Source organism: Lissotriton vulgaris, chromosome 6 (assembly GCF_964263255.1).
Source record: "Lissotriton vulgaris chromosome 6, aLisVul1.2, whole genome shotgun sequence".
Taxonomy (NCBI): domain Eukaryota; kingdom Metazoa; phylum Chordata; class Amphibia; order Caudata; family Salamandridae; genus Lissotriton; species Lissotriton vulgaris.
The window spans coordinates 159712782-159784870 of record NC_141694.1 but is presented as its reverse complement, the minus strand read 5'-3'; the positions used below and the strand labels follow the sequence as shown (position 1 = coordinate 159784870).

Genomic DNA, 72089 nt, shown 5'->3' with positions numbered 1-72089 from the left:
GGGATGTTGAACCTTAACATTCGTGAACTTAGCACACGAGTAGGGTGGGGGTTCAACTGGAGCGAGAAGCCTCACAGTCGGTGGAGCTGAATAAAATCAAGATCAGATATGACTTCTGTGCTTGCTTAACAGAAAATGGCAGTACTCTGGCCTATCTAACCAATGCCTATAATTTTCAACAGAAGGGCCTACATAGGGGTTCATGCTAGTTAAGTGATAACAATGACCCAGGGTATGTATATGGTAAAATCGTTCCCTCTCTCAACAATTACCTCAGTCTGTTGGATGCTTAGGCTCACCGCTGTAACTGCTTTCAGACAAACAGGCAATGCTGCTGCCACCAGTTCAAGAGTAGCTGAATGTACCCAATTGGTCACTTAGTCTCCCTTGTGTTGGTACATACTGAGTACACCAGTCTTTTCATGACAAAACTGCATGAATTCTTTAATATATTATGGAATTCACTGACATCAGTGTGCATCAGCCTCAGGAAAGGCTTTGCCACAAAGGAGAAGTTCATGATCCATTGTCGGCAGTAGCCAACCAAAAAATATTTGCACTTCTCCCTGGATAGCTGGGAACTTAATCTTAAGGACTATCTCCATACGCTCGTCGGACACTTGCCTCATTCCCATCTCTATCTGATGTCCCAGGTACATGACCTGGTAGTTCTGCAAATTCTTGGGAGAGAATTAATGCCCATTCTCATGCCATATGGATGAGCAGAGCGATCATGTTTTGCTTGCAAGGTTCCCTGGTCATCGAGAAAATCAAGAGATCATTGATGTATTGTGTTAAGGTTGAACTGCAGGGTAACTGCAGAGATACTATGTTCTGTTTGAGATTCTGATCGAAATAAGATGGACTTTCACCATAGCCTTGATGGGGCACGACACCATATGAGCGTCTTCTCTTGAAACCGGAACGCAAAGAGATATTATTTGGTTCTCTTCGTGTAATGGAACCGAGTTGAAGGCCTGACAAAAGTCAATGATCGTAAACCACTCTGGCTCTGGGGTAATTTGGAACAAGATCACGTCAGGGTTTTGTACCGCTAGATAACATAGAATGACTATGGTTAATATTTTGGAGGTCTTGGATGATCTTCCACTTTTTGTTTGCTTTCTGTAAGGCCATGATTTGGTAGTTATACAGACTCTCTATATCTCCCTTCAGGATACCTCATTCTATCATGCTCTCAATGACAGAGATGATCCCTGCAATAGCTTCTGGGATCATTTTATAAGAGTGAATCAGTGGGAAAGTGGCATTGGGTCAGAGGGGTTTCTTTAGGAACTTAGCATCTTTAAGCAACCTAATCTCTCTTCCTGGGAAATCCCAGACATCCTCCTTAACTGTCTCTCTCAAAACCACTGGCAAGTCCTCCTCTGTGATGACCGGGTATAACCTGACAACATGTTCCGGGACGATGAATCTATATTTGGCATCAGCTGCATGGTTTCAATTCCGACTCCATCATGCGTGCATAGATTAATCAATCAATCAGGGAACTGTAAGTGTGCTGCTCACCCGTTAGGGTCTTAGGGCATTGAGGGGGGGTCCGCAGATCTGTTTAGCTGAAGACCCAGGTCTTGAGGGTCTTGCTGAAGGTGTTCAGGGAGGGGGTGCGTCTGATGTCTGCCGGTAGCTCGTTCCAGGCTGCAAAGTGAGAGAAGGCTCTTTGGCCTGCTCTGATGAATGCGCAGGGTTTCGGCCAGTGCAAGTTTGGAAGATCGGAGGTTTCTTTTGGGTACGTGGAAGTTGATTCTGTCGTGTAGGTATTTGGGTCCGTTGTTGTGTAGGCATTTGTAGGCGGGAGTGAGGATTTTTAAAGTGACTCTTTTCTCCATGGGGAGCCAGTGGAGACTTCGTAGGTGTTGGCTGATGTGTTTGTGTTGGGGGATGCCGAGGACGAGTCTGGCGGCGGTGTTCTGTACTGTCTAAGGTTTGTGGAGTAGGGACTTGTTGATGCCGGCATAGAGTGCATTTCCCTAGTCCAGTCTGCTGGTGATGAGTGCATGGGTGATTGTATTCCTTGACTCAAGGGGGATCCACTTGAAGGTCTTGCGGAGGATGTGAAGGGTGTTGAAGCAGCTGGAGGTGACGGCGTTGACCTGTCGGTTCATGATGAGTGATGAGTCGAGTACGATGCCGAGATTCTTGGCGTGGTCTGAGGGGGTAGGTGGGCTTCCGAGTCCAATAAGCCACCAGGTGCGGTCCCATGCAGAAGGGGTGGTACCGAGGACGAGGACTTCTGTCTTCTCTGCGTTGAGCTTCAGGCACCTGTTGGTCATCCAGACTGCGACATCTTGCATTCCTTTCTGGAAGTTAACTTTGGCAGTGGTGGGGTCTTTGGTGAGGGGGAGGATGAGCTGGGTGTCGTCGGCGTAGGATACAATGTTGAGGCCGTGTTGTAGGACAATGGCTGGGAGGGGGGCAATGTAGATGTTGACGAGGGTGGGCTCAGTGATGAACCCTGTGGGACTCCGCAGCTTATTTCTGTGGGGTCTGAGAGGAAGGGTGGGAGTCTGATCCTTTGGCTTCTTCCGGTGAGGAATGACCGGATCCAGTCCAGGGCTGTTCTTTGTATGTGTGAGTCGCGTAGTCTGGCGACTAGTGTGCGGTAGGAGATGGTGCTGAAGGATGCTGATAGGTCAAGTAGGATGAGGGCTGCGGAGTGGCCTTGGTCCAGGAGGGTGCGGATGTCGTCTGCCGCGGCGAGTATGGTGGTCTCTGTGCTGTGGTTGCTTCAGAATCTGGATTGGGACGGGTCAATGATGGCGTTCTCTTCAATGAATCGTGTCAGTTTCCTGTTGACTGTTTTCTCTGCAACTTTGGCTATGAAGGGGAGGAGCAATATGGGCAGATAGTTCTTGAGGTCAGTGGGGTCAGCTATGGGCTTCTTGAGCAGGGGTCTGACTTCTGCACGCTTCCAGTCATCTGGAAAGGTGCCTGTTTAGAAGGTGGTGTTGATGGTGCGTTGTAGTTCGGGTGTGATGGCGGCCGCGGCTCTGTGGTAGATGTGAGGGGGGCAGGGGTCAGTGGGGGCCCCAGAGTGGATGCTTTTCATGGTCGAGGTGGTGTCTTCAGCCGTGATCGGTGTCCAGTTAGAGATGGTTGGCTGGCTGGTGTTTCTGGGGGGCGGGGTGCCATCCGTGGCGCCTGGTGGATGGCCGATGAAGTTGTCAAAAAGGTTTTTGATCATGAGGTGGAAATAGGTTCCAAGCTTGTTGCAGAGGTCTTGGGATTGGGTGATGTCTGTGGCTTCGCTGCGTGGGTTGGTGAATTCTTGAACGACACTGAAATGTTTCTTGGAGTTGGTCACGATTTTGTTGTGAATGAAGTTCCTCTTGGTGGCTCTGATCTGGTTGTGGTAGTCCATCATGGCATCCTTGTAGGTGGTGTGGTTTCCGGTTGTCTTGGTGTTTCTTCAGTTCTTCTCCAGGCATCTGCAGGTGTTGTCTGGCTTCTTGCAGAGCGTTGTTGAACCAGCCAGCTTTCCTGGGGTTGCATAGCGGGGCGAGCTCGTCTGTGCAGTTGGAGATCCAGGTGTGGAGTTCACTAGCTGCGTCATTTGCATCGTTTGCGTTGGGTGCCCAGGTATGGTTGTCTCGGGTGAGGGTGGAGTTAATTTCTCATTGGTAAACTTGCTCCAGTTCCTTCGTGATGGGCGTGGGTTTGGTTTGGTTGCCTTGGGTTTGTTGATGGCGAAGTGTACGCAGTGGTGGTCGGTCCATGGCGTCTGCGTTGTGTGGCTGAATTGGACGCTGATGACGCAGTGGAGCTTGCAAAGAAGGTCCCGATACAACATGTACATTGGGCTAGAGTCACAAATCACAAACTGATGTTGCTCTCTGATGTCTCCTATTTTTACTGGAACAGGGGCAATAATTTGGTTGGTACGTTGTTGGTTTGGAATACCTACAAGTTCGACTTCTTTTTCGAAGAGGGGTATGTAAGAGACCTCAACAGTTCTAACCATTGAACGTGGGCTCCTGGGTCTATTAGGAAAGCTACAGGATGCCCGTTCACTTCTCCATCCACATACGTCCACTCTGATCCACTTCCATGACTGCACCAGGTGAGCACTCCTCCTCTCCCCTCAGGCACAGTCTTTGGTCCTGATTGAAATCTATGGGAATCTCGAACAACATGGAGATTGGGCCAACTTGTGACATCATTGTATTTTGAGGACCTCTATGGTTCAGTTGTGGATGTATAGTGCCTCTTTGCATTTGCATTGAATTGAAGGAATTTGGCAATACACCATATTTAGGAACCTTTAAGGTGGCCATAGAGGGTCTAGGTATTGAGGGAATTGCCTGCTGCCCTGCTGGACTTAGGTTGGGGGCCTGTTATGATTCGGTCTGGGTTGTAGCGACACTCTTGTTTCCAATGCCCCACCTTGTTGCAAATGTTACACAGGTTAAACTTCTTTAGGGAACTTATACTGGTCCCTGACATACTACCTTGACCTCTCTCCATTCCTGCAACATTGCCACTGTAGTCAGGGAGACATCTTGCATTACAACAACGAGGGGTTGCTGGACTGTTCCAATATATAACTAGGGAAGATTTAACTGGCGTGACCAAAGGTGTAGGAGTAACACCCTGGGGCATCCATTTTGTTGGATGGATTTGCCTCACACACCCAGAAGGGTGTCATGCTTCATCATCGGCGGTTGCTCCTCGTCGGGGAGGCGGTGCAATCCCCGACGGGCTCACCTCAAAGAGGGGCTCTTTGGCGGAGATCTTTTTATCCAACAGCCTTATGGTGAGGTGTGGGTGTGTGGGCAAGGCGGTGTGTGATAGTGAAAAGGGATATTAAAATGTAGCTAGGGGTACCGGAATTCACTTTATTCTGGGGGTCCCCTGGCTGCAATTAAAAACAAGGGACTAGCTCACTAGGTGTCAACAAGTAAGGTCAGGTGGCCCTAGATGAGGCTAGGGGTGAAGATGGTCGACATGTTTCTCGCAATGGGTAATAATTGCCCGCGATTCATCAGGACCTTAAAAAGGTGAAAAACAACATGCTAGTGTCATGTGTGTAGTGGTGTGTGTTTACCTCTGTGGGTTGTCCTATGCCTATACATAGGGAAGAGATAAACAACAAGGGTTAAAAACAAATTTGCAATATGAAAAGTAGGTCACGTCATGAAAAGGATCTGTGAACAGTGTGGCATGCTATTGGTATAATTGAGCATTAAACAAAAACCACTGCATGCCTTGTCAGTTGTATGTGCATAGTGTAAATGGTGGGGCACACACAACAACCACTGAGCTGGTGGGGGAGTTTGTGGGGTGGGGGAGGTTAAAAGGTTAAAAAAGTATGTACAGCAGCTATCCAGGCTAAAATCACTGTCCACCTGGGTTCTTACCATGTGCAGGCATTGTATATAGATAGAGAGAGAGAGACACCGTTTGTAACTTAAGGTGGCTAGGTGAAAACACACACACAAACTCTGTGACTAGAGGAGCTAAAGATATGCATGGCTCGTAACCCCTACTCACCTATTAGTCAAGTACTAACTGCCACATGAGGGGTCGGCGGGACTGAACATCAAGGATGAGCCCTTGGGTATTAGCTGAAGTTAGGACAAAATTTACCGCCAAAGAGTTATTAGCAGGAGAACAAATCCTAAAAAACCAAGGGGCTCCTATCCTCCCATCCCTCGTTTACCGCTCTAGCACTCACCTCTAATCTCTTGTGTCCAGGCTACATGACCTACCCATCTCCGCCGAGCTCGAGTAGATATGTGAGCTCGGCGGTCAGGGTTATTTAACCTAAACACAGCGAATCGGTGTGTATCGCGCGTCTCCGCCTTATGTCGCGTGTCACGTGATTTAGGCCGATCGCGGCGCGGCCATCTTGGACTAATGTATCGGCATATCAAGGGTTGGTTGTTTGTAGACGTTAGCTCTGTTTAGCAGGAACCAATGTCTCGAATACGGGTGAGCCTAACGGGCAGTCCAGCCAACTGTATATGGCATTTAAAAGACTTTATCTTATTTTATTCGGACTTAGTGTATTATGTCTCGCCGGAGTGCCTTTTGTGATGGGTAATATCCCATAGCGTTGCATTAGCGTCATATAGACATCTTGCATTGCCATTCAATAGCTGGGATCTAACTCAGAGCCTTGGCATGGACATTTGTCCCCTTAGACCCACCATTCTGCACCAACTAAGTTTGGAATATCATTTACTTATCTTTGAGCCCTTTCTGCTTTGCCTAAAGCATGTCACTGCAGCATTTTACATGCTGTAGGATCTTGTCAACTGGTTTGTTCTGCCAGCAAAGGACCCCTTGCATGATTTGGTTGCTAATCTCAGGTTTAAGTCCCTGTACGAAGGATGCAAGATCTGCTCTCATGTTGTCTCCTAGCGGGTTGTTCATCCCATTGTGCTGCTTATACACCTGCATCAATCTTTCAAAGTAAGCATGTACTGACTCTTTTGGCTCATGAGACCTTCGTGAAAATTTGGGCCTATTCATCTCCCTTTTTGAGGAACTTTCATCTTTAGGTGTTTTATAACTTAACCGTATTTGAATTTGACAATGGGTGAAGGGGCATTTGTCCCTGCCACCCGAGGAGGTTCTTATGTTGGGCAATCAACTGCCTTTTTACATTCTGCATACAGATCCTTTGGGCTCGCCACCTTAAAAAATACATATAAGTCTTCTCACAATACTTTGGAGATGATGACATTGTGTTCCTTCTCAGTATACCACTTGTCAGGATTTGCTCGACGTTTTGGGAAGGTGTCCGTGTAATGAAAGCGGTCTGACCGTGACCAATGGACTTGTACATATACTCCACCCTGTAAGGGATACTCCTTTGTCACTCCTCCTGCAGCTCTTTCCTCATCTTCCCTTGATCCCTCTCTCTTCTGTATCACTTTGACCTTCTCTTTCTTGGACCACATCTCTCTACATCTTTTGGTGTCACTCCATTCCCATTTTTCTGCAACTTCTTTCGGGGGTTATATAAATTCCACATTCATCTGCCACTCTCTCCTTCCTTGCATGTGCCTCCCTCGCCTTTATCGCTGCGTCCTTGCTCATGTAAAGCAATTCATTCTCCCTGTAGTGTCCAAGGAAATCTATTCCCACATTTTTTAAAATGATTTCCTTTATTTTCAGCTGAGCGATGTTAATTCACTGTGGGGTTTTCCCTGCACTCTGCTAATTAATTGCTGAGTCTGTACAGGTTGCTTGACCTTCTGTCTCCCCACTTACTAAGTTCCCTCCTTGTAGAGTACTAATGCCATTCCTCTAGGTCTTGCTGCTGAGTCCTGAGGTATACTTGGGGTAGGTTGTCTCTGCCTGGAAAACGATTGCAGCACTTGACAAAAGCAGGGTGCCTACTACTACAGGCACAGGGGTCAGGGTAAAGGATGGGACAGCAGTTTCTTTATGACTGGGGTCTTGTGGACCTTCATAGAGGAGTCTGCAGCCATTCCCATCTCCGTCATTACCGGGGCGGTAGCACTTGGTGCAGCAGCAGCTGCATTATATGGAAGTGGTCTTGTGCTAAGGAGTTCACCTATGGAGTTCACCTCTTTGGTTTCTCCTTTTCCTTTTCTTCACTTTCTATTATGGGATATGGCCTAATGGTCTCAATAACTTACTTCCTTCATTTCCTCTGCTTTTCATCGCCCTGCATGCTTCTCCCCGAATGTACCCTACTGCAGATTCTTTATTCAAATTTAATTTTTTTTTCACTTGCCATTTGCTCCCAAAGATTTAAGGCTTAAAATTGTGTGGGACTGTGCTGTGCAGAGGGGGAGACCAGAAGGTAAATTCATTCCCATTTGGATTGTGTAGTCTCTAGATGTCATTGAATTTGCTGGCGGAGCAGAGGTTGCACACCTGTTTGTGAGCCTTTGATGGCTTGAATTTAGACATCTTGGCCCTGATATCCTAGGGGCATGTGTTGCCCTTGCATCACACCAGGTGACACAAGGCAACCAAGCCCTTAAGTCACATTTAATAAGCCACACAATCACCTTGTGTTGCTCTGCGTGACTTAGTAAATCTAGAAAAAATCAAGGCAGTGCCAGTTGCTGCCTTGCATTACTCTGCATTAGGAAGGAGTTCTGTGGGTGGAGTGTGGGTGCTTGCACACATCCACCCATGGATATTGGTGCAATCCGAAATTTGTCAAGCTTAGTAAACCTGAATCTGTGTCAAAATATTACACTTTGCAAACAGGCATAACAAGAAGAATTATGTTTAAGCTATTTCCTCTTTCTGCATGTCCTGCGTTCTGCAGCACATGAAGAATGAGGAAAATACCTCTGAGAACTGTTTAAATGCAGGAAGGTAACCCTTGCTGCACACGAAAAATCCTGCCAGTAATGCAGGCATCTTTGCAGCATATGGCACATTCCTGCTCAGTCCATTTTACGCAACTCAGCAAGTTGTCTTGCTGTGTTGCGTTGCACCAAATAATGGTAAATCTGGGCTCTATTCTCCGTCTAAGGTCCCATACAGGATAGATTGAAGTCTCCACTGAGAATGATAGAGGCATTGTGATAGAGAAGCAATATTCTACCCTTTGGGATTGCCAAAATTGTGGGTAATCACTTTATGGCATACAGATCTCTGTTGACACTCTTAAGTCTAGTAATGAGCCATCTACCCTGGTTATTGTGCTCAGATATATTAGGTGATGGGCCATAGCGCCTGGATACTGGTGTGATTACTCCATTGTGTTTATTCTTAGGAGGTTATTTCCTCAACCCATCCTGACCTCATATTTAGAGGATCACAATAACCAGTTTGTGTTTCTTGTGGAAATTCTCTGTCATGTTTTGAACTACAGAACAGTCTTATTATTGTTTGGTGTCTTCCACACGGGGTAGATACATGCACAGTTGTATCACATGTGGTATTTGGACATACAAATTTACTGCATACACAAGCACTGAATCTGTAATTGTAGGTGGAATTACAGCACACATTACATCACGCTTTGTACATTCTCCATGGTAAATGAGGTGATCTGTATATGTTAGGAAGTAACAGTAATGCAACAATGCCGATCATTGTAGCAATGCAATTGGTGTTTTGAGCTTTTTTGAGAAGCTTTACTAATATGCTCTAAGTGGAGCCTACCTTGAGCTTCAAAGTGCTACGGTTAACATGGAAATGGGGTTACGTGTGTCAAGGGGCGTTGTTAACCCCCCGCTTCAGCAGCTACAGAGGGGTTGCGGTTCTTAATGGACCTCTTCTGTCTGCAACTCATCAGACACATGCTCATAATTAACTTAAAAGGATAGGAGGGTTAGTAGGTTAAAGGATGAATGGATAGCTTTATCAATGGATGTGTGCGTGAAACAATGGATGGAAGGGTGAGTGAAAAGGAAATGGATGAATAATGAGAGAAAGGATGGATGAGTGAATGAAAGAATGGATTGTGAGTGAAAGGGCAAATGGATAGATGAGTGGAGTGGATCGATCGATGGATGGATAGATGGATGGCGTGAAGGACTGGGTGGAATGAATGGAGTGAAAGGGTTGATGAATGATGTAGTAAAAGGATGGATGAGTTAAATGATGGTTGAGTTAAAGGGAGGGTAGATGGATACTGGATGGAAGATGGATGGATGGATGGATGTCTGAAAGGGTGAATGTATTCATGGATGGGTAATAGGGTTGATGAGTGAGTGAAACAATGGGATGGATGGATGGATGTGTGAGTTAATTGGTGAATGGATGGTTGAGTGAAAGAGTGAATGGATAGATGCTTGAATGAAAGAGTGAAAGGGTGGATGTAAGTTTGAATGAGTGAAAGGGAGGAACAATGAATGGATGGATGAGTAAAATGATGGATGTATGGATGAGAGAAAGGGTGGATGGATGAGTGAGGAAAATATGGATGGATATGTGAAAGGGAGGGTAGATGGATGTCTGCATGAAAGGGTGGATGGATGGATCAGTGAAAGTGTGGTAAATTTAAATTACCTATACTTAATTTATGCGGTAAAGTTCAATAAGAATAACTCAGAAAAAATAAGAGGCAGAGTCCGTGGCATCTGAGGTTTTAAAAGGGGTTTTATTCCTTAAAAAGGAATTGGTTCGAACCAGGCAATCATGTTCCATCACCACGAAGGTTCAGGAAGGGATAGACAATACTTTATTGACAGATTATCATATATATAGTCAATGCATTACAGTGGTGATGGATGCAGAAGGCGTAACAGCTGAGAGGAGAGATAAGAACACACATACGTAATGAATAAGGCGTAACAGAAGGCGTGCACAAGGGCGTGTACTAGAAACGTCATATAGAGGTGTCACAGGTGGGTGGATCCATAAGAGAATCCTGCAGTGTCAGCAGAAATACATGGCAGAGATGCGCGCGCAGCAGCATGACGTGTAATTGACGTGGAACTTGGAGGGTGAAGGGGATTTGACATTTAGCCTTACATGAGGAGACAGAAGTCTGGGGTGTCAGAACAACCTAATCCCAAATCATATCTAATATCTTGTGTTTGAGGAACTGTATTATCTGGAAGGAAAGGTCTCTCGGGCAGAGGCTATTCTATACTGACTGCTAGTGCGTGCATATACGGCTACGTGTCTACATGAGATGCGAGGGGGCATGGGCCTACCATGGTAACAGGAGCAGTGAATTACTTGCACGGAGACAGAAAGGCCGGGCCCTTTGCTCTGCAGCTGGAAGGATGTTTACCTAAACTACTAGACAGGAATGTATTTTCAAGGAGCGGAGCAGATAACTTGAAGGCAAAATACAGTCTTGGCAGGCAAGCAGGCCGAGCCAGGCACCGCTAGCCGCGCAGGGAGTAAGACAAAGGTCATGGATACAGATGCAGGTCCAGGCTGTAGCATTCAGAGGCAGAAGGCAGGAAAAGGCTCGATGGCAGAAATCAGGGCCTAACTCGCCAGAGCCGAAAAACGTGAAAGGTGCACCATATAAAGACGGTGGCAAGGCATACTTAGGAACGGAATATTCGACCCATTCATGGTGGATCTGAAAGAGGACATGTTAACGTTGGACGCAAATGTATTTGCGTCTTCATAGCTGGAAGTGGAGGGAACATACATGTACTTGAAGCATGTACATGGAGCCGTTGGGGTCAACGATAGGGGACACAATTGACCATAAAAATTCATATTTCCTCATTCCCTCCTTGTCCCCTACGGACCCTTCATGATATATCAATCCTCATTAATCTATCAATCTGTTCACGTAACATCATTTGCTCTTCTTTCTTCTTACGGTATTTTGAATGTGGACTTGAATGAGGAATACATGATGTGGCACACAGGCCGCAAATCGCTGGCCCACATTGTAGACATAGGCAGCAACTGAATATTATGAGAAGGGCAATACCTAGGAAGGATAGGACCTTCCATCCCCAGGCTGACAACACGCTCCAGAACCAACCGGACCAAGTCCAGGTGCCTGGATTCTGGTGTATCTGACTTGCAATCTTGTGAAGACGGGTTATGGCTCTATATACTGATGGCGCGTTTTCTGGAATGAAAACACAGCAGCTCGATCCGATGACTCTACAGGCTCCGCCCCTGTCGGCCAGGATGACGTCAAGGACAAGACGATTTTGGAGAACAACAATCCGCATCGCAGACTGCTCCTCCGTTAAGTTGCCTAGGGCAGAAGTAGTTTCATTCACTACTGCTTCGAGGGTTCTGGTTAATTTACGTATCAGTTTACTATTAAAGACAGCACCTAAGTAGGAAAAGAAACCTTTATTGAAGTCTGTGTATTGCTCCCATGCCGTTTCAGTGTAGTCGACAATCGGGAGATCTCTCTGGGGTCTATTGTGTACTAGATGGGAGTTCCTGTGATAATCAGGAGGGGCTAGGAAAACAAGTGGCAGAAGGAATGCAATGTAACAGGTGCCATCCCAATCTAGAGGTAAGCGTATATATGCGGTATGACCACAAATGAAATAGGAATGACGGGAAGTTCTAAATGTAGACTTGCCTTGATCACTGAATTCGACCACAGTAGTACATTTACTATGACCCAGGTGTACTGAACTATTCTTTCTAACACATAATTCACCTTTGACTGGTAATACTGACATAGCAGGCAAGACTGGTGCAGCTTCGGATTCAACATTCAGAATCATGAGGTTAAGTGTAAAGTTACCTAATCCATATACTTCATTTTCTAGATCAGTCTCTGTCCTTTTGGGAAGACCCTCCTTGTTAGGGTAACAGGCTTTATGCAAAACTACGTTCAGGTCTCCCCATATCCAGTTGCCCTGGTAAACTACGGTATTTGAATCTAAAGAATTAATCAAACTAAACCATGCACCACAGGAACCATTGTGTGTGAACGGGTACGGAAAGAGGGGCAGAACTCCCTTGTATTTCTGATAGGGAGGGAGTCGGCCACATATCCAACAATTTGTAGCATTGCTGGTCTGATGGGAATGATGTAACATGCTAATGAATGTATTGTTGCGCAGCGCAAGTCGGTAAGATAACTCATGCGGGGGCAGTTCACTGAAAGAGTGCTCGGCAGTGACATTGAAGGCAGAATGTGCACGTTTGAAAATAGGGTAGTATATATGTAACAGTATACTTGCAGCAATAATCAAAAGACTTAGAAAAAACATAATCAATAGTGTCACAATACAGTGACTACGAAGTGATTTACAATATTCATGTTTCTTGAGCTGTTTCTGTCTATCTCTCTCTCTATTGCGGTCTAGGGGATACATGTCAGAGACTCGTCTAACCGATTCACCTAGGGGAGGACTTAAACAATTAAACTGTCTGACTTGCTAGACCTCAGTTTTAATTTATATTGATGAGAAGCAGTTTTCTCGACCAGGGGGAGTTTTGAGTCAGTCTGTGGAGGAGGGCAGGGCTGAAAGTTCAGATCTGGCGGCAGTCCATGAAACTTTTTAATATGACTCGAGTGAAGCCAGCCCTTGCGGCCCTCGACTTTAATCGCTGTCCTTGTGGTTAAAAGTACTATCTTCGGCGCTTGCCAACGGGGCTCCAGCGGACTCCTCCTGTCAAAGTTCCTTACGAATACGAGGTCTCCTGGAACAACTTCATGGGGCTTCACCTCGGTGTTGTCGGGAAAGGCTGCAGCTACCTGTGAACGACAAGATTGTAGTGCAGACATCAAGGAGGCAAGGTAATCTGTCAGCATATTACAGTCAACATCTGTGATTTTTCGAGGCAAAGGCGTCCCCCACATATTCGGTGGCCTACCAAAGACCACCTCGTACGGGGATAGCCCTGTTCTAGAATGGGCGACCATTCTCATATAAAAGAGCGCAACTGGTAAAGCTACTATCCAGTCGACGCCTTTCTCCCTACAGATTTTGGCAAGACGAATTTTCAGAGTCTGATTATGGCGTTCCACGAGACCTGCTGCCTCGGGATGTCGGACACAGTGGAATTTCCACTGGTATCCTAGCAGGAGTGTAACCTGTTTCACAAGCTCGGATGAGAATGGCTGACCGTTATCTGAGTATACGATAGGGGGCAAACCATACCGTGGGAAAAATTCACGAACCAGCTGCTTGGCAGTGGTCGGAGCAGTGTAATCTGGGACTGGATATGCTTCTGTCCAACGGGAAAGTGCACATACAATTACGAGGACATATTTGAATCCTCGACAACGTTCCATCTGGATATAATCCATCTGGAGGACTTCAAAAGGGTGATCGGGAGGATGAAATCCACCTTGCTTTACAGGAATGCTTTTACCTGGGTTGAACTGACAACAAATCATGCATGTACGCACTTTCTGTTTGGCTGCTGCTCGTAAATGTTTATTGAACCAAATGTTTTGAATACTGTCTAGCATAGCTTTTTCTCCTAGATGCGCTGGACTATGTACTGTATTAATGATGACTTGAACCATAGAGTCGGGGAGAAACCATGTAGATTTTCCCTTCGTCATCCATCCCTGATCTGTTTGGATCCCTCCTAGTTCAGTCCATTTCTTGATTTCATCTGGTGTAGCATGTGTCTGTATGTCAATTACATCAAGGGCGGGATCCCTAACTGTCATGCAGTGTGTCGGTGTCGGGACTATTGTCTTTGTCAAGTCAGTTGCGTGAGTCTGATTCTGAGCTGTCTGCTTGACTGTTCGGTCTGCCAGGTCGTTACCCCGGGAAATGATATCGGTGACTTTCGTATGTGCCTTGCACTTCATGATGGATATGGCAGTAGGCAGATGTATTGCGTCTAACAGAGCTTGAATGAGGAGACCGTGTTGAATGTTGGCACCGTGAGAAGTCAAATAACCTCTCTCTCGCCAGAGCACTCCGAAGTCGTGTACAACTCCGAATGCATAACGTGAATCTGTGTATATGTTAACTCTCTTATTTTTGGCTTGAATACAGGCTTGTGTCAGAGCGATGAGCTCTGCTGCTTGAGCTGACAGGGTGTCAATACAATTTGTTTCTATAACTTCGGTTTCTGTCGTGACTGCGTAGGCGGCCACTAACTCTCCTGTACTTGTTCTCATGCATGAACCATCCACATAAAGTGTCAGGTCTGGATCTGGTAATGGAGTGTCTGTCAAGTCTTGTCTGGGTTTCGTCGTAATAGTAATGATTTCAATACAATCATGTGCCAATGGGTCTGTTCCACTTAATGGCAAAAGTGTAGCAGGATTCAATGTATTACAGCGTCTGATTTCTATGTGTGGCTGAAACAATGTCAATTCATAACCTGTCAGTCGTGCTATAGTCAAGTGCTGGGTCTGTGTTCGGTTTAAAAGAACTTCCACGGAATGTGGAACTTGCACTGTCAATTGGTGTCCTAACACTATGGAATCGCTTTGTCTGATTGCTAGAGCTGTCGCTGCTACTGATTTCAAGCACGCAGGCAGAGCCTGGGCTACCGGATCTAATGTACTAGAAAAGTAAGCACACGGTTTGTGTGAACCTGCTTGTTCCTGAGTGAGTACTGACAATGCAGTACCTTCGCGTTCTGTGACAAAAAGTGTAAAAGGCTTGCTGTAACATGGTGTTGCTAAAACAGGTGCTTGGCATAAGGCTTTTTTTAAGTCTTCAAAAGCTTGTGTATGTTCCTGAGTCCAAGGGAGGACAGTCGATGTCGCTGCCTCCTGGGTTGTCAACTGTATGAGTGGTTTTGCTAGAAATGCGTACTGGGGAATCCATTGTCTGCAGTAAGAAGTGAGGCCTATGAAGGCCCGCACCTCCTTTTGTGTCTTGGGTGGTGACATGTTTACAATTAACTGGATGCGGTCAGGTGTGAGCTGTCTCCCCCCTTTGGACAGCAAGTGCCCAAGGTACACAGCTTGCTGAACACAGAATTGCAGCTTCGAAGGGGACACCTTATGCCCCTTTTCGGCCAGAAAATGCAAAACCGTCAGTGATGCTCGTTCACATTCAGGTTCGCTTCGGGCGGTGATCAGCAGATCATCGACATACTGAAGCAGGGCAGTGTTATCAGGCATGTGAATACTGTCAAGTTGTCTTTTCAGTGCTTGGCTATAGATGCTGGGGCTTTCTGTGAATCCTTGAGGTGCGCGTGCAAATTTGAAGCTTCGTCCATTTAAACAGAATCCGAACAAATATTGGCTTTCCGGATCGATTGGGACACTAAAGAAGGCGTTCTTGAGGTCAATTACAGTAAAGAACGTTGCTTCTGAATCAATAGCTGTCAATAATGAAGAGATGTCTGGAACCACGGGATACTGTGGTACAATGCATTTCTTCAATTCTCGGAAATCGATAACTAATCGATAAACTGGGGGTGCATTTGGATCAGTACGTTTAAGAATCGGAATGATGGGGGAATTACATACATTGGAGTCGGTTTCCACAACCACTCCTTGTGCAATGAGCTCGTCAATGATTTTCAGTAAAGCCATCACAGCATCTGGGGGTAACTTGTATTGTCGAATTCGTGGTAATACCACTCCTGGCTTGAGTGTGACTCGATATGGTGTAATGTGCATACAACCTACATCAGTGGGGCCTTGTGCCCATAAATGTGCAGGGACATTCTGTAATCTGTGGTCCATATCTCTCAACACATAGTGACCCTTAAAGTCACGTAAAAACAGTCTTACTCCTTCCGGAGAACAGCAAATTACAGCTCCTAGAGCTTTCAGTGTCTTTATACCTAACAAGTTTTCTGGACATGATTTTGTAAGCAATAAATCTGTAGTACGTGTCAATGGACCAACTGCAAGGGGAAGTGGTTGCGATACTTCATTAACAATAGCCTTTCCTGAAAATCCAAGGGAAACATTCTGTGAGCCTGAGAGGGGTGCCCCTGGAACCTCGTAGTGACTTATAGTTGTCCTGCTTGCCCCTGTATCAATTAAAAACTTTCTGTCTTTCCCTAATACTTGACTATGTACATAAGGACCCTCTTGATCTACAGGAACCTCAATAAGAGGCAAGCCAACCTCCCTCTCTAGGCTGTTTCATGTGTATCGTTGATAATCGGGATAATCATTTTGTGCATACTGGTACATTTGTTGTGTCGTGTTTTGTGTTGCGGCAATAGGCTGTGGCTGTGGTACTGCTACGGTCTGTACTTTCTGTTGTGAAGCATGCATAGGCTGTACATTCTGGGGTACTTGTTGTTGGATCTGATCTTGTCTAGGTGGACGCGGTCTCTCTTTGGTTTTACCCGTAGAGATATTGTGTTTCAGAACTGCACAATCGTTTATATAGTGACCTGGCTGTTTACAATAGTTGCATGTCCCTTTAACAGGAGCCGCTGAATTACTGGACTGTGTCATACCCTTTTTTTGACCGTCAGCTGGAACTGACTGAGCAACTAGCATTTTCATTTTTGTGTCTTTCATACGTCTTTGTTCGTGTTCTTGTTCTTCTCTAATTCTATTCTGGTGGTACTGTAACATTTGTAACATTTGTGAATGGGTATTAGCTTGCCATGTGCTCTCGACTTTCAGTACTCTATTCTTAACCTGGGGCAAGGAATTCTCGACTAATTTTGTTACAAAAAGATGTGGATATGACTCGCTACTTGCTTTCAGGCCACTATTAATACCAAAACATTTCTCAAATCGGGAATAAAAATCACTAGTGTCTTCATCGGGTTTCTGTTTGCAGGCTGAGATTGCACCCCAGTCTTCCTTTTTCGTTGCTAATAAACGTGGCAATACTTGTACTAACAATCCTGGTAATGCTTTAGTCTTGTCCCCAAGCCCTAGGCCTGGAGTTCGAGTGTTTTCTTCGTTTTCTAATGCAGCCCAATCAATCTTTTGCTCTCCCACCTCCCATTCTTTTTCTTTGAGTTTCTCGTAAATACCAGCAGGCAACAAAACTTTTAATATTTTCATAATGTCAGGATATGTATAATCACCCATGAGTAACATGTCTTTTATTTCACGGTGAAAACCTGCTGGATCTTTGTCATGGCTGGGCACTAATTTCTTCATTTCCAATAGTTCTATTTTAGTTATGGGCGTGTACACAAACACGCGTCTAAAAGTATTATCATCATTCCTGACTGGGTGCACTTCTCGTAAGGGATTCTGTCTGTCTATGTAATACGCTTTTCTTTCTATGGATGGAGCTGGAGCAAACTGTGGGCACAGGAAGGCACTATATCTGTGCCGATGTTCTAGAATTACTTTAATTAAATCGGTACCTAGGCCTCTCCATTTATTCATGAGTAGTTCTATTAATATATCAGGTAGGGGACCAGGATCAGAGTGTTGGCTTTTATACAATATAAGGAGGTGTTGTATCATGTACGTACCAGCTAGACGCTGTTCGTCTGGGGAAAGATTCAAAAACGTTTGCACTAACGCGTCATCACTATATTTATCAGAACTGTCAGCCCATTGTACTGCTGACCTGGCTAATTCTTGTTCATCCATGGAATCGAGTACATGGTACCCCATTCGTTCTTGAAGTATTTTATCGGTAGCCTGAAACAAATGTTCAGGAGTCTTTGGATTTGACATGGCTGCTTGAAAAAGTCTCTTACTTTCTGGACGTACCGGACGCATTGAATTATTAAAGGGTCTTCCCTTACCTACATATGCTATCATTTCTCTAGCTGGTAATTGCAATGTTTCTGTTGTCGTTTCTGGTTGTTCCTCTGAGGATTCAATCTTGTCTGAATCTATTTCTATTTCAGGCGGTCTTCTTTCGTGTATTTTTTCTACTGCTTTTCGGATCCTTCGGTACATGTTGTCTATACAACTCTGTTTATCATGTTTTCCGTCTGCTATATTCTGACCCCATTTGTTAAGTGCTTTCATTTCTTCCTGGTCTACACCAGGCCTATCTTGGTCTCTTATCAAGCAGTTTATGAAAAAACGTAATATCATCCTTTGAGTGTCAACTTTCTGGTGTGCCATGGCCTCGCCAATACTTTCAGGACCTTCCCCCGTTTGGACAAAGTGATATATTCTGTCTAGATGATCAATCATTCCTGGTAGTAACATTAAATAGTTTGCAACTCGTCGTAGACGTACTGATGCTAGCATCATTCTGTCGTCTTTACCGGGTACTGAATCATATCTACAGTCTGTAAGAGGCTCTTTAAGTATGCCGTAACTCGCTGTTTGAGGTGTACGTTGTTGTGCTAAATCCCTATAAGTCAGTCGATGTGTTGGTGGCGGCGTTCGAAAACCTCCTGTCGCACCTCCTGAGGTGCCAGGTAAAAAAGGGTTTAGTGGGTGCATGCTAGGAATAATAGGTGCAGGAAGGCCTGGGGGAAGAGGCGGAGGATGTGGAACGGGAGGAGGAGTTTGTTGTTGCGGAGGTGGGGGTAGATTATCTCGGGGTGGAGTGCCGTCAGCGGGTGGTATGGGTGCCGGCGGAACATTGACATATTCGGGGGCTACATCGTCTAAATAGGAAGAAAGGAACATGTCCTTTGCGGTCTTGTGACGTAATTCAGTCGGGATTAATGGAGGTGGCAGATCTTTCGGTACTTCCGGGGTGGCCTTAGGTAAACCCGCGGCCAAAAGAGGATACATACCATTCGCAAGAGTATTTCGCTGTCGGTCTACTTGTTCTGCTTTTACTCGTATACCTTCCTCAACTAATACATTTTCTCGGGCTTTTTCTGAATCCTCTCTACTTTTCTCTGCTTTTCTGAGTGCTTTCTCTGTGCGTCTATGCGATTCTTTATGCCATAATTCAATGGCATCTTTCTGTGACTGTCTGGCTTTCTTTTTCCATAATGCTTCTTCTACTCTCATGATGCAATCGGCATCCCATGTCCCCGTAGCGGGCCATTTCTGATTCTCTTCTAAATCCTTGGTGTAGTCCACCCACAAGTCAAGGTATAATACGGCATCTAGGCCGTGCTTATGGTACATAAAATATCCAGGAGTGTCCCTGGGTGGGATGGGAACAGCTTCCTTGAGTATCCCTTTTCTAGTTTTTATTTGTCTTAGTTTGGAAAATAAAGGCATCTTGAATCTTGCTACTTGATACTTACTCGAACTTGAACACAGTTAATACAATAAACACAGTAATGAAGATCGAACAATCACTCATACCACGACATTTAAAGCACATTAAAACATATTAAAACGAACAACAATAATTAGGATAAAACTAGCTAACTGCATACTGGATATACTGCTAAACAGTACAGATACACCGCTAAAACAGTGCAGACCGGATATACTGCTAAATAGTACAGATACACCGCTAAAACAGTGCAGACCGGGTCTGTGTACCCAAACCCGTCTTGACCGGCACAAATTAATGCGCTCGTCTAGATGCGTCCCCAGCAACGGTACTCACCGGGAAGCACGGAACAGAAGGCCTCGGAAACTCGACACTGGACTGGACCGGACTGGACTCGACTCGACTCGTGACGTAGGTACTTCAGAACTTCGGAACCTGGTGGGCCTCTGAATACCTCGGACCTTGCTCTCTCAGCTGGGCTCTGGTCGGGATCCTCCGCACTCCTCACCGCCTCGTCTGGGTGTCGATCGCAGCCTCAGTCACCTCCGTTGGCCTGAGGGAGGTACAGGAAATCCTGCGGGTACGCGTTGTTGTCCGTCACGGCTGTGGCAGGGGACCGGGCCTGCAACGCACCGCCGGTGCGTAAGGTGGGGGAGGGGTCCCTATTCGGGCACCAATTATGTGGTAAATTTAAATTACCTATACTTAATTTATGTGGTAAAGTTCAATAAGAATAACTCAGAAAAAATAAGAGGCAGAGTCCGTGGCATCTGAGGTTTTAAAAGGGGTTTTATTCCTTAAAAAGGAATTGGTTCGAACCAGGCAATCATGTTCCATCACCACGAAGGTTCAGGAAGGGATAGACAATACTTTATTGACAGATTATCATATATATAGTCAATGTATTACAGTGGTGATGGATGCAGAAGGCGTAACAGCTGAGAGGAGAGATAAGAACACACATACGTAATGAATAAGGCGTAACAGAAGGCGTGCACAAGGGCGTGTACTAGAAACGTCATATAGAGGTGTCACAGGTGGGTGGATCCATAAGAGAATCCTGCAGTGTCAGCAGAAATACATGGCAGAGATGCGCGCGCAGCAGCATGACGTGTAATTGACGTGGAACTTGGAGGGTGAAGGGGATTTGACATTTAGCCTTACATGAGGAGACAGAAGTCTGGGGTGTCAGAACAACCTAATCCCAAATCATATCTAATATCTTGTGTTTGAGGAACTGTATTATCTGGAAGGAAAGGTCTCTCGGGCAGAGGCTATTCTATACTGACTGCTAGTGCGTGCATAAACGGCTACGTGTCTACATGAGATGCGAGGGGGCATGGGCCTACCATGGTAACAGGAGCAGTGAATTACTTGCACGGAGACAGAAAGGCCGGGCCCTTTGCTCTGCAGCTGGAAGGATGTTTACCTAAACTACTAGACAGGAATGTATTTTCGAGGAGCGGAGCAGATAACTTGAAGGCAAAATACAGTCTTGGCAGGCAAGCAGGCCGAGCCAGGCACCGCTAGCCGCGCAGGGAGTAAGACAAAGGTCATGGATACAGATGCAGGTCCAGGCTGTAGCATTCAGAGGCAGAAGGCAGGAAAAGGCTCGATGGCAGAAATCAGGGCCTAACTCGCCAGAGCCGAAAAACGTGAAAGGTGCACCATATAAAGACGGTGGCAAGGCATACTTAGGAACGGAATATTCGACCCATTCATGGTGGATCTGAAAGAGGACATGTTAACGTTGGACGCAAATGTATTTGCGTCTTCATAGCTGGAAGTGGAGGGAACATACATGTACTTGAAGCACGTACATGGAGCCGTTGGGGTCTACGATAGGGGACACAATTGACCATAAAAATTCATATTTCCTCAAAAGGATGAATGGATGGATCAATGGATGTCTGGCTGATTAGTTGATTGAAAGGCTGGCTGGATGGATGGATGAAGTGAAAGGTTGGATGGATGGATGAGTGAAAGAATGGATGGATAGGTGATCGGGAGTATAGATGGATGGCTGAATGAAAGGATGAATGAATGAGGGAAAGGTGAGGATGGATGGGTGAAGTGAAAGAGCGGATTGTTGAGCAGAAAGATGGATGGATTGATGACTGAAAGGATGGATAAAACTGGGATGGATAAGTGCAAGGATGGATGTTTGTGTGAAGGGATGAATGGATGGATTTGTTTGATGGATATGTTTGAAAATGGATGGATAGGTTTGGATATGGATTGATGTATGAAACTCTGTTCCAACAACTTTAACCGCCATGAAAACTAGCGATCAATACTGTCACCCCAACTTCTTCTCTTTCCTTATTGTGTATCTAAAAGAAAACAACATCTGGCAAATATATACTGTTCTCCAAAAGCAATTCACAACATTTTTCACATCCTTTTGTCAGATATAACATAATATACCTTCCCCCTCTTCCACATTTATTCTTCCTGGGAAGATGAGAGAGATAATGCTAACCTTGGTGTCTTTAATGAAATCCAGATTCTCTATTCACAAACTTGGAGAATCTACTTTTCATGTCAAGACTGGAGGCTAGATTTATGCATGTTTAAAGCTGTGACAACACCACTGATGGCACATGGTCCACTGGCTTCAAATAAAACATTGCAAACACATCCACATTAGACCAAACTGCTCCCTTAAAAATCTTTTCTAAACGACCACCTGTTATTTATTTATTTTATTTATTTATTTTGTTTCTTATATAGCGCCGGAATCGACCCCAAGAGGTATCTCCGCGCTTTTAAGGTCTTCCAAGATGCCAGATCATACCATAGTCATAAAAAAGCCCTAGATCTTTCACAGCCGGAAACAGATGAGTCTTCAGGGATTTCTTAAAGGCATGATTTGCTCACTCTTCGCAGGCGGCTGCCGGAAGAGCTACTCTTACACCCTCACTCCTCTACACATCGTAGATAGCCTGATTAGATTGCTTTAAAAAAGTGAAAAGATCGTTTTTTAAAAATTGCATTTTATCATTTTGCTTAGTGGCACTTTTAAAATTACTAGCGCAATTCCATTGGGACAGATCTGGGCTCTCGAGCCAGCTTCGAACTGGGAGGCGAGGGGAATTGGGCGTCGGCCATCTTGGGGAGGTATTCCCCTGGTCAGTTGGAGCTCTAGCTCATCAGTACACAGGCACTCGGTGCTGTTAGTTAAACACGCCCTTCTACCTCCGCACAGCGGACGCGCTATGCGGACGCGCCGTAATTGCGCCGGAGGTGCACCTGAGGTAAGCCCGTCTGGGCCCGTCCGGGCCAGGACGGACCCAGGGCCCAGTCACTCTGCGTCGCCCAAGCCCAAACTCCCTCATTTAACGTATAGTCGCAACGCTCTATTAGCGTTAAGGAAAAATGTAACTGGGCAATGCAGCAAATTACGAATACACACCAGAATTTCACCTCCCTGCACAGGATGTAGGTATCGTTTCACTTCTGAGACGTCTGGCCATAATAAGACCACCTCCTGCCCAATCTCCTTAGGGCTACTTAATTGCAGATCCCTTCCTGCACATGCTACCCAGCTCCACCTTCTTGTGGAGGAGCAGGAACTTGACGTACTATTTCTCACGGAGACATGGACCTCCGAAAGCTCTGACCCTGACATTGTTCGGGCACTCCCCTCTGACTACACCTTCCTGAGGCAGAATCGGGTAGATACACGAGGTGGAGGTATTGGTATTATCCTTAGTAGGGCAATGGCAGCTAGAATCGAGAAAGTAAATATTTCTGGAGCTGAAGGTCTCTTGTTTACCATTACCTTCTCCTCCACTTCCACACTATCGGGGCTGTTAGTTTACAGACTCCCTGGCACATATGGGCAATTCTGTGAGGAATTATTTACGAACGATATTACCCTAGCGAGTGCTTCCCCCAATTTCACCATTTTAGGTGACTTTAACATACATTTAGACGAACCGGATTCATCTGCATGTCTTAAATTAACTTCTAGCTTGGAAGCACTTCAGCTCACTCAACTGGTACTAGGCCCTACTCATAAAGCAGGACATACCTTAGATCACTGCTATACTAATCTGGGTAACCTTAAATTTACCAATTCAATCAGGGTCCCCTGGTCAGACCATTATCTGCTACTCTTCACGCTGCCTTTGACAGAACAAGACAGACCTGCAACAACATCTAAGAGAATAACCCGGATATGGTCTAAGCTCCCAGTGGATAACTGGAACCTTAATCTTAGGGAATCCCTACCTAGTTTAAAGAATGACCCTATAGAAGCTAATGCCCAGTTCAACCAGTGGGTAGAAAATTCCCTAGACCTTACCCTCCCTAAATCCCAATTCTCCCACAGACGTGGGGAGAATAAGAAACCTTGGTACACCGAAGAATTAAAGGCACTCAAGCGGTGTTGTAAACAGGAGGAAAGAAAGTGGAGGAAGAACTCCACTCCAGATATGAAGGAGAACTATAAGACTGCTCTTAGGAAATACAAACGGGAAATTAAAACTACACAATCTAAGTATTTCCAGGATAAAATTTATACCTCAGCCAATGCTCCCCGTGAAATGTTCAAAATCTTTAAATCATTGATTACAGCACCGACCTCACTGGCCGATTCCAACAAAGCGCAACTACGTTCTAATGAGCTGGCCACATTTTTCTCGGAAAAAGTGATAAATATCTATTCCTCCTTCCCCCACGCCCCTACAGAATCATCTACTCCTGTGGGTGAAGACATGGCAGAGTTTAAAGAATTTCCTCCCATGGATGTTTTGACTACTCAGGGACTGCTTAAAAACTTAAAATCTGGGTCCCCATTGGATCCAGCACCCCCTACGATTTTACAGCTGGTATCGGAGACGGTGACTCCACTTATACAGGAGGTGATAAACTCCTCACTGGCCTCTGGCACGGTGCCCCCTTCCTGGAAACAAGACAGAGTAAAGGCTCTTCTAAAAAAAAAAAACCTTAACCCAGATGACTGGGCAAATTATCGGCCTATATCCTTGCTGCCAACAGTCAGTAAGCTTGCCGAAAAGTATGTAAATGCCCAGCTTTCTGCATTTCTGGAGGAAAGGAATGTACTGCACCCTACGCAAACTGGCTTTCGGAGCCTTCAGGGAACAGAGACTGCCCTTATTACGATGGTAGAGGAGACTAGGAAGATCCTTGACACCGGCTGCAATGCTGCCATACTTCTCTTAGACCTTAGTGCGGCATTCGATACCATGAATCATAACATCTTGCTGCAGAGGCTGAGAGAAGTAGGGGTTGGGGGGCAAGCGCTCAATTGGCTGCGCTCCTTTCTAACGGAAAGGACCTTCATGGTCTTTGAGGACAACGCTTCTTCACCCCAAATGCGTCTCCAGTGTGGTGTTCCCCAGGGCTCTTCCCTCAGCCCTACACTATTTAATATCTATAGGAGGCCTTTGGCTGAGGTGATTCTGCCCTGGGGAGTACAGCTGGTGACGTATGCAGATGATACGCAATTGATCATCTCACTAGCGTCTCAGAATGCCCCCTATAAAAATCTCTCCTCTTGTCTAACGGATATCCACGCATGGATGGATACATCCTTTCTTAAATTGAACGGTGCGAAAACAGAGGTAATGTTACTGGGACAGAAGCCTCCGTCCACCATTGACAACTGGTGGCCACTTTACCTTGGACAGCCCCCCCCCACCAAAAAGCCAAATTAAGAGCCTGGGGGTCTGGCTCGACCTTGCCCTTAATCTTGGAGTACAGGTGCGCAAGGTAGCAGCGATCTGTTATGCCTTACTGAGACAACTGAGGAAAACCATTAAACTCCTCCCGTTCAGTTCCAGGAGAATACTGGTACAATCCCTGATATTATCGCGCCTTGACTACTCCAATGCACTCTATCTGGGAGCTCCACAAGGCGCTATTAAAATCCTCCAGACGGTCCAAAACTGTGCCGCACGTCTGTTACTGGACATCCCACGACGGACCACTGCCAGATCTGGTTTGCGCCAGTTACACTGGCTCCCAGTGCAAAGGAGAGTGGAGTTTAAGTCCTTGACCACGGTACATAAAGCCTTCTATAAGACTGGCCGCGTACTAATTCAAGCCATGTTCTCCCCCTATTGCCCTCAACGGACCCTCAGATCTAATAATAAGAATCTGCTAGTGATCCCTAAAACAAAAAGAACACGTACAGGTGGGAGACGCTTTTCGCTACAGGCAACCAAACTATGGAATAGTCTTCCTGACTCCATTAGATTGAAACCCAATCATCAAAAATTCAGGAGGCTTGTTAAAACTCACCTGTTTGCCTAACTCTGTGAATGAATGAGCAAAGGGCGCCAGGATGCCTACGGGTAGCTGTGCGCGTAACAAATGTGTAATTCATTCATTCATTTATGTAGATTGGTAATTTGTCTTAAGGTTAGGGGCAAAGTGTTTCAGAGAGTGGGGCCCTTATAAGACAATGCACGACCTCCTTGTTTTGCCTTCTTAATTCGCGGAATCTGCAGCAATAATAAGTTGCTAGATCGCAAAAAATGGGTCAGAATATAAGGCTGAAATAATTCAGCCAGATATTTAGGGCCAGATCCATAAAGGCATCTGTGAATTACACAACAGACTTTAAACTCAATTCTCTGGCGTATGGGCAGCCAGTGGAGCTTATGCAGAAGAGGGCATGACGGGAAACTATTAGGAGCATCAAGGACTAATCTGGCCGCAGTATTCTGGACCACCTGCAAACTGCTCAATTGCTCCTCGTTGGCTGAGAGGAGCAGTCCATTGCAGTAGTCCAATCTACTGACGACCAATGTCTGAACCAGTGTTTTCCTATAGCAATCATCCAGGAATGGGAACACACGCCTCAGGAGCCCAATGGTCCTGAAGCAGGTTCCCGCCACCAGATTCACATGTTCCTTTAGTAATAATGCCTGGTCAAGCCGCACTCCCAAATTTTTCACTATCTGCTTAGGGCAAGGAGCAGCTCCTAAATCCGCGGGCCACCACTCAGGCGACCATAGGAGGGGGGCTTCTCCAAAAAGTACGACCTCCGTCTTGCTCACATTACATTATAAGCAATTGAAGGTCATCCAGTCAGATACTGCTCTCATACCGTTGGCAAATGCATGTTTAATTGCCGGTGTCATGGTATGGAAGGGGAACAGAAGCTGGGTATCGTCAGCATACGATACAAATACTTTATTTACCATAGCTTCTCTTACTGAATGCACAGTTAATTTCTGCAAAACAAAACCCACTTCAACCATACAGCACCTCATCTAATGAGCCATTTTTGCTGAGTTTTCAGGATTGTAAGGCCTACCATAAGAAATCAACAGTTGACTTACTCCACCCCTTCTGTACTCATCCATTCTACTTTCAATTTCCTCAAACATCTCACACACAAAGTTTGGAATGGTAATCAGATTTTGAGTAAAAAATAAAAATAATAGTCTTAGTATGTTTTGTAATCTAAAATATCACTCCATCCGGATTATAAAATCTATTACCTATCTCCAAAGCTCTTCCATCTGAAACTCACCTGAAAGATTTTAAGCACAGCACAGTGGTCATCTTACTGGACAGCTGTCATAAAGATAAATACGTATTCACTGTCCAACTCTCAAACATTTGTGACAGCAGTTTTACATCCCACAGACATGTGTACCTAGAACTAGGGGGGTGTCTGTATCATAATTCCTTTCATCACTCTACAAATCAAAGGATCTCTTCCTATCAAACAACCTCCAGCAACACCATTACCCACTGCTACTGCAGACCTGTAACAATTTATAGTCATATAAGTCAAACCTCTTTCAAACAACAACAATCAGAAATTAGAAAGCTCTATGCCTCAACAGAATCCAAATCACTCTCGATTCACCTACACACCAATTTGTTCCAACATTATTTGTGCAACTCCTGAGACTGTTGTGAAAGCCTTTCAAATGGGGTTTCTCTCCTGAAATCTTCCAAACAAAAAGGCTCAAAGCCCATTCCGCGACCTAAGGATTCAAATCTTCTTCTGACACTAACAATATTTCCCTTGAATTTGGAATCAAAAAAGGTTCCTCTACCGTTAAGTCCAACAGCCCTGTACACCGGGGTTGAGCTGTTCAAAAAGGAGTTGCCAAAACTATCTGACCTTTCTGCTTCCTGACCTTCAACAATACCCTCTGTATCAATGAATATGGGATAATCCTCCTGAAAAACATCCACCTCCTCTGCTTGTGGTTCCGGCCTCAAACTGCAATAATGGTCTAACTGATAAGTCAGCCTTCACACAAACAAATCCACCTCTTGGAGGCCCAAATCTGATGTATTCTTTGGTAGATCCGCACATTCAGCTTCCTATCGCTGTAATCCCTGTGATATCTTGCATTCCAATCTGCCACTGTATTGTGCAGTCCTAGAAAATACTGTGCTTGGAGCCCTATTTTCTGCTCCAGACAAAAACTCCAAATCTGCTTCTCAATCAGAGTCAGATTCCTCAAACCTGCTTCTCCCAATTCAGTTTATATACCATACTGCCGAAACATTGTCGATCTTTAACAAAACATTGACGTTTTTGCAATTCCTTCCCAAAATTATATAAATCAAAAAGCCCTGCTCACATTTACAATCCATTTATGTGTTCCAAACTCTCTTGACAAGACCACCATCCGCCAGTCTCCTGTTGACCCAGACAAGCCCCCCAACCAAAAAGACTTGCGTCTGTTTCCAACACATAATCTGAACATACTCCAAATATCGTTTGGCCATTCCAAGCATTCAGATTGTCTATCCACCATATCAATTCCTCCTGTGCTTTCCCTGAAAGTGGCGTCTGTTTCCTGTATCACAAACCTTTCCTCAAACTTTCCGTCTTTAATCTCTGCAAATGCCATGTAATGTAACGATTCTGGAAAAAATACGCTCTATTGAGAATGAAAACAACCCAGTTATTCTTGCCAAAGTTATAGACTGTCTTTTTAGAATACCCTTCGCTTCTGTCTTTATCTTTACCACCTTCTTCTCTGATAATCTCAAGGATGCTTCCACTGTGTTCACCTGGAAACCTAAAAATTCCAAACTCTGACTTGGTTTTAACACCGGCTTCTCTCTGTTGATAGACTCCAACAGAACTATTACCAAACCTAGTTGCCATCTCAACTCTTCCTGACTCTGTGACATTATCAAAAAATCTTCCAGATACATTGGCATCCAAGATCCTCTTTCCCGGAGAAACGCTGGTACTGGTCTCATCACCTTCGTAAAATATCAAGGTGCTGATGCCAGCCCAAAACGAAGGCGTGTAAACTGATACAGGATGCCTAACCACCTGAATTGTAGAAATTTGAAACTCTCCTTTACCATTGGAATTGAAAAATAGGCATCTTTTGAATCCAATTTTACTAACCAATGGTTCATTTGCACTCTGCCCTCATGACAGCCCTAGTTTCCTTCTATAATGGCCTCTTAACCCACAGCGTAACGAAATCTGATACAAGCAGAAACGGACACCAATCGGCACTCCTAGGATGTCTAATCATCTCTCGACTAAACATAATCTCCCCTTGCTGGTCCTTAATAATTCCTCTTTCTTTTCTATCTTTTTCAATTTTATCCATGTCCATATCCCAGTCATCATTGTCATAATTGTCCAGGACGAACTCATCGTTCCCACAGTATTGGCTGAAATCATCATCAGGAATAACCTGATTCTCCTTTGTGCCGCTAAGGACACCTTCTCGTGTGCCGCATAGCACATCCCCTTCTACTGTGGTGCTCGGCTCACCTCTCTGACATGACAGAAATCTGTCACAATTCTCAACATTTTTCAACTTCATTCTTCTTGTTCCATAGCTTCTTTCCTTATCTCCTTCATCCTCATCTAAGGACCAATACTCATTCCCCTGACACATCCACTGTTTTCCTTTTCCTTCTAAACACTGACTCAAAAACATCTTTAACAGAGGCCCTCACTTCCTCCTGAACCATCTTCTTCAAACATGCATGGCCATAACTTCCTGATTTCTCACCATGTTCACTCATATTTTCAAAATGACACCAAAATCAACCAAACACCTATGTATAAAACCTGATCCTTAGTGATCCTCACTCTTTGTTTTTTTTTTAATCGCTCTTAATACTTCACACGCTTCTGCTTCTCAAAAAATATCTCCCTTCATTGTCAAAACGCAGAAAGCAAAACCCTTCAGCTGTTGTGTCAGTTTGCCAACGTAATGACTTTTCTAAAATGGCGGCTATGACTTCTTTAGACACTGTCCTTAATGTTAACTTTCTTAATATGGCTGCCAACGTGATGCCGTCACGCAAACATGCGCAGCGACGTCACAAATAACTATTGCTGCTGTTGACTGCCGCTGTTGCAGGCACATTTTCTTAAACCTTTGTATTGTTTTAACTTCTTTCCTGCTGCCGTTGGCCATCGCATGCACAACCTCGCTGGTGCTGCGAACGTCCAACGGTCGATGCGGCCCCGCCCACTCCGCGGAACTGCTGCACTGCCACGAAATAACGGCCGTTAAAAGGTGTTAAAATACTGCTGCTAATTTCAATAACTGTGCTTTAATTTGCATACACTACTTGCTGTATTGAATTTGAGCTTGTTGGCATTTCTCTGGGTTATTGTCATCCCAATCGGGGGCAGGCTCTCTCTCCCATCCTGGAAATCACTGTGTGGGCGGAAGCAGGCACATTGTGGGGCAACGCACTAGCTGCTTCCCGTCCATGGTGAGATATTTAAATGGGGCCGCAGCGCTGCACACTCTAGGCTGCTGACTGCCGCTGTTGCAAGCACATTTTCTTAAACCTTTTAATTGTTTTAAAATGCTGCTGCTAATTTCAATAACTGTGTTTTAATTTGCATCCGCTACCTACTGTATTGAATTTGAGCTTGTTGTGGGCCTTTCTCGGACTTATGTTCATCCCGATTGGGGACAGGCTCTCCCTTCTGTCCCTCCCATCCCGGAAATCACAGTGTGGGCAGAAGCAGGCGAATTTTGGGGCAGCGCACTAGCTGCTTCCCGCCCATGGTGAGATATTTAAATGGTGCCAAATGCTTGCCTTTGGTGCGCTGTTGGCGCACCAGGATTGCGCCTGCTGCGCGCATCTGGGCTTCGGCCAGTGATGCTGACCATGGCTCTCCCGGTATACACATCCACTGGTCCAGGTAACAATTACTTTATATGAAGATCATGAGCTGTGAGCATACCTGTAAACCTGACTACATGGGGTCGCTTCCACTAACAGACTATCACATTTGCCAGTACTCTCTATTGTCAGGTCCTGTGCAACACAGCTACCCGCCATCTTTAAACAATGTCTCCACTAATCAGACTCAGACCCACTCTCCCCCTATCAGGGCCTGTTTGATTAACTGCAGATCCCTACCTAGACACGCGGATGAAATATGGCTCTCGTTGGAGACACACTCATGGGACCTGGATTAAACACAGCTCTAACCCTGACCTCACTCAAGCCATTCCGGCTGGATACCGGCTGCTAGGGGTCAACAGGGCTAGTATCAAAACCGGGGGAGGTGTGGTGGTGATCCTCCGAGCTGGCTGGGATATTTCACACAGGAAGATTGAGAATATGAAGCCACTAGAGGCCATGTTCATCTGTATCAAGTTTGCCCCAGGCCTCACAATGGCCGGGATCTTAGTTTACAGACCCCCTAACTCCCCAGTCGGGCATTTGTCAGAATTGTATGATGCAGCAGCTGACCTTTCTCTCAAGCATGCACATTTTACTATTCTAGGGGATTTCAACGTCCACATGAATGATGACAACTACACCAAAGCCAAACATTTTGCCGATACTTTTGACGGCCTTAACCTGACACAGCTGGCCCGACGCATTCTGCCAGCCATACGTTAGACCCCATTTTTTCTAACAGTCCCAATCTGATAGTTGAGCACACCTTACCGATCACCTGGTTGGATCACTTCTTAGTACCTTTCAGCCTGGCACTGAACTCCGGTATGTCCAGACCCCATCAAATCTTAGAAAATAGAAGGCTGTGGTGCAACGTCACTATAAAAAGCATGACACCACCACTCACTACTTCTCCCCTCCAATTGTAAGGCAACCCAGACTCCGATTTAGTAATCTTCAATAGCTGGTTATCTTCAGTGTTAGACATTGTTCCCCACTTAGACCTGTCTTTGACCTGTCTCTTCCTCTAGGCAGAGACCAACGGCCCCCAGGTTCTCCCCTGAACACCGGGTTGAGAAAAGCCACTGCAAAAAATTGGAGCACGCTTGGAGATTATTTCATGACCCCGCGGCGATGATAGCATATAAAAAAGCCTTGAAAGATTTTCACAAACTAAAGTGCTCCACTATGAGAGACTATTTCTCCAATAAGATCCGACAAGCCGGGAATTCAGCTAAAACGCTCTTTAAAATTGTTCAATAGTTCACTAAGCCTTCTGCCACTGCCAGTACTTTGCTCCCTACCGCTGCTCTGTGCACAGGATTGTCAAACTTTTTTCAGTATAAAATCCACACTATATACACCAAATTTCCACCCCACAATCCACCTCAGAGCCTACGGCCCTACTGGTCAGCAATGATGTAGTGACCACTTTCCGCCCTCTCCCTCTTCTCTTCAAAAACTCTTAGAAATCAGGGTCACCCGGAGATCCTTGCCCGACTCCGTTTTTTAAACTCCTGGCACCTAGCATTAATACCCTATTGAATCAGATCTGGAATTCCTCCTGCAGTGTGGAAACAGCTTATCTTCTGCCGATCCTCATAAAACCGGATGCTGATCCAGCTGTTTTAAAAAAAATTGGATCCATTTCCCTGCTACCGGCACCTGCAAAAATTCTCTAACAAATAGTCCAGAAGCAACTCTCCAGCTATCTGGAATCTAGTAATCATTTCATGACTCCCAATCTGGCTTCAGAGCTGGCTACAACACGGAGACTGCCCAACCATCTGGAATCTAGTAATCATTTCATGACTCCCAATCTGGCTTTAGAGCTGGCTAAAGCACGGAGACTGCCCTCCTTGAAGTATCCAAGAGTATCCAGGACAGTATCGATCTGGGCAAAGCAGCTTTGCTTGTGCTACTCGATCTATCTGTGGCCTTCGACACGGTTGCCTACCCTAATCTTTTGGATTGGTTAAGAGACTTGAGTATTCAGGGCACGGATCCGGTCAAAGCGTGGATAGCGGGAAAAGAACAAAGAAACAAAGAGTGTCAAATACAATCCTAATTAAACAATCATTGGCACAGCACATAGGCGTAATCTGCAACAGAGTTATTGGCTTTGTCAATATTGTTTTGGCCATGTTGTGAGCAGTTCAGCTGCTTCTAATCCGTGTTGATTTTTTTTAAAGTGCTATGACGCGGACAGCGTTGTTTGTGTTATTCTGCTGTTTTTTTTTGCTGGCGGGACATGGGGTGTGCGGGATACCAAACCGAGGGAGGACGGTGAGGGACAACACTGACAATGGATTGGGTAAAAAAAAAAAGTGCTATGATATTGCTACGTCATAAAACATTTTTTTCTGTGTTAAAAAGAGAGGAAAAGCCAGCAGGCAACAAAGAGGGAGGGAGAGTGATTTGGAAGGCAACACTGGCATTGGAGTGTGGGAGGGAGGAGTCAGATGCAACACAGACAACGAGGGTGGGAGGGTGGGGATAGAAGCAAGGACAGGAACAACAGAAGATGGAATGAAGGGGTTGGGAAATGAAACAACATGGACATTATTCGAAGAAGGAAGGGAGAGGGCACCCTAGAACACTCACATCAACTGAGCTAGAGCAGATGGAGCACCCAACAACACAGATATCAACAGAAGAATGGCAAGCAACTGGACAAGGAAATGACACAGAGGGGGCAGCAGTAGTACACTCTAGTGGAGTGTTTATACCCAAAGAAAAACATAGCACCTAATAAACATGAGCAGTGGAAGGACAAAAGTACTCCATCCATGCTCCAGGTGAGGGACAAACATACAAATAGGAAAGAAGCCTATGGCAGATGACCAATCAGAAGAAAGCAAATGAGAATGACAGTGAAGCCATCCAATGGTAAGTAACAGGTAGCTTCAAGCCCAGTGATAGAAAACAAAATGGCTAAAAGAAACAGCTCGTGGGCAAGGCAGAAAGGCTTTGAATCAAGAGCAGACAACTGATATAGACAACAGAATCTTCCAGTCAAGAGCAAAGGGCTGACCCAGAGCCCACTTAAAGTATATTTTATATATTGAAAACAATTGGTCTGACGACAGGGGCAGCTGTGGGTGACGATAGGAGCGATGGCAGCCAAGCGTGATATAGCGTAGAAATGGGGGGCAGCGGACGCAGTGACGTCGGCACAGTGGTGCAAACTCATGGATAGGTTGATGGTGACCGAGCGAGCGGTTTATAAAATAGGAGCCAACCCTCGCAAATGGAACAGGATATGGTTACCTTGGAATAAGTATAGGGGTGATCTGTGTGAGACACTACCGGAAGAGGAAGACAACAGCTCCGATGAGGAGAATGAGTTGGGGGCTTGATACATACCCACTGATGGGATACTGGGAGGGATACGGGCTTGAAAGAGGGGGATTTTGGAAGCTCACTAGAATAGTACATAGGGAAAACCCACTGATATGAACAATTGACTCTATAAAGATATCTTGTGATATTGTTTATTATTTCTAATGATTCTGTGGTTTGGTTAAGAAAAAATGATAAAAGTAAGACAATTGATTTCTTTATCTATTGAAGGAATGTCTCGAACACAAGATACTTACTTGCTGCCAGACCGGAAGGTTGTCGGCTAAACAGCTGTGAATTGTATACACCGAAATGACTATGGCGTGGCAACCGATATTTGAACATGCGAATGATGTATTGTGTAATTGACAACTGCCAATAAAGTCTTACAACAAAAAAACAAAAAAGAAAACAATTGGTCTGCCTAAAGAAGGTGGTCTGTAACCGAGGTTAAAATAAGAGGCTAAAATTGTATCATTAACAAATGTGAACATATATATCACTTTTATTTATTTCAAGAGCAATAATGCAACTGCAATTATGTTATCAAAAGGAAACAAGCATTGGTGATGTTAACAGGGTTGACTTTCCTACAGTTCATGACCAGATCGACAAAACTCCAGAAGGTGTGCATGCCCTAAGAACATACACAGAGCCAACATGTATAGTCACACATGTAGGAACCTGACAGCTGTTATATTTTTAAATACAGAGACTGTCTGTTGCATTTGAGTACAATGCTACTATGCATCATCTAGCTTGTCTCATGTGCAAAAAGCATGTGTGAAAGAAAGAAGTATGATGCTGGATTATAATTTTAAAATGTAAAATAGACCCTCATGCATTACAATGTAAACAGTGCTTGGAGGTAGAATGGTATAGACAATAGCATAACAATAAGAGATAAATATTTTCTAGTTGGAGCCAAAACATGATTGACAATCACTGAAGAGGGCTTTCACAAAAAAGTCAAGGGCTAAAGGAGACTGACTCAAAGCTGACTCTGTATATTAGAAACAATCGACCTTTCAGAAAGCTACACTGTCAAGCAAGACCTAAAAGGTTCATAATTAATTAAACTGAACACAATGAAATTTTATAGTATAGCTAGCTGTTAAAAGGAACAACAAAGCTATTGTATTCAAGTAATAACACTTAGATTGTGTGATCAATATAGTGTAAATGTGAGACTCAAATGAAACTGTAGACAATGAAAATAAATTTGCTAATTATCAAGCGATTAAAAGAATAATCTAGATCAGACTTGTTCTTAGAAAGGGTAACCAGGGGCATTGTCCTGAGAGAAGGCTTGAATCTTCTCTGCTGACATTGCTTTTTATTTTTTATTTTCCTTCATGTGATGGGAAATGAAAGCGCATAGAGGTAATGAGGTTAACTATCTTTTGTGATGCTTTTGGGTTATGTGGTGAGAGGCATGTCTTTTTTATCGTATTCTAAAATTAAATATCTTGGCGGACATTTATCGGTAAATGGGTCAGCGCAGAAAATCTTTGTCATGCCGTGATTGCATGTGACTTTGAGTGAGCTGTGTGTGGGAGGACACGTGGGTCCTATAAGAGGGCGCGCACCAGGTCTGCACCATAACCGTGTCTCACAAGAGAAGCACGTTGCCAAGAGGAGCACCACAAGAAAACGACCAACCATGAAGTTTCAGAGAAGAATGCTGATGGTGAGTGACAAGGCCCAGGAGTCAATAAGAGGGAATCAGTAGGGGCAAACATCCTATAGTGTCCACATGTGTTATGGGTGATGGAAGAGAATAAGTCTTTGTACAATGTGCGCATTTTATTGATATAATGATCTTTCTCGTGGTGAGGTTTGATCGGGACAGAAATGATGACTGGAGTAGACATGGGGAGGGAGTCATGGTAGCCATGCTAAAGAATTGTAATTGCTGTATGTTTGAGCTTAGTCACGGAAAGGCGTAGAGGGGTCTACATCTGCTTCTGATGCAAAGACAGGGCACACAGCGTATAGGTAACATTTGTACGAAAGAAGGGAGTCACAAGATACCATACAGAAACATTTTGAGGCATTCTTTAGAAATCTAAACACTCCAAAGACTGATCTTTTAGCAGTTAAGGCTTTTCAAGTAACAAATATGGAAATAAATTGTTGGTTGGGTGAAGTGGGAGTTCGAGCCCTCATGGTGTTGAAGCAAAAAGGAAGCCGAGCAGCCAATTTGTTTTGGAATTTTTGGGGGGCTGGAAAGAGGCCCTTAACGTAACACATGTAGCGCATTGCCTTACTTTGCAATACATAGATGAACGGAGCATCCCACAGGTGATATTTGAGTGTTATCACACTACAACTCACAGCTTGCAATGCAAATCTCTATTTACTTAAATTGTTAGACAGGACTTTATGCCAGCACTTCCTTGATGCAGGCGCTAAGTAGGAGAAATCTTTTCATTTCTCCTAACTTTTCAGAAATTACATGTGAGCTGCAATGTAAAGGATTGTCCAACTTGTGAAAGGATTTAAACTTTGTCTAGGCTTAGTATTTTGTAGCGGTAGAGTCCCTTTCTAGTACACAACCCGGAGATACCCCTCTGGGGGTCGAATCCTTCGCTATATAAGAAAATAAATAAATAAATAAACCTATGCTAGACATTACGTTTGTGCATCAGTGCTAGAGAAGAGAGCAGCAGCACCATATATTACAGGATATAGCTCTGTGCTACTCTCTTCCCTTTGGAGCAATGAATCCAGTAACTTTTGTTGCTGTGGTGTCTTGCACTCCCTTTCAGTAAATTTACCCCATAGTAGTCTGCAGCCCAGTCAAACAATTATGTGAGCATCACTAGAGCTAATCCCAGGTCTGTTGGTTAGAGGACTAATGTGCCCACTGAAGGGGTCCGTGTTTGACCTCATGGTAACAGGTTCAAATCCTGTGGGGTCCACTCAGTCTTTCATCATTCTGTAGTAGATAAAAAGAGTACCATTAGGTAAAAATAAACCTCTGTCATTAAGCGCCAAGATACCCTTTGGTGAACATGTGCTTTACAAATGCATGTTATGTTAGAGAGGGGCTTTGGCTCTATCCACATGTTGAGAGCCAGGAGTATGTTTTGATTAGGCAGAAGTTGTTTATTACCACAGAAAAGTAGGTGGCCTCTAACAGCTGTAATCATTTTATTCCTCTAGATGCCTGTGATAGAACTTTCAGGGGCACACACTTGACATTGTAATGCTATTAAAGTGTCTTAAGTAACTAGATACTTTATGATATTTTCATCTGGCAAAAACACAGATGAGAGGTGAGCAGTCATTAACCTACTAAATGTTTAGATCAGGCTTGACAGTGCAACTGCCCCTAAACCATCTGTTACCCTAAACCAATATTATTCTACAGTTCTTTGCTTCCACACAAATACATCTACAATACCATGCAACTTACTGGTAAGGTTCCACACTACCATACACCTTTCCTTCAAAGCCAGACCTGTTGGCATTCCTAATGCTCGTTTACTATGTTGTGGGTTTAGAAATTCTAAAATCAACAAGGTTACATTGTTGGTTTTATTATATTGTGCACACATAGGCACACAAACATTTGGATTTGTTTTCCAAAAACGCAAATCCTGATAAACTCAATTTTTTTACTAAGAGAAATTCAAATACTCATGTGTAGAAGTACTCTAACTTGGTGGACTTGTCTGCATGGATAAGTCTGCCATCATCAAGAGGAGGAAAGGGGTGATAGCTGGCGCTAGGGATTGATAGACATGGAGACTCTTGAGAAGATCCTCAAAGGTGGAACTTTGTGGCCATTCACAAAAGATTTCTATCCCGTCTTCCACTTCGCACGCTCCTAGAATACTACCCCTGCAAAATGTCTGGATAGGTGCTTGCTTGTTATAAATGGGCGTGTAAGGTAAAGGGGGTTCGTTGGAGGAAAATGAGTTTCCCTACAAAGAGAAAAAGAAAAATAATTTACATATGCGCATTTCCTGTACAGGTACTCATACGCAAAAGAGTAATGTAATGCTGTAACAGTCCTCACAGAAATCTGCTGCTTTTCATGGTTTCTTTGCCTACTTCACAGTTATGAGGAATGTTACAAGGAACAGATTTACGACTTTTGAAAAAATGTTTGTAAATCAGTCTTGTGCTCGCTTGTCAAATAAGTAAGTGGTAACATCATCAAAACCGAAACCACTTAGGGCCATATGTATCAAGCAAAATTCGCATTCGCAAAATTTGCGATTCCTTATTTTGCAATTGCATTTAAGGAATCGCTAATTTTGCAATTCCTTAAATGCAATGTATGAAGCAAAAAAATATGCAAATTGTCCTTAAGGAATCGCAAATTACCACCAACTTCAAGTTGGTGGTAATTTGGGAATTCCTTGAAAAATGCAATGTGTGCCATGTGACACACATACATGCCCTTAGGGCATGTATGTGCGCCACATGTGCACCCATGCTTATTTCAGGGGTGCATCAGGGTGTCCTTTGGACACCCCGGCACCCTTGAAATTATTCTCAATTTGCGATTCTCAAATTGCGAATCGCAAATTGAAAATAACTTCCCATTCATTCCCATGGGCCTCCTGACCCATAGAAATGAATGGGAAAGTATTCCTTAATTGCGATTCGCAATTTGCAAATCGCAATTAAGGAATACTAAGAATTCGCAAAAAAATTTTGAATTTGTACATACATCCCAATTTGCTATTCTGAAATAGCGATTTTTAAAAAATCACTAATTCAGAATCGCAAATCAGGTTGATGATACATATGGCCCTTAGACCCTATTTCCTCTTGTTACCTTTTTTAACCTCAGTAATCCCCTTCTTCCGCCTGTGGTTGACATTGAACTGCAAAATGTTTTCTGTTTCTCTGTTTCTTTTTATTTACTTGTTCTTCCTTTTACATTCTCATTGCATACTTGCATCTGTATTTTACCAGTACAAGATTATAGAATAAATGATTTTTTCATAATAGGAAATATAAATACATGCATATATGCATATAAGAAAATCTACTGCGTATATGTGAGTTCCTTTCCCGAAACGATGCACAAATTACCAACTATCCAGTGAGTTGTAAGGTATATACTAGTAGTATCCATATAGTGGAGTAATTGGTTATTAGCCCGGAATGTACAGTGTTACCCATTTTGTTTCCGCTCTCTGACCACAACACATACAGTACATGGAGACACTAAGTAATGGTATTAAGTTTTCATCGCTTGTTAGAAACACACGCGTAAATGTCTACAACACCTTGACTTATATTTCCCCAACTTAATTTCTTTCTGAAGACATTGGCCCTTCTGGTCGTGGTGGCCCACACAGCAGCCTCCGAAACTGGAACAGGACGTCAGAGGAAGGGCAGAAGTCCCAGTGTTGGAGTTATCGCAAAAATACTAGGCCTGCAGGCTCACGAGCAAAAGGAAAAATGTCCCACCCGCAAGTCTGACACGTACTACCAAGTGAGGGTTAGCTCGAGAGTGCCTGTGCATCAGTCGGAACTCATGGGTGATATTAGAAACCGATCTATCTGCCCATGGACTTACAGGTGAGTTTAGTCCACAATGTATTCCTTTTCAACAAATAACCCCTTGTTTCTGAGGCATAAATTTGGAGTGATATGAAAAATCCATGCCCATCACCTAGAAACCATAATCATGCATACATTATCAAGAAAACAATAATCATGAATTTTAGGGGTGGTAGATATGGTGAACCAGATGTGACCTACAGAGTGTATATGGGCGAGACTTAGAACCCTCCCTCCGAAATACAAGGATACATGGTGACCGAGTTAATAAAAGAAAATTTGTGTTGATTGCTTCTTGGAAATAGGGAAGCGAAATTGAATGTCAATTAACGACATGGACAATATACTTCTGCTAGGTGGTTTGGGGATCTAGTCAATTGCAAACTTACTTCAGATTTCATATATATTATTATTTAAATCTGAATATTTTTTTCTTCAGGATTATTTTGTTATGTATATTTTTGTTTCCTCCACCAATGTAAAATGATATCAAAGTCCTACTTTGTGAACTCTGCATACACATTGTAATTCCTTTTTTTACATATCTACCCTATCCCCATATCAGGTTATTAAATCATATTTTTATTTGTGATAAAACTAACATTACTACAGTAGAGGACAATGCCCCACGTGCAACATAATGACTATCTCTCTCATTATAAACTGGTAAACAGCCATTACAACGTGGCTATTATCAGGTATTACCATTATAACGCGGCCTTTAAAACACAGGAATCGTTACCACACATAACCATTACCACGCAAGACTTTACAATGCATATTCTTTTACCACACATGCCTTTACTACAAATGTCAATATAAAGTTGTGAATGGTAAAGGAATATGCATTTTAACTATAAGTGACAACGGAATGCGTGGTTCTGTCATACATCCATATAAACTTGTCTTTCTTATTATTTACTATCTTCGGATAGGTCAGTCTCTCTGCTTGTAAAGTAGAAAAGCAGTGCCACTGATTGGTCAGAGGACTAATATCAGAAGAGCATCATCTGTTAGGGAAGGACAGCTGCCCTGGCTTCCAGTCTTGCAGCCCTTAAAGATATTTAACACTACTTATATGATTGTAATTTGAAATTAAAGTGGGATGGGGTTCACAGATATAATGGTATTGCAGTCTCCATTGGGTTCTATATAAGTAGTTGTTCTGTAAGCAAAGGTCAATGAAGTGTGAGCTGTAATGATTTGTCAAGGCTATAATCCATGTGACAAAAAACAATTGTTAAAATTGTGCTATCATACAATTTCATCCTTCCGCTGTAATTTTACCGGTAGGCGCGCATTAGTTTGGCCTTAAGAATATCATGTACATAAGGTAAAGTGTTGCATATTTTGAGGTACTGTCCCTCCTCTCTGTAAATAATCGATAATTGCACACATTATCAGTGAAATGGCCCATGTCATCATGTTGTGCAGGTGCTAATTCTTTTGCAGTTGAGTTAAGACTGCAGATGTGTTGGTTCTCCTTCAGGATTGGGTTGGTGTGTCCTCAAATCACCCTCAAATTCTGAGACAATGTAATAAGCTTTTTAAAGAACATGAAAGCCTTGAACAGAGTTTTCACACTATACGAGCATTAAACAAAAAAGCTGCAACCCCTTTAAAAATTAAATTTAAAAAAAAAGAATAACTTCAATTAGAGTTAGTAGCCCCATTTCAAGTAGGCACGTTTTTATGGTGGTGGCAACTAAACGTTTGCTGTACAACCTCTAGTTCTTCTACAGCTGATGACAGAAAATGAGCTATCTTTTAGCATCCTGTTAGATAATGGACTGAAGTTTCATTCGATGGCGATGCTCGGGTAGGAGCCAGTGCATGCTAGTCTCTTTTTAAGCCACTTTTTAACACTGTTCTCAAGCTCTCCATCCAAACATTTCATTCAAACTAGTGTCTTTAAGGGTGTTGGTTAGCCTTGAGCACTGCACAGGAAGGCTCACCAACTTACTTATTGGCCTGTCAGTATTCTTTGTGACCTGGGTAGCCCTGGAATCAGAAAGGGTAGAATGCATGTAAGACTCAAAGTGCATGGTCATGGTTCCTCTGGGTGCCTGTGAAAGTGTGGTGCGCAACTGCAGAACACCAAAAACGATGCATGTGGGTCAACCTAAACTGCCACAGTCTGGGGGATTTCTTTCTTCGACTGATACAATTATGATAAATTGTTTAATGAGCAGTCTTCATGGGTCTCAAACCTACTTTATCAAGAACAATTTATCCAATTATTTTCATTCCCCGGTCTTCCATCCTTCCTAATGGCCCAAATACCCTCATCAGTCTTCTCGACTACCCAGTCCACCATAACCGCCACCACCACCCTCACCCTCCGCACTTTCTGTAGCCACTCTGTTGTGATACTCTAAAATGTGCCCTATGCAGAGCATATTTGGTTAGGTGCTGGCAAGTCATCGCTGGCTATCATGGTAAAGGCCTTGTTAAAAAAACCAAATCTTAACCCTGATGACTTCTCTAATTACCGCCCCATTTCCCTCCTCCCCGGTATCAGCAAGATTGCTGAAAAGTGGGTCAACAAACAACTGGCATCATATTTGGAGTCTCAAAACCTGCTTCATCCCACACAAACAGGTTTCCGAAAAGGACAGGGAACTGAAACAGCTTTGCTGAGGGTGGTTGAGGTATCCAGGAGGATTCTGGACGCAGGTGGCAGCGCGGCCATTATCCTCCTGGACCTCAGCGCCGCCTTCGACACGGTTAATCACCGTGTCCCACTCGCCCGCCTAGAAAGAATTGGAGTCACAGGCAAAGCTCTTGCATGGCTTGAATCTTTTCTCAGTAATAGATTCTTCAAGGTCTTCTCAGATACCAACTGCTCCCTCCCAATACCATTACAGTGTGGGGTGCCACAGGGCTCTTCCCTTAGCCCCACACTGTTTAATGTGTATATGGCCCCCTTGGCAGAGGTAGTAACCCCCTTCGGAATCCAATTGGTGAGCTACGCTGATGACACCCAGCTAGTAGTCTCCCTCACCCAGACAGACTCCCCTCAAAACAATCTCTGTAGCTGCCTGGGTGAAGTCGCAGGATGGATGGATGCCTCCCATCTAAAACTGAATGGAGGAAAAACCGAGCTGATGTTGCTCGGAAGAAAGGCCTCCTCTAACACCCCCTCTATGTGGCCTTCCTGCATGGGACCCGGGCCCACCCCCAAAACGGAGATAAAAAGCCTAGGGTTTTGGCTCGACACGGAGCTCTCTTTTAAAACTCAGGCAAAAAAGACAGTGGCTACGTGCTTCGATCTAATAAAAACCATCCGGAAAATTCTTCCCCAGCTGCCGGAAACTGCGAAGAAAACCATAGTCCAGTCCCTCATTCTATCCAGGCTGGACTATGGGAATGCTCTCTACTTAGGAGCCCCCACCTCAGTCATCCGTCAACTGCAGATAGCTCAAAACTCCGCAGCAAGGTTACTCACCGGAACCAGCCGTCGTACCACCGCAGCCCCTGCATTAAGGGCCTTACACTGGCTCCCAATAAAAGAGCGAATCCATTTTAAGACTCTTTGTCTGGTCCATAAAACTCTCTATGGGAATGGCCCCCCCATTCTGAAGGATATGATCAGACCATACATTCCATCTAGGCACCTTCGCTCTAACCATCAAAATCTCCTTATAACGCCCAGGACCAACAAAGCCCGGTCTGGGGACCGCCTCTTCTCCCGAAATGCAGCAAAACTGTGGAACGCCCTACCACTATCACTTCGTTTAGAACCCAGCTTGCTGGTGTTCCGAAAACAACTAAAAACAGCATTGTTTCCTAGGCCATAAACCAGTCTTCTCCATTTTCTAATCTCTGCATCACCTTCTATCTATCTTCAAGCGCTGGGATGCTTCCGAGTAGCCATGCGCTATATAAGAGCCTTCCAATTCCAATTCCAATCTTTTTAGATAGAAGCATGTTCTTAAAGATAGAGTAGCTCTAGCCACCCCCCCCCCCCCTCAGGCCCCACCCCTCCCCATTCTTGCTTCATTTCAGTCAGTGGTCCTGTGCTATTTTCTTCTTTGAATATGGTAATAGGTGTTGGTGAAGGATGGTCCACAAACTGCATTAATGACTTGATTGTTTATTTACAGGTCAGACATAGACAACCAGAGGTACCCTACGCATGTATCTCAGGCGGTATGCGCTGATAGCTGCGGAGGCTTCGATTTGAACCCAGTCGAAATCAAGCACCAGATCTTGGTCCTGCAGAAAGAACCGAAAAGCTGCACCCTTACACTGGAAACAATGACCGTTGTAGTGGGATGCACCTGCGTCACGCCCAACAGCATAACGATGGACGATGGACATCCTCATTAAAATTATGTTCTCAAAAGTGTAGAAAGTGGACAAAGAACAATGGCCAATAAAAGCTGCAGGAATAGTGCAAGCATTGGGGATGGGGTGGATGGGGGATTCCAAAACGCTTCATGAAAATTGGAGACACACAAAAAATAGATGTTTGTTATATCAGCTTTAATATACGGGTGGGTTTAGAGGCCTGAATCAAAAATCATTATCCCTTAGATGAAAGGAAATTGACACAAATAGTAATGTAAAAATAACAACGCCACATCTTGCAGCAGGAAGCACCACACAAGTAATTCCGTTTTTTTTCTTTTTTCAAGCATTGACAAGCCAGTATAAAACCTGCATCAATAATGTCATCTCTGGGCTCTGGCTCCTGAAATCCATTGCCTTGGGTGTGTCAGCAGTATCTCAAGATAGTGTGACAGGACTTAAATACATTGAGGCCAGTTGTGATTCTTCTCAAACAATGAACCTTGACTTCAGAGGGCAAGTATGGGCAATTTGATTTCTTGTACTTGTGACTTTCAAATATCCAGGTCACGTACCCCCGCAATCAATCAACCTTGTGCTTTCTGTCGAAATGTAATATAAGACAACAGTGTGTCTAACTCTATATGAAATGTTTCATTAGACATAATATGTGTTTTTCTATTTGAACACACAGTATTGTGATGCAAAGGTATGGCAATTTTTCAGCCAAATATTTTTATTCGTCAAATTCAAGGACAGAACTGTATTCTTGAATGATACTTCAGGTGTTTGAAACAGATATATAATATCAGAAAGATAATTCTACATTATCTTTTATTTAATGGAGACTAGTATTTATTCTCTAATTTGTTTTCTATTTATCATTAATTTAATTTCACTGGTAACAACAATATTTGATACAATTTTTTATATTGTAACCTATTTTGCCTAATGTGTTAACCATTTTAAGAGTTGTAAGTTATTTATTTATTGAATCCTATTTATGGCTGGAGATGAAAAAAATGAATGTTAAATATATTTCTCATTGTAGCAATAAATAATTAAAAACTGATGCACAATTTTGTCTCTTAATCATTTGCACGAAGTAAGTGTTTCTTATCACTCTCTTCTAAAAATCTAAAATACTGCTACATGATATAATCCATATTTTAGGGTCAATTCTATCTAGATGGTCATCACCGGCCACACTCACCTGTGCTTGCCTCATTCATCCCCTTTGAACGTCAGGACTCTCGTCTGTTCTTCCTAAGTTGGTCCATCTAGCACTCCACTTTGTGTGGTTCTCCCCACTCTCCCACTATGACATGTCCTTTTGATCGATATGCCTCTCTGCATTGCCACTCCCCAATTGGACCTTGTTCTATGAGCACCTCATAAGGATTTAATATGGTTTAAATCCTTTCTTCCCGATGGAACTCACTTCACAGTGCACTACTTGAACCAAGCACTTCTCCACCTCTAAGTTCACTTGTGAGGTCCCCGACCAGTCCCTCCTTAAACATGTTGATCATACTGATCACACAATTATCTAAGGAAAAAAAGGAACACTCTTTCATATGTGGATCTGGAAGATTTCCACCAATGTACACATCTTCTGCAACGACCCAGCTCATTGAGACTCATCAGAAAAACACTAGCCCTACGCATCATCCTTCACGGATGCATCACCCCTGAGCCATGAACCAGAACTCTACCTATCAATCTACCGACTTCGACTCATTACCCGATGTCACTATCTGTATATATTTTAATTTCCACCCTATTTTTCCAGTGGATTTGCATGTTTTTAGCATTAGGTATGGCATTTGAAAAAGTTGAAGTGTCATTCTCTTCGAGGTATCACCCTATGTTTTTGAAGGTATTGCCATTTTCCTGCAGAAATGATCTAGGATTTTTCACACACTACTAAAGCATAATGGCAAAGATTATAACTTTGATCAAGTGATTATAGTTCAGCAGTTGACCTGGGATTCTGAGTATCTCTACTTTGCTTCACAACCATTCCCACCTTGCACAGTTTCAACAACCACTCACATTCATCACCCACTAATCAGATCCCAGATCCATCTCTCCCAAATTTGCCTCATTAATGTACTCTTTGTAACCCATGACGCTTCTCTCACCTCTCTTCCTCATTTTCATATACCCTATTCATTCCGTCCCACACCCCTTTCAGCCTCTCTAGCAGTCACTACATGACCCACCCAGAGCCATCAAATGACCCACACTCCCCATACGAACTTCTTCAGCCCTGTTCCCTTTACTCAACATCCTGTGATGCTCTCCAGTGAACCAGTCCATTCTGACCAACCAGACTGATCTGAAATCCATCACCAACCCTCCCTGGCAAACACTCACCTTCCTCTAACCACAGATGGCATAGCGGCTCTGTCTGACTCTAGCCTGGCCGACTATCCAGCCTTCTTAACTATATCACTCACCACAGTTCTTAGGATGCATCATCACACAAGCCACTTTTTCGAATCACATCCACTTAAGCCAGTTAGCCTACTCAGACACTCCCTTTAACAACCGCAGTCCCTAACACCACTACCCTCCCAAGCGTGCCCCCATTCACCTCCCTACCCCATCAACCAGCATTGTCTAATCACTGTGTCATTATGCCCATGTTGCCCTTTCTGTTCAGCCACACACTGACCTGGCCCATCTATTAACACTCATCCTCTCTAGTGTGTTCTAGCACACATTTCTTGCTTCATTACCAGTTGATCCACCTTCTGAGATGCAACAAAGAGCACCACACTAACCAGCAGTTTTTGACCATCAGGTCCTCCTTTCCTCGTCTCAGCCTGGGATGCCCCATCGGATCTGCCTGCTCCCATCATGTTTCACGTCATTCTCTGAGCTCCATCAGATCAAGGGTGAAGATAAGCAGAGGGGGCAGTGGTAGGATGCAGCAGCTGAACAGATCACTAGCGCCTGGATGTAGTGCTTAGAACATGTTGACACCATCCAACAACATTATATGACTAAGGCAGAGGAAGTGACAGAGGCTGTGATGTCAAGAAGGGGATCTGACAGGAGTCTGAAACCCCGGAAGTAGGAAGCAGCAGGCAGAGGACCCATGTACTACTTGCTTCTAGTTAAAGCCCCTCAACTCTGATGTAGGTAAATAACGACAGATAAAAGTGAGGGCGGGAGTAAGAGATGGGCAAGCCATAAAGCTAAATTTGAGAACCAAGCCAGGAATGTGCCGAGGCTCAGGATTGGCTCTAAGACCCACATCACGAGCCGAGCCAGTAAATTATTTGCCACGTAATTCGGGCAACAAATGTACTCTAGAAATATGATAAGCCTTCAAAATTCCAAAAAGATGTATCCCTTACCACATGGAAGCATTTCACTTTAGGATAATATATTAAAGCATTGCATAGAATATTATTTATTAGAAATTATAGTTTGTAAACAAGAGCCCTGAAAAAGATGTTCTCAGTGAACCAAGAGATAAGTTGGCTGTTTAATTCTCCTGTGCCATCTGCATACGCCTGTATTATTATAGATGGTGTAGCATTGCAGTCTATTTAAGTACATGCAAGAGATGTGTAGTTGTACATGAAAGAGAGGCACAGTACAGTCAATTAGTTGTCTAGGATCACACAATTTAGTCAAGCGGGAAGCCGGTTTTGAACTGGTGTTTCACAGCGTGCAAATCATCCTGTGGATGGATAGCTCATCTCTTCCCCCATTAACAGCAAAAGGACACTGACCCCTACTTAGTTTTTGCAGGGCTAGAACAGAACACAGTGCTAATAAATGAGTTATACCTTAAACCAATCTAGACCCAGTACACTCAATTTTTATGCAGATAACATTGCTGCCTCCAGCTGACCCTCCCTGGATTTAGCAAAGAGAAGGACTTCAAGGAGAGACCTCAACTCCTCTGGAGAAGCACTGGCACGAATTAGTAAAACACTGTGGCCCCAGAGGTCACAGCAATCTATAGCGTCTCTATGGTCAGCCTGTCTAAACCTCCCTCCTCTCCTTTCAGGTCAGACCTCTGAGAAGAAGCCACATTAATGCTCCACTCGTTCTCACCTTGAGCGTTCAAAAGGTCATTGACCAGAACCACAGCCAGGCATCTGGCTCGAGCCGGGCTCAAAAACTTCAGTGGCTTGAGCCGGGTCCTAGACTTCATTGTCTAGGCCACCTCTGGTGGGAGAGTGTGCAGGAAGGGAAGGTGGGGTAGTCAGTGCCTTGGAGTACAAGGAAGGGGATCTGAAGGTAACAGGGATCTGAAAGGCAACTCTCGAGTCGAGGACCGAGAATCCGTCGCCGGAAATACCATGATCCGAAAAGGTGGCAGCGGACTGACAATATCGATGGAGAAGCTTAAATAGTTTGTCCAATCGCACCAACTGATTAAAATAAGCAATATCTTTTGGGTTGCGGATCCCTACAGGGAAAAAGTAATCACGCCTTTGCAAAGTCAATATGTTTCACCAATGCAAGCAATTGCCTTTGTCAGTGTTTTTGCCATGACGGCCAACATCTTGTGATTCTGGGCAAATCACTAAGGGGCATATTACCAAGCAATAGCGATAATTATCGCTATTGCTTGGTTAGAGACAAATATTTACCGCTGGGCTGCGGCGATTTTTACCGCTAATAAACCTTGGTATTACCAAGGTTTATCGCAAATGCGATAAAAATCGCCGCAATGCATGAATATCGCTGAAAAGTCAGCGATATTCATGCATTACCGAGCTAATGCTCTTAGCTATGTTATCCACCTCCTATTGGATAACATGGCTAAGAACTGCTCAGGGCAGGTGTTAGCTTTTGGAGATATTCCCGCTTAGCGCGAATATCTCCAAAAGTTGGTAATAGGAGATAGCGATGTTAGCGACTGTTTTCAGTCGCTAACATCTTGGCACGCCCACTTTGCATGTCATTAGTGATAAATATCACTGACATGCAAAGTGGGGCCCAAGATGGTCGCTATCTCCTACTAGCTGTCGCTAACTGGTGTTAGCGGCAGCTAGGTAATAGGGAGATAATTTTATCTCCGCTTTCTTGGCTTTTAAAGCCAAAAAAGCGGAGATAAACCCCCTTGATAATATGCCCCCAGATCTCTTCCAGGTTACAAAAAAAAAAAACTATCAACAAAATGGTGAACGCTGGTGAGAGAGGCGGGTGGGCAAGCAACGAGGCAACAAGTAAAACAAGGATATAACAGTGGACCATTTCTGTTCCCGGGATCGCGAGCGACTCTCACCTGGTCCTCTTCAGTCACATCGATAATAGCTTGGACAGTCATAGCGCAATTTTCTTTCATCCTATTGACTGTGTATTCCTCACTTGTCAAATAGATGGTATTTTTATTCTTAATGTAGTTACTTAATTTTTGCAGTACACACTGGTGCCACTGGTGTGGACTTGAGGCATTCAGACTTGTGTGATTTGTTGGAGACATGCAGGTGAAGTTGGAAGAACATGTCATCTATGGGGTTTGCTGTCATGCATTAGATTCTAAACTTTTATGTAAAACGTGCATTTAAACTGACCTTTTGCACACATATGTTTTGAGTACTGTGAGAGATAATAGCTCAATCATGCTTACCTTTCTACTGTGTAGTAACTTGCCTAAAATCACACAATTTCAGCAGAGAAGGTATAATTATTTCTGGTTTCACATTTTACAGATCAGCTAGTGAATGAGCTTCCAAATATCTTTCCTTATGTTTAGACTGTTTTCACATCTGTCCATTTTTCTGTAGTTTGTTAGAGAATGCAAAAATGATGCACTTTACATGAGCCCCAGTTACATTTCCACATGGTCACATTTATTGTTAATAGGCATGAGGGGATTAAGTGATATGACCAAAATCACAGGATGTTGAGCCGACTCTGAGACTAGAACCAGGGTCCCTAGTCGATACCTCTGGAAGTAACTTGGAGGGAGAGACGCAGAAGCCACATGAAAGGTCGTCTCGTTTTGGGCTCGAGGGTCCAACAGGACGTTGAGCTGAACCAGAGCCAGGCTTCAGACTCGCGTCTTGCTCGAACTTTCAGTGGCTCGCACACCTCTACTTGCCAGGTATGGTGGAATCGCAGCACAGTAGCGTGTCCGGTACTGTCGGGAGCAGCGCAGAGAGTGGGATCACGGTCACCAAACAAAGTAATACAGGGATAGACTACTCAGCCGGGATTGAAATAGTGAGATGGCTTTACGCAGGGTTGTAGTGATAGGTTTGAGCAGCACAGGGCGTCTGGCAGAGATGGAAGCAATATAAGATCTTGCAGAGCAATATAGGCATTGTGTCGTTGCAATGAGTCATGGAAGTAATTTAGAGATGTATGAAGCATTGCCATGAATACTAATAAATTAGTGGGGGCACACTCATGCAGCAGGTAGAGATTATGTAGCATACAGGCAGTTTGATACGCCAGCGCCGTTGAAAGAAAACTGCTGCTTCTTACTGTTTACAGAGAGAAGAAACTAAGGGCCCTATCGCCGCTTTAGCAGGAATTTTTCCCGCTAAAGCGGCGATAATTTTATCGCCCTATTACCTAGCTGTCGCTAACACCAGTTAGCGACAGCTTTAAGGAGATAGTGATCATCTTGGGGCCCACTTTGCATGTCAGCGATAATTATCGCTAAAGAAACAGTTGCTAACATCGCTATCTCCTATTATATACTTTTGGAAATATTCGCGCTAAGCGTGAATATCTCCAAAAGCGAACGCCTGCCAAAAGCAGTTCTTAGCCATGTTATCCAATGGTAGGTGGATAACATGGCTAAGAGCATTGTCACGACAATGCATGAATATCGCTGATTTTCCAGCGATATTCATGCATTTCACAGGATTTTTACCGCTTTTTGAGATAAACTTTGATAATATCAAGGTATCTCAGAGGTAAAAATCGTCGGTGTGCGGCAATATAATTTTTCCGCTAACCAAGCAATAGCGATAATTATCGCTACTGCTTGGTAATATGCCCCTGAATCCGCTGTCAATAAGTATTTAACGCACTCGCCTTCGTACAACAGAAAGTGATGCAAATACTTTTGTTTATCTGTAGTTATGGAAACTGGAAGAAAATTACATCACATGATTGACATCTACTATAGTTTTCCAAATCAAATCAACATCACCAATATAGCTAATACCACACATGAATACAATTTGGAAGTAATTGTAGATATAAATACGCCAGCCTACATTGTCTAAAATGTAAAGGCTTGATAAAGGAAACACCCAGATCTTTATGAAATTTGCAAAAAAATAGTGCATGTATGGTCATTGTTCAGACATCTCAAGGGCAGTACATTAATTGTCGTGACCAGTTGCTAATAGTTGGAAAGCTTGTCGACCGATGAAAAATATCAAGCCTGAAGCGCGTCAATACAAACCTATGCTGGGGATTAAGAACGCTAATTTAGGGCCTCATTAGGATGGCGGTGAATCCGCATCCTCCGGGCAGGCGGTGGCGGATTCACTGCCGCGGCCACAGAATACACCCACCGCCAGATTAGGATGGCAGTGGGTTTGCGGTGGGACCAGTGGCGGACGGCAGGTCCGTCCGCCGCTGATCTGCGGGGTGTGGAGGTCCATTTGGTGGCGGTGTCTGCAAGACACCGTCAGCCAAATTAGGATGTGCATCGTCACATACTTTTCCACTGCGGCTTTTCTGCCGTGGAAAAGCATGTGGTCTTTGGTATTTGGGGGCCTGTTGCGGGCCCCCAGGGTGTCGGGGGTGGGGGGTGCACATGGGGGGTACCTATGGTACCCCCAGCATTTACATGCACAAAGCGGCAGGCACCGCGTGGTGCCTGCCGCTTTGTGCATGTAAATGTTAAACATGCATTTTTAACCTTGCGGCGGCTACTGCTTCAAGCAGCACCCGCCGCAAGGTTAAAGATACAGGATGTGACCGCCAGGGTGGCGGTCACCTCCTAATTGCACCTGGGGGACCGCCGCTGCACCTGCGGATAGTCCCTCCACCTCAGGGGTGGCGGACGGACGCAGGTCCGTCCGCCATCCTAATGAGGCCCTAAATACGGTTGAATCGAGAAACTGGTCAAAGTCATTTGATTATGCTGTACAGTTGGTTTGACAAATCTGAAAGGGTTGTACTGTGCACTCTAAGCTTTTGCGAAATTGAATCCAAAGTTCAATAATTCTGTCGTTTTCTACTTGGCGTGCAGAGAGGGAAGAGGATACTACTCCCCTAGTAATCAAATAACAAGATAGGTGATGAGTTTATCACCGGACCCTTACTGCACTGCCAATGCTGACCCTTAAAGTTCGCTACTTAATTTCGACTTGCATGTAACCTTTTAGCAAACAATGAATGTGTTATAACAGTTATTTACTTTTCATTTTCATCATTTATTTTGTTAAACAGAAAACATTTTTTGGCTTTGCAATTAGTGAAAATAACGTTTCGATTAATACATGTCTTCTTTACAAAAAATCCATACCTGAGTGAAATCTAGGATAGAGGCACAAGAGGAGTTGGCAGGCTGAAGATCCGCACCAAATGACCACAGCTACCGCCGCCACCAGCCACGCCGCCGCTCCGGGACTTCACATCTCAGCAGCCTTTGCGGCGGCGCGTTCCCTGACGCGCTAGACGTGCCAGGAGGGGCTACAAATCCAGCGAGCCCTCGGTGGAGCGGGGGGGACCAAAATCCATACCTGAGTGAAATCTAGGATCGAGGCACAAGAGGAGTTGGCAGCCTGAAGATCCGCACCAAACGACCACAGCTACCTCCGCCACCAGCCGCGCCGCCGCTCCGGGACTTCACATCCCAGCAGCCTTTGCGGGGGCGCATTCCCTGACGCGCTAGACGCGCCAGGAAGGGCTACAAATGCAGCGAGCCCTCGGTGGAGCGGGGGGGACCAAAATCCATACCTGAGTGAAATCTAGGATCGAGGCACAAGAGGAGTTGGCAGCCTGAAGATCCGCACCAAACGACCACAGCTACCGCCGCCACCAGCTGCGCCGCCGCTCCGGGACTTCACATCCCGGCAGCCTTTGCGGCAGCGTGTTCCCTGACGCGTAGACGCGCCAGGAGGGGCTACAAATCCAGCGAGCCCTCGGTGGAGCGGAGGGGACCAAAATCCATACCCGAGTGAAATCTAGGATCGAGGCACAAGAGGAGTTAGCAGCCTGAAGATCCGCACCAAACGACCACAGCTACCGCCGCCACCTGCCGCGCCGCCGCTCCGGGACTTCACATCTCAGCAGCCTATGCGGCGGCGCGTTCCCTGACGCGCTAGACGTGCCAGGAGGGGCTACAAATCCAGCGAGCCCTCGGTGGAGCAGGGGGGGACCAAAATCCATACCTGAGTGAAATCTAGGATCGAGGCACAAGAGGAGTTGGCAGCCTGAAGATCCGCACCAAACGACCACAGCTACCTCCGCCACAAGCCGCGCAGCCACTCCGGGACTTCACATCCCGGCAGCCTTTGCGGCGGCGCGTTCCCTGACGCACTAGACACGCCAGGAAGGGCTACAAATCCAGCGAGCCCTCGGTGGAGCGGGGGGGACCAAAATCCATACCTGAGTGAAATCTAGGATCGAGGCACAAGAGGAGTTGGCAGCCTGAAGATCCGCACCAAACGACCACAGCTACCGCCGCCACCAGCCGCGCCGCCGCTCCGGGACTTCACATCCCGGCAGCCTTTGCGGCAGCGTGTTCCCTGACGCGTAGACGCGCCAGGAGGGGCTACAAATCCAGCGAGCCCTCGGTGGAGCGGAGGGGACCAAAATCCATACCCGAGTGAAATCTAGGATCGAGGCACAAGAGGAGTTGGCAGCCTGAAGATCCGCACCAAACGACCACAGCTACCGCCGCCACCTGCCGCGCCGCCGCTCCGGGACTTCACATCCCAGCAGCCTATGCGGCGGCGCGTTCCCTGACGCGCTAGACGTGCCAGGAGGGGCTACAAATCCAGCGAGCCCTCGGTGGAGCGGGGGGGACCAAAATCCATACCTGAGTGAAATCTAGGATCGAGGCACAAGAGGAGTTGGCAGCCTGAAGATCCGCACCAAACGACCACAGCTACCTCCGCCACAAGCCGCGCAGCCACTTCGGGACTTCACATCCCGGCAGCCTTTGCGGCGGCGCGTTCCCTGACGCGCTAGACACGCCAGGAAGGGCTACAAATCCAGCGAGCCCTCGGTGGAGCGGGGGGGACCAAAATCCATACCTGAGTGAAATCTAGGATCGAGGCACAAGAGGAGTTGGCAGCCTGAAGATCCGCACCAAACGACCACAGCTACCGCCGCCACCAGCCGCTCCGCCGCTCCGGGACTTCACATCCTGGCAGCCTTTGCTGCGGTGCGTTCCCTGACGCGCTAGACATGCCAGGAGGGGCTACAAATCCAGCGAGCCCTCGGTGGAGCGGGGGGGGACCAAAATCCATACCTGAGTGAAATCTAGGATCGAGGCACAAGAGGAGTTGGCAGCCTGAAGATCCGCACCAAACGACCACAGCTACCGCCGCCACCAGCCGCGCCGCCGCTCCGGGACTTCACATCCCGGCAGCCTTTGCGGCGGCGCGTTCCCTGACGCGCTAGACGCGCCAGGAGGGGCTACAAATCCAGCGAGCCCTCAGCGTCGCGGGACGTGAGCCGGACGCCCGGAGCGCAGCCCGGGCAAAGGTCGGGCCCTCTACGGCCCTCCAAGGCCAGACAAGGCTCGGCTTGGCCATCCCCTTAACGTGAGCAGCCCCGCACTTGGGTATTGGTTATTTACATCGAACCATCTTGAAAAAAAACCCAATCATGGCTATGACTGTTGCGGATGCCCTTACCCCTACAGCAGGGGTTTCCATCTTGGGTCGATTGGATAAATTCTTTTTCAGAACCACTGCTGAAGTCGATAGAGACTTAGCAATGGCAGAGCGCCGTGTCGCTCGCCGACTATCCATTGAGCATCTTAAAAACACTGCACTAGACTCTTGTTCTAAAGTTACTCCTGAGGTCCATTCAGAAAATCTAACCCTGGAAAACACAGACGCTGAGTTGTTTAATACGGACAATATCCCCCTAATATTCCAGCCTAGTTCGCCCCCCAAAAACGATACATCTGCCTCATACCAACCTGAGCTACCCCTCCCTAGTAGTAATCCAATCATTGACCTTGTACCCCCTAAATCACCTAAGGCCTCCGAGGATGCAAGTCTATGCATAATGGAAGTACCAATACCCGCGGAAGTTGAACAGCGAATACAATCCCATCCAGTGCCTCCCATACCTACGTTAGCTAAACCTTCGACCCCCTCTAACCATTCTAAAAGGAAACAGGCAACTATCCGATCGGCTCCAAAAAAGCGTAGAAAAAGAGGCCTGGCCCAGGCAGACACTTTAGCATACAAACTAATGCCCTCCAAGGACTCACTTAGGAAAGAACTACTTCAAATAGTAGAAGGGCACCAAATGTAGCTAGAAACACTCTGACCTCTCAAGTTCCACCATCTATAAAAGATTTTGTTGACGCAATGGAACATCTAGTGAAAGCGTTAATAATTCCAATAGTAGAGAGAGTGAAGAGAATAGGAATCCAATTGGATACCCTCTTAGGATGTTCTACTCAAAACATTTCAACTAGTAAGGACTCAGTTAACGTCCCAAATTCAAAAGATGGTGAGAAAATGTCTAAAGCGTTGAAAATGACCAAAGAGGACAAAACCATAAAGGATTCAAAAACTCTAACTAAACAAACATCTTCAGATACTTTGAGGCCAGCAACCAAAGCTCCATTTGTTCAATCCAAACCGACTCTAAACACACGGGCACAGTCTGCACAAATAAATTCCCTTATGGATTCAGCAAGAATGGGGAACACAAAAACCAATTTGGGCATGAATAAGACTGATCCTAAATTTAAAAGACCGCCACGTGAAAGAAATGTGGACTTACCCCCAGCTGCTTCACAAAATGTCACTGTTCTAACGGGAGTTCCGCCATTACCATCTTCAGGAGCATATGAAAATCACACTAGTCTTAAAAATAAGGTCCTATTGTGGCTTAAAAACAACAGGCCACTACCACCTCACTTAAATGGCGATATCATCATGGTGAGAAGAACAAACTGGTTGGGCATACGCCCCAAAGATATAGAGGGGGACGTAATAATTATTACATTTAAAGACCCTAGAGTTACCACACATATCAGGGATTGGTTTTCAGATTTTAATAGGGCCCGATTACACCTAAATCACTATCATATTTTTATCCTGAAGCTTTAATGCCCCCAAAACCATACCAACCTAAACCACATTTTGACAATTTCTCCTTCCAACAGCACAGAAGACCAACCCAAAACATGTATCCTTCAAGGTATGGAGTGACGGAAAACATACTTCCACCTTATAACCCCTACTACGATAGAGAGAATATGTGGGAAAATAGATTCACCCCGACTCCTAGATATGAATCTGCGGGCTATGGTCAATGCTTTCCACCATTAACTCCCTCTTGGAATTTCCTCTGTTATAATCACTACGAGCCACTCTATGGTCTGGACGACATAGAATGACTCTCCCCAACGAAAGTAGATTACCCGTGTGGGGAGAAAACATCTGGTATAATTTCTAAAGTATCCCCCTCAAAGGGCCATTTGGGTTGTAGGAATCCAGTGAAAGGGATGGTAAAGGGGGTAAATAAAATGTTCTTAGTAAATACATCGCCCCCAATAGACCGGCAAAACATCACCAATACTTTGTCTACCTATGTGGAAAATAGGAAACCATCTGCCAAGTTAGAGATCCTTAGTTGGAATCTGGCAGGAATTTCCTCAAAAATTGCACAACCGGCCTGGCTGGATGTGGTAAATTCTTACTCAGTCCTGTGTTTCCAGGAGACTTGGGTGCTTACTCCGATACATCTACTGGGTTACCAGACCTTCCACTCACCAGCGATAGCGAGTAAGCAGGGTAGACATAGGGGGGGCCTGTGTACATACATTAGTGTTGCAGTAGGGCACAGGATTCGGAAAAAGGTACTCAGGGATTCTTACCAAATAATTGTCATGGACATTGGTTCATCCCTGACACTGCTAATTATTAATTTTTATAATAACATGCCCTTAGAGCATTTGGAGAAAGTCTTAGATGACCTACACCATGTTGTTGTATCAATTAAAGAAACATGTGGGGGCGAGTGTGCGACAGCGTTCATGGGCGACTTTAATTGTCATATCTGCCAAAATGTCTCAAGGGGTATGTGTGACTTCTCCCCCACACAGGAAACCGAACCTGATGATGCCATTTCTAATCATTTCTCACATTAAAAAATAGGGGAGTCACTAAATAATTTCATGGCTTCCTTTAACCTAGACTTTGCAAATGACTTATCTCTACCTCCAAGACTATTCAAACCATCCTTCCATGGCAGAGAAATAAACTCCACTATTGATTGTATTCTTTTCTCAAAGATGCATTCCCCATTAATATCCTTCTGGGACACTCTTGATCACCTATATGGTGACCATTATCCCTTGGCTCTATCTGTCGTGTTACCCTCTCCCACTACTACACAAAATAACCCCAGAATAAATTATGAACAACCCATCAAATTGGGGGCTCTTAATGGCTATACCATTAAATGGGACAAAATCAATCCAGCCAGTCTTCTTAAAAATTTAATGAAGATGAGGTGGGAGGTACGCTATTTTCACAAAATATTTTACACGCAATGCAATCATACAAAAGAATCCCTAATCATTCATACGTGATATTTTTGGTAGGACTTTAACCCGCCAATAAAAATCCTCACTTGCCAATAAGAAACAATGCTTTCTTACCCTTCACTCAAGCTTGGATAAATTCTACTACTCTTTTCACAGTAAGTTTTAAAACAGGACAGTTGTCCCTATACTCGAAAGCTACGATTTCATAGACAATCCTCACTATACATTCAACCTATCACACCTAAAGATCCCTAAACTTGTGCTGTACGTCCACAACACTAGTGTTATATATCAATACCACTATTTTGAAACAGAACAAATGAACTGTGTGTGGAACGGACCCTTCCCCTACCTCTATTGGGCGATGGCTCAGTACCGATTCTCTGGGCTCCGATGATGGTCCCACCGCGTCCCTGGCAACCCGGCATACTCCCCTTTCTCTTTCCATGCAGGAATCGAGTACGAGCAACGGCAACCCAGAAGTACCTGTCGCTGACCCCGGAAGTCCCGCCTACGATCCCGGACCGGAACACGGAAAAGGACGCCGCGGAGAAGGAGCAGAGTTCTTGACGGCGGACTCGTGGCAGGAGACAGCAAACCAAGAACTGGAGGCGGTGGACGGAGATAGCGGAGACCAAGGAGAAGCGAAGACCGGAGGCGAGGAGGAAGAGATCTGGAGCGAGGACTGGTGGAGTCCCCAGGAGGTGGCTGGAGAGCGGCCGCAACTCGGAGAAGAGTTGCGGCGGGGCATGTGAGTACCCTGTCTCCTGAACTGCAGGTCGACTTGTATCATAGTGTATATAAGCCATCCCCTCACTGTATAGCACTCCTAGGAGCACTGTATATACGCGCACTTCCCGAGCCACTGTACATAGAGAATTCCGCCACCGAACCCCTCACTACTTTCACCCTTTTCCTCTCCCACTTGTATTCCCTTCCGTCTGCGACCCTTCCGACCCCTCCTCACTCTCTCCTCTATCCCCTAACAAACCGGGTGTTGGTGTCATCCGTCAGTACTCAACGTCGAGGACTAAACTGCCCTGTTTTGTCTCTCTTTAACTCCGAGGGCCACCGGATCCCCAAGTCGGAAAGAAGAAGACGTACCACGCCAGCTCATCGCGGATCACTCCTCCCTGACGACTGCCTTCCAGGACCTTCCCTCTCCAATCCTTTGTTTCCTCTACCTCTACAAACTCTATATCTGTCTGTGTTAATAAAAACAGCTAAAGACATAGCTCACTACATACGGCCTCCACGCCTGTTATTCCGGTCCGCCCATACCCAAAGCCCACAGGTGGTGTCAGAAGTGGGATACACCGGAGGCATGGAGGCTGCGGTAAAAAAGCTGGCCGAATCCCAGGAGCAGATGGGAAAGCTCATGGAACAATTCCTAAAAACTGCCAAAGAGGATCGTGGGTCAAGGCACTGCCCAAGATCAAGCCCTAGGAAAACTAACTGACGTGTTGGGACAACAGAGGCCCGTTACCTCCCTTCCGTCGTTAGTACTACAAAAGTATGTTCCAGGCGAAGACCCGGACTTTTTCTTTACAAACTTTGAACGCTTGGCCCACGCTGCTGCTTGGCCAGCTGACCGCTGGGGTCACTATCTGGGCCCTTTGCTTACTGGAGAGTTACAGGCGGCCTACCAGCAGGCCAACGTCCAGGGGCAGACCCCGTATGCTGATATAAAGACATGCATTTTGGAGCGGCTAGGAATCGACGAGGAAACTTATAGGATACGCCTCAGACAAGTGAAGGAAGGGCCACAAGAAAACCCCAGGGCTCTTTCCTTCCGTATCCAGGATTTGGCTAATCGTTGGCTGAAATCCGCCACCTCCTCCAAAGACGATATTTTGGCTAAAATATATTTGGAGCAATTTTTGGCTTCTTTGCATCCCTCCACGCAGAAGTGGGTACGCCAGCACGCCCGCCTAACGTTAGACACGGCCGTGGAAATCGCCAGCGCTTTCAATCGTGCCCAGGAGACTCAGAGGATAAAGGATGAGCACCCAACCCGAGGTCATCACCCCAATCACATCCGAGCCCAAAGACCTCCAATGCCTAGAAAACCAGAACCAACTCCCCTTTTTCCTTACCCCGTCCTACCACGACCACCGAACCCCGGACCCCAGTGCTACCATTGTGGGGGTTATGGTCACATCGCCAGAGTCTGCCCCCAGAGAGAAGAACCCATGGAGGTGGGGCTGGTTAGAAATCTGGTATGTGGCACCCCGGAGATGGAACCCCCTCGTTTTCACTGTCCGGTGAGGATTGACGGTCAACCATTAAGCGCTCTGGCTGATTCCGGTTGCCGGCAAAGCGTATTGCGCCCTCAGGAACTACCCACTCGCATAGGACCAGTGACCGGTACAGTTGCCATCCAGTGCGTTCACGGCGACACCAAGACTTATCCCACTGCCAGGGTGCGGGTACAACATCATGCAGACCAAGGAAGCCTTCTGAACGTAGGCTTGGTACCCAATTTACCGGAACAAATAATACTGGGCAGTGACTATAGCGGACTTCCTCACCTCCTCCAGAAAACAACCGATTCACTTGAGAAATGGTGGGCAGAAGCACCATTTCCCCAAACCAGTAATAATACGAACATGCCGGACAAACCCTACAAAACCAAGAGCCAAAAGAAGAAGGAGAAGAGAAATCACGCTACCGCATATCCCGTTCAAGTGAACGACCATCCTTGGGAAACTGATAGGGAGTTCCGGGCGGCTCAGCAGGAAGATCCAATGCTACAGAATGCCTGGAACCGGGCTCTGGATAATGAAGACCCTCTTCAAGTAGGTCCCTACTTCTATAAACGGAATGGGCTATTATACAGGAAGGGCAGCCCTCAGCAAGCCTCACAGTTGTTAATCCCTGGCCCCTTTCAGGAGAAAGTGTTGTTCCTAGCCCACAGCCACCTATTAGGGGGACATTTTGGTGATGTAAAAACGGGACAATCCATCCTCGACCGGTTCTTTTGGCCGGGGGTCTATCAGCAGATAAAACGATACTGTCAAGAATGTCCCGTCTGCCAGAAAAACAGCCGATATCGCCCTCCCCGAGTACCCCTCCAACCTATGCCCCTCATAGACGTTCCCTTTAGTCGGGTTGGCATGGATCTTATAGGTCCGCTGCTTCCTTCCAGAAGTGGGTGTCGATATGCCCTGGTTTTGGTGGACTATGCCACTCGTTTTCCAGAAGCAGTGGCCTTAAGACAGCCTACCACACAGAACATTGCAAAAGCACTTATTTCAATATTTTCACGAGTAGGTTTCCCCCGAGAGATCCTAACGGATCAAGGGACCCCCTTTGTCTCCTCCCTTATGAAACAGGTATGTTCACAGCTTGGTGTAAAACAGATAAGGACCTCGGCTTATCACCCCCAGACCGATGGCCTAGTCGAACGCTATAATGCCACCCTAAAGACTACGCTAAAGAAACTATTGGCCCTCGAAAGCAAAAGATGGGAAGAGATGTTACCCCTAGCCTTGTTTGCAATCCGATGCAAGGTCCAAAGTAGCACCGGTTTCTCCCCCTACGAACTGTTATATGGGAGGGCTCCCCGAACCCTGTTGGACATGGCAAAAGAAGCCTGGGAGGCCGAACCTGATCGCACCAAACCCCTCCCAGAATATGTTGCTAACCTAAAAACACACTTGGGACAAATACGTGAAATTGTGCGTCAGAATCTGTTGACGGCCCAGGCCTCTCAAAAACGTCAATATGACAAGGGAACTAGGTCCCGTTCATTCAACCCAGGTTATCTGGTACTTCTCCTTCTGCCATCCTCAGACCATAAACTTCTGGGTCAGTGGCAGGGCCCTTTTGAAGTTCTACGTCAGGTAACCCCTGTGACCTATGAAATAGAGTTGGATCCTCAACGAGGGGTCACCCAGATTTACCATATAAATCTCCTAAAACGGTGGGAAGGACCCCGACCTGTTCTGTCCAGTCTTGCTAACCCAACAGTCCTCCCTTATGAGGTCTGTTTTGATCCCGACTTGCGGGAACCCCAAAGAGAAGACCTACGTACTGCCTTGACCTCCCTTCAACAGGTGTTTTCCTCCTTACCCGGCCATACCTCGGTTTTAGAGCACTGTATTCGGACTGAACCTGGGAAAACCGTGAGACAACGGCCCTATCGAGTTCCAGAGGCTCGAAGGACGGTAATCAAGGAGGAGACCGACATGATGCTAAAAATGGGCATCATTGAACCGTCCATCAGTCACTGGAATTCCCCTATTGTTCTGGTACCGAAGCCGGATGGCTCGGTACGATTCTGCATAGACTTCCGGGAGGTCAACAAAATCTCCTGTTTTGATACGTACCCGTTACCCAGGGTAGATGAAATGGTAGAACGCATAGGCAAGGCTAAGTTCATCAGTACCCTTGACCTCTGTAAAGGCTATTGGCAAATCCCACTCCGCGCAGAGGACAAAAAGAAAACAGCCTTTTCAACCCCGGATGGCCTGTTTCAATTCAAGGTGATGCCCTTTGGCCTTCACGGTGCCCCCGCCACCTTTCAGAGGGCCATGAATCAGGTCCTCCAACCTCATTCCCAATACGCCGGGGCATACCTGGATGACATTATCATCTATAGCGACACTTGGACCCAACACCTACATCACTTACAAGAAGTCATTTCCTCGCTGGGAAGCCATGGCTTTACCATCAATCCCTCCAAGACCACACTGGCCGCCCAAACCGTAAAATATCTGGGGTTCCTCCTGGGCGAGGGTGTCATCAGACCTCAAAACAAAAAAATAGATGCCATACAGTCTATCCCCTTCCCACAAACACGGAAAGAATTAAGGGCTTTTCTGGGCCTCCTGGGGTACTACAGGAGGTTCATTCCCCGCTTCTCCCAAACAGCTGCTCCCTTAACTGATCTCCTCAAAAAGTCCACAAAAGCCGAGGAGGCCCTCTGCCATCCTACCCCGGAGTTGCTTCATGCCTTCAGCCAACTGAAGCAGTCTCTGGTTTCCGAACCCGTTCTAGTTAGTCCCGACTACACCAAGGCCTTTATCCTTCAAACGGATGCTTCGGACCAAGGTATAGGGGCCGTGCTGTCCCAGAAAGACAGGGACGGTAATGAGAGACCAATCCTCTACCTAAGTCGGAAACTCTTTCCCCGGGAACGGAATTATGCAGTAATCGAAAAGGAGGCCTTGGCTATCAAATGGGCCGTAGAAAGCCTTCGTTATTACCTGGATGGTCGCGAATTCACCTTATATACGGACCATGCACCATTAGAATGGATGGCAAGAAACAAGGGACACAATGACCGTGTTCTACGATGGTTTCTTACTCTTCAGCCCTACAGATTTAAAACACTACACCGGAAAGGGGTGGAGCAGGGAAATGCTGACTACTTGTCTCGTTACCCACCCCCAACAAACTCTAGTAGAAAGATGGCTAGGGGAAAGGACTGTGGAACGGACCCTTCCCCTACCTCTATTGGGCGATGGCTCAGTACCGATTCTCTGGGCTCCGATGATGGTCCCACTGCAACCCTGGCAACCCGGCATACTCCCCTTTCTCTTTCCATGCAGGAATCGAGTACGAGCAACGGCAACCCGGAAGTACCTGTCGCTGACCCCGGAAGTTCCGCCTACGATCCCGGACCGGAACACGGAAAAGGACGCCGCGGAGAAGGAGCAGAGTTCTTGACGGCGGACTCGTGGCAGGAGACAGCAAACCAAGAACTGGAGGCAGTGGACGGAGATAGCGGAGACCAAGGAGAAGCGAAGACCGGAGGCGAGGAGGAAGAGATCTGGAGCGAGGACTGGTGGAGTCCCCAGGAGGTGGCTGGAGAGCGGCCGCAACTCGGAGAAGAGTTGCGGCGGGGCATGTGAGTACCCTGTCTCCTGAACTGCAGGTCGCTTTGTATCATAGTGTATATAAGCCATCCCCTCACTGTATAGCACTCCTAGGAGCACTGTATATACGCGCACTTCCCGAGCCACTGTACATAGAGAATTCCGCCACCGAACCCCTCACTACTTTCACCCTTTTCCTCTCCCGCTTGTATTCCCTTCCGTCTGCGACCCTTCCGACCCCTCCTCACTCTCTCCTCTATCCCCTCACAAACCGGGTGTTGGTGTCATCCGTCAGTACTCAACGTCGAGGACTAAACTGCCCTGTTTTGTCTCTCTTTAACTCCGAGGGCCACCGGATCCCCAAGTCGGAAAGAAGAAGACGTACCACGCCAGCTCATCGCGGATCACTCCTCCCTGACGACTGCCTTCCAGGACCTTCCCTCTCCAATCCTTTGTTTCCTCTACCTCTACAAACTCTATATCTGTCTGTGTTAATAAAAACAGCTAAAGACATAGCTCACTACATACGGCCTCCACGCCTGTTATTCCGGTCCGCCCATACCCAAAGCCCACACTGTGTAACCTCACTTGTCACACTACTCTTGCCGGCACAGTAGGAATTTTCTCACTGCTGGAAAAGACCTTTCGACTACATATAACAACTGGACAAACTTAACATGTTTTAGACATGTATCCTATGTTTCTACATGTAGCATGCCAGTTACCATAGTAACCGTAACTCTGCTACCAGATAATTGATCCAGCGGGCCTGCAGAAATTCTGTCTCAAAAGTACTACACTACACCATGATACTCACCATTAATCATAGACTCTTCACAAGGCCCATAAATGACTGAGACAAGAATTGGCCAACTGAATCATGTGACCTAATTAATCGGAAACTATTCATATAACTATTTACATTTATATACAACTGCAGTTTATCATATTCATGTTTATATATGGAAACTTTTAATTAAGTCACCTAGGTAATGAATCAACTGATGGTAACTAGACTCAGAATAAACAAGACCAGCTTGTCATTTCAAAATCTCTTTTATTAACTTTATTTTCAAATAAAGAGCATTTCAATAAAGAAATCTTTTTAATTTAGGATTTAATAAGCAATCATTTTATTAAGTAAAGGCACATTAGACTGTCAGTTCAAAACAAATTAGCACAAAAAGTATTTAAGCAGAAAGAATCTCATTTCATAAACCTATTTCCCTGACTAAACCTATTAGAACCTAAAAGAAAAGACATAATTTCAGGTTTCCCTTACGTGAGTCAATAGTCCGACAGCATCTCACGCCCTTCAGGATTCAGGAACGAGCCAGCAAAGCTCCTCCCAAGAGGCCAAGTTTTATACCTTTTCTCTATCTAAAACTAGATAAAAGAATACTTTTTTAAAGACATCCAGCTCTTTGATTGGCTGAAAACCGTCAGTCCACATGAGATCATTGCTTCTTCATTCCAAAATCGTGCTTTTCTATAACGGCTTTGTCTATTGTCCACAAGCGACATTAGCTTCCGAGAATATTGCTACAACTTATTAAAAAACAGTTTGCTGCTTCCTCAGCTTGGCTTTTCTGCCGCATCCTGTCCTTGGAAGTTATTCAACGCGGAGCACATCCTGCACAGTTCCTCATATTTTGTTTACTGACGATTATGAATGTGACAAACTTTTTTCATTCTTTTGCTGTGCTCGGCTCATCACGACAGGATTCCAAACACCCATTTTAAAAACTAGGCCTCTTTCTCGAAGAACTAGTTTGCAAAGAAACACAAAACATTAATTAATTTGAGTAATGAAAGTCGTTCTGTTACCCACCCCCTTTACTAATGTTAACCCATTAGTTTATGTTATCTAGCTTTAAGCACGAATCAGCAGCAGTCATAAAAACCTTCTTTACACGAGCCTCAGGATTCCCCACGAGCCTCTGCCACATAAAAAACACGACATAGACGAAAGCACATTTAAGATAAGCACATGCCATTATTTAAACAGCCGCAATTAATGTTGACAAAACAAATAGACAAAGTTAGTTTATTATTTTTCAACGTACTCGCAAATTAAAAAAAGAGCACATAATGTTAGACCCTCGTGTTTGTGAATGCATTTTTAAACTAGGTTGAATTAGTACAAATCATGCATAAACTCATTAATATTATTAATTCATTATGGAAGTTTAACTCCGCAAATCAAAACGCGTTTGATTTTTAAAACTCGCTTCATCAAGTAGCTACAAAGTGACCACTTTTGGATTTTCCGTACATTCCCACTTGCTACTCACCTAAGAACACTTTTTGCAATCAAGACTGATAAAAACGTGGGGCCTCATTTATGAGCCCTTGCGTCACTTTTACGCCGCCGGTGCGTCACTTTTTGTGACGCACCAGTGGCGTAAAAAATGCGCCTTGTTGCGCCATATTTACAAAGTGACGCATCTAGGTAGATGCATCACTTTGTAAACCCCTGCACCACATTATACCTGTGCCAGGTATAATGTATGCAAGGGGGCGTATTGACGCAAGAAAGGGTTGTAGAAGTGACGCAGTGAAATCTATAAGATTTCACGGCATCACTTTTAGGACGCCGTTGCGTCAAAATCTTGCCCATGCCTTGCAGCAGGCGCAGGACTGACGCAGGCCCTTTCACATGGGGCTTTTGTGACACACTCCAGCAATGCGTCACTTTTGCGCTTACAGATACGTCAGAAATACTGACGTATCTGTAACTCCTTGCGCCATGATGCATCATAATGTAAATATGACGCATCATTGGTGTCGCAAGGAGGGCGCAATGAAAAGTGACGCATCGCTGTTTTCACGCAGCGATGCGTCACTTTTCATAAATGAGGCCCCTAGTTCATAGCAGTGCAAAGCGCATGAGGTTTGAGACATTTTACAAGAAAGAAAGTTGTGAGTTTCTTTCAGTCTGAACAAAGGACTCAAACCTTCAGTCGAATGCATGGCTGGCTATTTTGTGGTGAATTTTCTAGTAAGCAAAATCAATTCTAAGATATCTTCCTATGCATCTGCATCCATCGGCCATTTTTAATTTACCATTTTAACATGATGGTAAATAAAGGATGAAAATGACAAAAAAGCATTCAAGAAAAAAAAAAGCAGCCCATTAGTACTTTGCAGCTCCAGAGCAATTGTTTAAAAAAAATGTTGTGATACATGGGCACACATGCAAAGTGAGGAAAGGCGGTCATTTTCTAATTTTCAAATCTAACATGGTGGACTGGACGGTCATGTTAGACCAGTAAATTAAAAGTTAAAAAACTTTTTTTAAAGTGTGCACAAGCCAAACAATTAGAAGCACGCATTCACAACACTTTCAAGTGTGGAGACCTTGTTAAAAGCAAATAAATAAATGAACTTCCCCGTCCTCCAATGCTCCCCACCCCATGGTGGAAGTAGGGGAAGGGGAGAGTTCAAACGAAGTGCGTGGTGAACAGAAAGAAGTGGGGGAAAGAGCCAAGTAAGACATGCACTTCGATGGAGTGCCAAAGACAATCTATAATAAACAAGCACAAAGAAAGCACACAGGTGTTGTCTGTAACAGGGTTACTGGCCTTGTCAATGATTTTTAGCCATGTTGTACAGCAGACAGGCGTATGTGCAGCAAGGAAGAAATAGAAAATAAATCCCTATGACGCGACCAGTGCTGGTCACGCCATAACATTGATTTCGTTGCTGAAGGGGCAGGTGAGAGGGGATGGAGGATAACTCTGAGGGAGGGCTTAGGGTGGACAACACTGACAACGGAGGGGGGGGGGTAAAAAAACGCTATGACGCGGCCAGAGCTGTCCCCAAGATACCTCTTTTTTTGTTTGTTATGGAGGGAGGGCAGGCCAGCAGGCAACAAGGAGGGATGGAGGGTGAGTTGGGTAATACAGGCAATGGAGGGTGGGTGGGAGGAGCTGGGGGCAACAAGGACATCAGAGGGTAGTAGGGAGGGATGGGAGCAAGCACACAAACTGCAGAGAGTGGAAGGGAGTGACTGGGGCATGGAACAACATGGACATTATGCGAAGGAGGGAGGGCAGGTAGGGGGTAAGCAACAAGAGACATCAATGAGGGGGAGGACGGGTGGGGGCAACTAACAACACAGACATCAATGGAAGGAGGGAAAGAGGGCGGGGTAAGCAACAGGACAAGGGAGGTACACAGAGGGGGCAGAAGTACATGAGGGGGCAGCAGAAATGCCTCACTCTGATAGAGTGCTTAAGCCCAAAGAAAAAAAGTAGCACCTGCAAAAATGAGCAGGGGAAGGTCACAAACAGTGCATCCATGCTCCAGGCGAGGGACACACACACGAAGAGAAAGAATGCCAATGGCAGGTGACCCGTAAGAAACAAGCCAATGAGAGTGACAATAAAGCCAAGCTTGCTTCTTTGAAAAAACAATGAGTTCATTGCAAGATAGATGACAGAGTGAAGGTTGTTGCACGCATGGTGTGACCATGTACTTTCAAGCCCCTCGCCAAATTTCTGTAGTAATTGAGCTGGACACTGGATGAGGATGCGTTGAGTTTAATGGTAACCGCATGGTTGTGGAGGCAGTAGGCAGTGACTTCACCAGGCTCAGCAGCCCAAGACCAACAGAAAAGCATAAACATTCGACAGCACTAAGCAACAGGCAAAGTTCTGGAGATGACATATAAAACATTCTATAGTAAGTCACATACACAGTACTACACAATGTTAAGTAATGGCTGGCCTCCAGCCATCTGATGGAAGACTAAATGAGACCAAATTGCTCCACTTGGGAACAACAGAAGAATAGGGAGGAAAGCCATTGAATCAAGAGCAGACAACGGAGTTAGACTTCAAAAATCATCCAATAATGATCAACGGGCTGACCTAAAACCCACTCGAACTGTATTTTATGTATTGGAAACAAAAGGTCTAACTACAGAAAGTGGGCTGTAGCCGAGTTTTGAAAAAAAGGCTAAAACTGTATCAATAAGAAATGTGAACACATATATCACATTTATTTATTTAAAAGCAGTAATGCAACTGAAATGATGTTCTCAAAAGGAAACAAGCATTAGGGGAGTTAACAGGTCTGACTTTCAGATGCTTCATGACTTGACCACCAACACTGCAAAAGGTATGCATGCATTGAGAACATACACAGAGCCAACATGAATAGTCACACAACTGGTATATTTTTATATGCAGAGACTGGTGCTAAAATTAAGGAATGCAGCATTAGAGTACAATGCTACTATACCTCATATATCTTGCTTCATGTGCAAAATACATGTGGGAAAGAAAGAAGTGGGACAAAAAGTATGATGCTTGATTACAATTTTCAGGTGCAAAATAGGCGGTCATTTATTGCAATAGAAGCACTCCGTGGAGGCGGAATGATATGCCGAACAGCCAATAACATAGCAATGAGAGATAAATACTTCTCTGGGCAGAGGCAATACGGGATTGACAATCTTCGTAAGCAATGGGTGACGAGGGCTTTCACAAAGAAGTCAATGGCTGAAGGACACTGGGTCAACACCGGCTATGTATGTTAGATACAAGACACCTTGCAGACAGCTGCACTGTGAGCCAGACCTAAAAGGTAAATACCTAATTACAGTGAACCCAATAAAAAATATATAGTATAATTAGCTATTGAAGGAAAAACAAAGCTGTTTCCTTAGATTAATGAGACTCAGATTGTGTGATCAGTAACGTGTAAATGTGAGACTCAACTGAAACTAGACAGCGAAACTGGATTGTCTAATACGTGGTAAAAAAAACAACACATTTGGCATTCTGTAAATATTTATATTTGAAGAGTTGCTTTAATCAAGTTGTTACAAGGCTTATTGCTTGGACATACTCTGAACATTGTCTGCAGGCGGTGTGTACCATAACTTGAGGGGTGCAAACCAACGCTAGTGGTCAAATATTGGATGCACAGTACGAATCTAGGGCAGCCATGTTCGCAGAGAGGTCAACCAGGGGCGTTCTCCAAGAGTATGCCGGAACTTCACTGCTAACATTGCTTTTTATTTTTTTCTTTCCTTTTTTGTGATGGGAAATGAAGGTTCATGGAGGTAATGAGGTTAACTAGCTCTTGCGATGCTTTTGGGTTATGTGGTGAGAGGCAGGTCATTTTTTTTTAGTATTCTAAATTTAAATATCTCGTTGGGAGTTTATCGGTAAATGGATCCGCGCAATGACTGCATGTGACTTTGCGTGAGCCTTGTGTGGGAGGACACCTGGCTCTTATAAGAGGCCGTGCAGCCAGGTCGTCTGCAATATCCCGGTGTCCTCCTCACAAGAGAAATACTTTGCCAAGAGGAGCACCACAAGAAAACGACCAACCATGAGGTTTCAGAGAAGAACGCTGATGGTGAGTGACAAGGCTCGGGAGTCATTAAGAGGGTATTAGCAGGGTCAAACATTCTATACTCTCAGAATGTATTAAGGTTGATGGAAGAGAACAAGTCTTTGTACATTGTGTGCAGTTTATTGATATGATGAACTTTCTAATGGAGAGGTATGAGGGCCAGAAATGATGATTGGGGTAGACATGGGGAGGGAGTCATGGTAGCCATGCTAAAGATTCGTAATCACTGTATGTTTAAGCTTAGTCACAGAAAGGAGTAGAGGGGTCTACATCTACTTCAGATGCAAAGGCAGAGCACGCAGCTTATAGGTAACATTTGTACGAAGGAAGGGAGTCACAAAATACCAAAAAAAGAAGCATTTAGAAACAATTTTAGGAATCTAAACACTTCAAAGACTGATCTTTTGGGAGTTAATGCCTTTGAAGACAAAATAGGAAATAAATAGTCGGGTGAAGTGGCAGTTCAGGTCTTCATGGTGTTGAGGCAAACAGGAAGCTGGGTAGTCAATTGGCTTTGGAAATCATTTTGGGATGGAAAGAAGCCATTAAAGTAACTCATATAAGGCATTGCCTTGCTTTGCAACACATAGCAAAAAGGGGCATAGCACTGCTGATATTTGAGTGTTATTAAACTACAACTCACAGCTTGCCATGCAAAGCCCTATGTACTCAATTTGTTAGACAGGACTCTGTGCCAACACTTCCTTCAGGCAGGGGCTAAGTAGGAGAAATCTTTTCATTTCTCCTAACTTTCCAGACATTGCATGTGATCTGCAATGTAAAGCATGTATCCAATGAGTGAAAGGTTTTAAAGTTTGTCCAGGCTTAGTATTTTGTAGTGGTCGAGTCCCTTTCTAGTACAAATCCTATGCTAGATATTATGTTTGTGCATGAGTGCTGAAGAAGAGAGCAGTAGCACCATGTCTTACTGGATATAATTCTGTGCTGCTCTCATTCCCCCAGCGCAATGAAGCACAATGAACATTTTTTGTTGTGCTGTCTTACACTCCCTTTTAGAAAATCTACTCCTTTATCTATGTTTTTATGGTATGGCTTGACAGCGCAGCCAGACAATAATGTGAGCATCACTAGAGAGGGGCTTTGGCTCCACCCACTTGTTAAGAGCCAGGAGTACGTTTTAATTGGGGTTTAATTGGTTATTATTTGGGTATAAGTTGTGTATTTCTACGGAAAATTCAGGGACATAATGACAAGGGCTTATCGTCACAGGGACATCACTTTTTATGACATTCCAGTGGTGAAAAACCCTACGCCTTATTGAAAAGGCAGCGTTAAGCCACATAAGGTGGCTTAACGTCGCCTTGTCAATAAGGCCCTCCTTCATGCTACACTTAGCATGAAAGGGGGGGCAATGAGTGTTGCGGTGGGCATTCCACCTCAACACCCATAGATTTTGACGCTTCCCCCTATATACAAGGGTGCCGTAAATATGGGGCAGTCCCAAAATTAAGGCCAAAAATAACCTGGTCTTAACATTGCGAAACAAGGAGAAATGTTTAATTTCTTCTCATTTTTGCAGTTTATATGTGTGCTGTATTGTACAGCACACATAGAAACAGCAAATCACCACAAATGATTGCTTATGTACAGGAAAGTGACCCTACCTGCACATAAACAATCATTTTAAAAAATTGCAACTTCATTCTGTGGTGCACAAGGCAAGGGGTGATGACGGACTCTTGAAAAGATCCTCACAGGTGGAACCCTGTGGCCATTCACGTAGATTTTCCATCCCATCTTCCATTTGGCAGGGTCCTGCAATATACCCGCCACCCCCTCTCAACACAATCCCCAAGGATGGGAAACCGGAAACGTTCTGAACTTTTGGAAGACGGGAGGGAGTGACCCTCCCGGCCGTATTTATTAAAATATGAAACAAAATTAAAACGTTAAAATAACAGTTTCATATTAATGTACAATTTCATTTCCACATTTGCGATGTTTGGCTAACCTTAACATATACTCTAATACAGAGGTTCTCCTAGCCGAACTAACATCCTACAAAACTTTACTTTAAATTGAAATTGTACATCCTAACGTTTAAGGGCCAACGGCAAGGTCGTAACCGGTGTCAAGATCCCTAAACCAGACATATCCCCCTCACTTGTGAGGGGCGACCGCACAGAGGCGTACCTCAAGTGCATTTACCAATTTCCCTTGACTTGACGGGGGCCCCAATAAACTCGACGCCATTTAAAGGTCGTCCGAGGACTCGTGTGAGGTATCTAGAAGGTAGCGTAGACCCCCTCCCAAACCCCACACCACTTACCACATCTGCCGTCGCAGATGTCCTGGCCCCGGGAAATTCCCCAGGAGGGGGCTGTAGCCCCTCCTACCCAGGAAGGGGCCTTGACCGCCTTTCCTTTCCTTTCGGCGGCCCATCCTTAGAAGGGACCGCCTCCCCGTTGAGGGGCCAATGGCCACCTCCCTCGAGCGCTCCCATCCGTAATGGGTGACGCCCACCCCTAGGGATCTTCCAATTACTGCTCA

The 72089-nt window shown here is 45.1% G+C and overlaps 1 protein-coding gene across 1 annotated transcript; it reads left to right on the top strand.

Annotated features, from left to right (window-relative positions):
- Positions 1-35541: 35541 nt before the first annotated feature.
- Positions 35542-43739, top strand: LOC147706957 (interleukin-17F-like). The gene is made up of 3 exons (XM_086925602.1): positions 35542-35568; positions 39169-39425; positions 43514-43739. Exons 1-3 carry the CDS (start codon positions 35542-35544, stop codon positions 43737-43739), a joined length of 510 nt encoding a protein of 169 aa, XP_086781728.1.
- Positions 43740-72089: the final 28350 nt, after the last annotated feature.

Coding starts and splice junctions, on each gene's coding strand:
- LOC147706957 (XM_086925602.1), top strand. CDS start 35,542: ATGAAGTTTCAGAGAAGAATGCTGATG. Junction 35,569..39,168: donor TTCAGAGAAGAATGCTGATG/GTGAGTGACAAG, acceptor TTCTTTCTGAAG/ACATTGGCCCTTCTGGTCGT. Junction 39,426..43,513: donor ATCTGCCCATGGACTTACAG/GTGAGTTTAGTC, acceptor GTTTATTTACAG/GTCAGACATAGACAACCAGA.